This window comes from Microcaecilia unicolor, chromosome 1, assembly GCF_901765095.1.
Source record: "Microcaecilia unicolor chromosome 1, aMicUni1.1, whole genome shotgun sequence".
Classification (NCBI taxonomy): Eukaryota; Metazoa; Chordata; class Amphibia; order Gymnophiona; family Siphonopidae; genus Microcaecilia; species Microcaecilia unicolor.
In genome coordinates, this window is record NC_044031.1 from 285134642 (window position 1) to 285206730 (window position 72089).

At 42.6% G+C, this 72089-nt stretch overlaps 1 long non-coding RNA gene across 1 annotated transcript; it reads right to left on the reverse strand.

Moving 5' to 3' along the window:
• Window positions 1-10210: 10210 nt before the first annotated feature.
• On the reverse strand, window positions 10211-33311 carry LOC115460213. Its single transcript, XR_003940417.1, has 3 exons — window positions 33193-33311; window positions 14066-14068; window positions 10211-10223 (listed from the first exon to the last, which is right to left on the reverse strand). It is a non-coding gene; the product is annotated as an uncharacterized LOC115460213 (long non-coding RNA).
• Between the last annotated feature and the right edge of the window lie 38778 nt (window positions 33312-72089).

Here is a 72089-nt window from a genome sequence, read left to right on the forward strand (position 1 = left end):
TTCTTAGAGTGTGTATAATAATTCAAAGATCCTAACCGACAGACCCCCCCCCCCCCCCCCCCCCACACACACACACACGCACACACAAGTATTTTTGGTGGTTTCATTCTGGCAGTCAGCCATTTGGTTAATATGCTTCCTACGGAGAATGGCAAGACTATCAGAACTGATTCACATGTAAACTTTAGAGGAACCCTCCAGCCATGCTTCATGCTATTATACATCAAGAGAAAAGGATTTTGAAGAGCAATTGTTGAAGTGCCTATACAGTCTCCCAATACTCCACTCAAAAAGATATGATATGTCTTAGATGCTCAGATGTGAGGATTCTTCTGATGAAATATTTTAGTGACTCGTCAGTTTCACATTTCAGTAACTTTACAGGATCAGTGAATTCTAGTGTTAGTTTGGCTCCAGTGAATATTCAGTTTAATAGAACAGAGTCAACTGTTGAGATCGACAATATCTCCCTGGTAAGAGCAGTCATACCTAAAATCAACACTTTGGAGTCATTTTACTAAAGGGCATCAAGCTCTTAATACATGGTAACCCCCTGATTCTATTAAAGTCACCAAAAATTGCATGTGCAAATTTAGGCGCATGCCTGATTTGCATGCGCAATTTAATAGAATAACGAGCCAATTAGTGCCGATAATTGACTTTTTAACAAGCAATTATTGGCTCTAATTAGATTTAATTGGGACTGTACATTGTTTTAGAAATATTTCTTGGAGGGGTCATATCATGGTGGAGAGTGGTCTCGTGTTATCTGGCTAATGCCTTATGATTAGTGCACACTAACCAGATAATGCAGAGTTAATGCAGGACCGCTTAGCATCTTCTACATAGGATGCAGTAAGGTGTTCCTGCATGAATTCTTTGCAGGTACCGCAAGCTAATGGGAACATTAGCACACGACCTGCAATTCACACAACAGAAAAAGGAAAGGTCCTGCATTAACCCATGTTAAGCCCAGCTTGTGGGTTACTTGAGAAAGATTAAGGGGCCCATGTACGAAGCTGCATTAGGTGCAGAATGCACTACACTGTCATGTGGTATCAATATCAGCATCAACGGGGCTCTTGTTAATCACTATATCCCCAAAAAGAGGATCCAATGTGGTTTACAAAATAATAAATGACAAATAACATATAAATCTGTCAAACGAGCTTAAGATTTACCTAAAACATAACATAGTGGAGTAGAGGAGTGGCCTAGTGGTTAGAGCACTGGTCTTGGAATCCAGAGGTGGCCAGTTCAAACCACACTGCTACTCCTTGTGATCTTGGGCAAGTCACTTAACCCTCCATTGCCTCAGGTACAAACTTAGATTGTGAGCCCTCCTGGGACAGAGAAATATCCAGAGCACTTGAATGTAACTCACCTTGAGCTACTACTGAAAAAGGTGTGAGCAAAATGGAATTAAAAAACAAAATCTGTCAAACAAAAATGTATTAAGTTTCATCTCAGCATTAATACTACTAATCCTTTCTATAGCACTACTAAATGTATGTAGTGCTGTACACATTATATGCAGGTACCCTCTCTGTCCCTAGATGGCTCACAATCTAAGTTTTTGTACCTGAGGCAATGGAGGGTTAAGTGACTTGTCTGGGATCACAAGGAACTGCAGGGGGAATCAAACCCAGGTTCCCAGGACCAAAGTACTCCACTAACCATTAGGCCACTCTTCCACCTCTTAAGAGCATGAGGAAGAGAATTTGAAAAGGAAACTGCCAAAAACGAAAACACTGTATTGGCCGTTTTAACAGAACGTATGCCTTTAAAAAACAGAAGGCCGAAGAATGAGTCGACTGCGTAAGCGAGAAGAAAATCCAAACAAGGGAATAGCAATTAAATTTATCAGTAATTTCAAAGTAAATCCATAGAGAATCTGAAACATCAAACACGCTGATTTAAACAGAATCCTTTCATGAATAGGTAGGCAATGTAATTTAGCTCTATATAAGGCAATATGCTTCTAAATTTATTGAGATTGAAAATTAATCTAGCCAAGGTATTCTAAATCACTTGAAGTTTTTTCAGAAGCTCAGCAGATAAGCCCAAATAAAGGACATTACAATAGTCAAGGTGAGGTAATATTAACAGCTGAACCAACAAAGCAAAAGCTCCTTGATCAAAATAAGATCTAACTAACCATAATTGCCTCATTTTAAAGAATGTTTATCTCTACAGTAGATTTGCGGTTCGAAGGAGAAAAATGAGTCCAGAACAACGCCCAATACTCTTGACTTTTCCTTTACTAGCCCTGGACCTCCCCTGCCAACGACCCTCTTGACCCCCCCCTCCCGCCGCCTACCTGCCGTTGTCGTTGCCTACCTTTGCTGGCGGGGGACCCCAGCCCCTGCCAGCTGAGGTCCTCTTTTTCTGACGCAAGGCTTCATTCTGTTTCTGAGTCTTGTAAGCACACGTAATGTTGCCTTGCGCCAGAAGAAGAAGACCTTGGCCCTTCCAGCAAAGGTAGGCGACGGCGACTGCGGGAGGGGGGGTCGAGAGGGTCGGCGGCGGGGGGAGGTCAAAGTTGGTGGTGGTGGTGGCGGCGGTGGCAGTAGCGGGGGGTCAGTGGTACCAGGGGGGGCTAAAATGTGCCCCCTCACCTCGGGCTCTAGACCCCCCTCCCGCTGAAGTCTGGCTAGGCCCCTGTTTTCAACTATGCCACTTAGAATTTAGGTGCACCATGTTTTAGAATACACTTAGCAAGTTGTGTGCATATATTTCAATTAATGCCAATTAGTGTTGATAATTTCTTGTTAACAGCGCTCATTTGCTAGTTAACCAATTATAAAATATGCTTCAATTTCCACACAGAAATTGAGGTGCCATATATAGAATCCCAAGGTAAGCGCTGTTCTATAAAGAGTGCTCCCCCTTTACAGAATAGCACTGAGCGCACATTTTTCCCAGTACCTACTTTTCAGCAAAATTTACTGAATCCTGCCCTAATGGTGCATATTTTATTAGCATAGCTTTCAGAAAGCTTTGATATTATATAGGTACTGTTGGAGGTTCACCTAATTTTTTGTTGTGGAGAGGACGAGAAGCGTTTCCTCCTGCTTCTTTGGGCTTTCAGATCATTTGGAATTGGGACTGGGATCTGGTGCCATGGATCCTTTGTTAAAAATCCTCTAGTTGCCATTTCTCCTAGGGCAGTGTTTCTCAACCACCTCTTGAAAGCACACCTAGCCTGTCAGGTTTTCACAATTACCTCAACGAACATGCATGAGATAGATTTGCATGTACTAGAGACCCACTGTATGCAAATCTATCTCATGTATATTCATTGTAGTAGTCCGCTAGGTGTGCCCAGGGCTGTAGCTATCTATGTGCAGTCAGTGTGGCCACTCAAGGTGCAAGGGAAAAGGGAGGGGAGACCAAATTTGCACTCTGTCTATTGCCTTCTCTTGCTGATGACACAGAAGTGGGCAGGGCAGGAGCATTTGTAACAATCCTGAGTGTGTCTCCAGGGGATAGATGAGAAGCACTGCCATAGACTTTATCCCCTTCCAACCTTATGATTATAGGGTCCAGGGCTGTTTCTGGAACCCTACATTCAGCCACAAGGTGTTGCTGTTGCAGAACCCCTAGGACTCCTTCACTTCATGTGCTATGTATGCCACCTCTGCAGCACCCCTATCCTCAAACAATATAGGAAGTGGAGGGTCAGACCTGGAAATTGAATCCATGTCCTTCACATGACAAAGCACAACAATGTCACTTGCCACTGATCCAACCCCAGCTACTCTCCATTCCATTTATAAATAGGGACTTATTACCATTAAATTTATGATTTGTGGCTGATGTTATCTTTGTAAAGCAGTCTCATTTATTGTCCCTTTCTTTCCAAAGTTTAATTGTTTAGACACCTTTGCATTATTTATTCTACCAATACAAAGGGATCAGTTCAAACTTTTGAATGTCCCCATTGTTTCATGCCACGCTTTCCAATTTATGTTTCCAAAGAACAAGTATAGCTGTAGATGCACTGTCTACTCCTAAGGCTTCTCACAGTCTTATATAATGGGCTTAAGGAGAGATTTCACACTTTAAATAATGTCCTTGTATTCTCCAGAATTAGAAGGTAATTCTATAACTGCCAGTACTACCTTTCACTATGCAAACTCTGCAGGAAATTCATAATTACACAGGTGATTTTGACTTGAAATGCTCCCCAGAAAAAGAAAACTATGCACATGCATTCACACCTGCTATTTGAGGTTCATAATTTTTCTACATTATGCTCATACATTTGAAAAGCCAAAATTATGTGCTTAAGTTTGACCCCTATCTCAGCCCTGCCTTTGGAAATCCCTCCTCAATCCACGGGTAATACAGCCAATACATGCATAGAAATGACATTGAAAATTCCCCTTCTTGATATGAAATCATTAATATCTGAACTCTGAGAAGAAGTAGTCCAGGCAAAGAGGAAGAGTTTGTCAAGGATCAAACATGCATAGGCAATGGCCAAGAAGAAACAAAGCAATGTAACAGGAATTGCACAGAAGCCTATGGCTCTTTGCAAATATCACTCTGCAAATGTACGTATTAAAATTGATCTGCCGTTTAGATGCACAGTTCTTCAGTTTAGCAATTCCCTTCAGTCTCTGAAACAACTCTGTGGCTCAGAGGTTCTAGAGTTGTATGTATTTTTCGTGTGTATATTGTACCTCACCTTGGATAAGGGTGGGTTATAAATATTAAAATCTAAATCTAAAATCTCTTCATGGACTAACAGGTTTGTTGAGCTTACAGTCTTCCAAGGACAAGCATCCACTTCATCAGAAACATCAGTGCATCTAACGAACTCTTGACAGCTCACCCCGGATTCTATAAAGGACGACTAAATATCCACACCCAAATTTGGGCATGATCTAGAGATGCGTGTGCAACCTAATTGACTTGCAAGCCAATTAACATTTAATAATTGGACACTAACAATTATTGACAATAATTGCCACCAATAAAGGGTTGCGTGCAAATCTGACTCTGCACTCTTCTATAAGCACAGGCACCCAATCCCATAGTGTGCACCACAAAAGAGGGCATGACCATGGGAGGGGCATGAGCGAATGAGGGCCATTCTCATAAAATATGGACACAGGATCCAGCACAACTTGTGTGCCAGGATTTACACCAAAGTTGAGTGCAGGAATCCCCGTTAGTCATTATTCTTTAAAGGGTGCTCATCCTGGAGCACTGAGTTTTCTTGGTGCTTATTTTTCAGCACCATTTACTGAATCCAGCCCTTCATGCCTGCAGTGTGTCCATAGCCTTTTGCCTTGTTTTTGCTACAATAAACTAACAGAGCCACCCCCATGAAACTTTTATTAGACTTATTTAGGATTCAAAATAAATCAATAAGCACTGCCCCCTGCACTCCTAGTTAGGGTTGGACACTTGTACATGAAGGAGAACAAATTTAGGGGTCCTTTTACTAAGCTGCGTAAGCGTCTACATGCACCCAACGCGTGCCAAAATGGAGTTACCGTCCCACTACCGCATGGCTTTTGCAGTAATTTCATTTTCGGCATGCATCCGCTACGCACGTCTGAAAAATAATTTTTATTTTCTGGCGCGCATAACGGACATGCAGCAAGTAGCATTTGGTGCACATAGGTCATTGCCACCCGGTTACCGCGTGATTCTTTACCATTAGGTCAATGGCTCTCAGTAAGGTCTCAGACCCAAAATAGACGCACGGAAATTTTCATTTTGCTGCACGTCCATTTTCAGCCAAAAAACTACCCCCCCAAACCACCATCCGCCACCCATACCCGCCCAGAAAATGACCATTCCCACCCAAATCACTCTGTTTCAAAACATTCTAAAATCCCTAATCCTAACCCTCACTTCTATTTTCCAATCAGCACTCTCTTATCCCTCACAACAACCCTACTCTCCAATCCTCTGCCTACCTCCCTCACCTTTTTTCACAATATTTCTTTCACTCATTCTCATTCTTTCCCTTCTCCCCCATCTATCGCCTTCCTAACTTCAAACCTGCACACCCTTCTGTTTGGCTCAGGTTTTCCTCTGAAATGAATAATGGTATATATTAATATGGAAATACAGGAGCAACCAGTATTTTCAAAAATAGGAAGTAAAAGACCTCATAATGACCAAGATCGACAATATTTAGGCTCTCATAGAATGCGCCCACTTTTTAATGTGATTGGTCAACAAGTAATCATTAGTCATGAATAACCTCCTAAAGAAAACTCCAGTTTAGTAGATTCAATAATATACAAAACTTTAATTGTCCCAAATGGGATCTACCAAGCAGGATTTTTCTTTGGGAGGATTTTCATGACCAATGATTACTTATTGACCGATCACATTAAAAAGTGGCCGCATTCTATGAGAGCCTAAATATTGTCGATCTTGGTCATTATGAGGTCTTTTTCTCCCTATTTTTGAAAATCACTGGTTGTTCCTGTATTTCCATTTTAATATATACCATTGTTCATTTCAGATAGCTCTTTTTTTTCACATGGTATTATTGATCCTTGTTTTTTTTGTTGTCAGGTTTCCTCTGCCAATGTTATCTGCTCCCACGCCCAACATGTAAGCTCCCCTAAAGGTGCTGGTTAAGGTATCTATTTTTAGCCCATTCTATACTGATTCCAATCATTTCAATGGTTTTGTGGGAGTGGGGAATGGTTGAATTTTCTGAAATAATGTAAAATAATTCAAAATTAGAGGTATTTGCTAATCTTCTTCCTTGCTGTGAGGAAATATGCTTTGCTTATTGTTTTTTGCATATTTTATGACTGTTTCAATGATATCAGTGTTGTATCAAGATCTGTAAGTTTTAATAAAAAGACCTCTGAAAATTAAATAAAAGAAACGGATGCACAAGTTTTCTTTGAGGGGGCCCTTTTACTAAAGGGTTGCCACGCAGCAACCTGGAACTACTGCCGGCCCAACACGGGTACTGGTGGTAGTTGCACCCCCAGACTGTGCCACTGCTGGTACTAGTGGAAATATTGCAAAATTATTTCTGCGGGGAGTTACCCAGTGGTAATTGGGCAGCCTCGCACGCTGCTTGGTTACCACGGGGTTATCTCAGGAGCTCTTACTGTCACCTCAATGGGTGGCAGTAAGTGCTCCCCTATCCCCCCCCCCCAAAATGGCTGTGCGGCAAGTGTAAACTTACCGCACAGCCATTTCCTTTTTTGGCCTTTTCACCCTTGAGCGGAAAAATGGCCACTGACGCAGGGACCCTTACTCAGCAGCTTAGTAAAAGGACCCCTTAGAGAAAACTAACGCAAGTGGCTGAAAACACACCTACATGTAAGGCATGAGCGCATACACCTGCCCTAGAGCTGATATAAATGCCCAGGCCTAGTTGAAAGCTAGAGTGTGTATAAATTAATTTGCACACACACATGCATTTTGCCTCTGTTCTACCCAGCACCATCCGTGCACACGCCCACCAGCATAGGCGGCGCTATCAAGTCATGGCACCTTTCTGCTAGTTGGAAATCAATGAGGTCATTTACATACATACTTGACCACTTATAAATGTAAATGATTATTAAAATAGCACCATTTACAAGCCTTCTTGACACGTCCCACTACGCGGCTCCTTATAGCATTACCCTCTTACATTTCACATTACTGCTACATTGTTTAAATTGAGAGAGCCTTGGTTGAATCTCATTTAGGTGGGTCTTTTACTAAAGATTAATTACTGTTATTGCCACAAGACCCATTTTACTCCTAGGGGCCCTGCTGCAGATAATATGTGTTAATCTTTCATAAAAGACCCCCTTCGTTAATGAATGGTCTAAATAGCAAACAGGTTGAAATTAAAATCCATTTATTAACTTGTAAATGGCTGTGACTGTGGGAACAAATATTACACATATTGAGCTAGATTCTATAAATCAAACCTAAAAACTCGGTGCTGAAAAAAAAATGCTTAGGCACAGTCTATAAACCGTGCCTAAATGTGGGTGCAGTTTGTAGAATAGGCCCAACACCTGACTATATTTAGTCACGGCCATTTACGCCAATGAAAACCTGGTGTAAATGCCGAAGCCTAAATTATGCACAGAACGGGCATATTCTAGAACAGTGAGCAAAAATTCTAGGAATGCCCATGGCCAAGCCCCCTTTTCAAATCCACATCTTAGAATTTACATGCTTCGATTTATACATTACGCGTGCATGTAAATTCTAATGCCAATTAGTGTCAATAATTGTTTGTTAAGTTCAATTATTGGTGCTGATTGTTTTTTTAAGCTAATTAAGTTGCTTGCACAAATCCAGAATACAACAGGATTTGCACAAGCAACTCCAGACGCACTATATAGAATCCGGCGGACTGGGTCTTTTTACTAAACTGCAATAAAAGGTGACCTTAGCGCACCCTTATGCAGGTTTTTCCTGCGCAGTAAGACCATTTTTACCTCAGCCAGAAAATGGTTGATTTTCCATTTTACAACCACCTCTACGAAAAACCAAAAGTCACGTAAAACAAACAGCAGAGAAGCGAACAAAAGTAACAGCTCTGGGAGTATACGTAAGGAGATCCCACACAGATAATTATCCAGGACAAAAAAAACACCTTTATTTGCACCAGTATGAAAAAGCCGCAATCAATACCGTGGCATCCTACTGTCACTACGATATTGATTGCTGGTTTTTCAAGCTTTGTTATCTTTTGCACCAGTCTGTGAGCTGCGCTTGTCTATATTTACATATGCTATTTGCTCCAGGATTGTATGTTTGTAACTTATAAGACACCTATAAGTGTTTCAACGACCCCTGAGGCAGGCGGGTTTGTCTCGCCGAAACATGGCCCAGTGTCGGGTCCATACTGGTGCAAATAAGTGTTTTTTTCCTGGATAATTATCTGTGTGGGATCTCCTTACATATACTCCCAGAACTGTTACTTTTGTTCGCTTCTCTGCTGTTTTTTGAGTGATTTGCACTAATGTTGCCATTAGTGTGCAGTCATTACCAAAAATTAGCGCATGAGCTCTTACCGCCACCTGTTTTGTAGGCACAAAGGCTCATATGCTAATCCCATCCTAATTAGTTAGTGCACGGTAATGTGGCTGTGCTAACTGATTCACGCTATCATGCCCACTTTCTGCCCCCAGACACAGGGGATGGGCAGGGATGGAGGAAATTCCAGTGGGGATAGGTGGGGACAGATTTGATTCCAGTGTGGACGGGGGGGGGGGGGGGGCAAGTGAAATTTCTGTCCCCATGCAACTTTCTATCCCTCAATAAGCCATTTTAAGCTGTGGTAAGTATACAGTAACTTAGTAAAAGGAAGCCATTGTCTTTTGTGATAGGGAATGAGTAGCCACACTCTGCAGATCACTTTTAGAAATCTGTGACGTTTTAAGGTAACAGCACTGTAGTTCAGTTCACAAGTTCAACCATAAATCTGTGTTTGTCAAAAATATAGCTTGCATACTTACAACCACATATTTTACTGATAAAAATGTCTGGAAGAGTGAGACTTATTTGTCAAAGTGATCTGAATTACATGACTAGTTCAGAACTAGCTGTGACTCATTTTTGTATTTACCACTGATGCATTCAGGAATGGATCCCCCTATTGATCAAGGCAGCTGTCAAAATTTAAGAAAGTTGTATCCTAACAGCCTTCACTATCACCCAGCAGACATCACAGAATGGACACTTAGAAAAGCTCTTCCTTTTCCTTACCTCTAACATTTCCAGTTTTTTCAGATTTTGCCAGATTTAGGGTGCATCCCAAAGGGGCTATTGGAAGCCTCTAGACTTCCTCCCAGATAAACTTAGAATATCACAGAAATCGTTTATCCAACAAAAACCTCATTTCCATCACAGAAAAACAGTTGAAATTTATGGTTTTCAATGTGTTGCACGTTATCCCAGAGGGATCCTAATTTATCAGGCTGCATTTCAGGCCACCTTTGTGTCTGTGAAGCTCAGTCTCTATAAGATGGCTGTCTGTCTTCATCACTGGGAGTCTACTAGCCTCATTATTTGATTGAAATATGAGGTTTAAAATGCAAAAGACTGTGTTTTACCAGTATTTAAATTATTCAAACCCACCATCATAGCCCACTTTCGTTTAAAAACTGTTTTTCTCCTATTCATGCTCATGTTGTTTTTAACCATTTTCCTATAATTGAAGAAACTCCATAATTCTGTTTTTTGTCTGTCTTGAAGAGATTATAAGCTCTACTGAGCAGGGCCTGTCTCGTGTATGTACGCCGTGCTCTACACATTGTCTAGTAGCGCTCTAGAAATGATACACAGTAGTTGTAGTAGCAAGAAATAAGGAGGTGAAGAGGGATGAGGAAGGGAGCAGAGGAAGATAAGATAAACACAAGAAGAGATGGGGAACTGGGAGAGAGGTGACGGAGAACAGAGAAGCGGAGAGAAGTGAAATGTAATAATTTTCAGAGACAAATGGAGAGGAAGGAAGAGATAGAAAAAGAGATTGAACTGAAGGAACGATAAGATGAAAAGGAAACCTAGAAAAAAGATGCATGACAAGATAATATTGAAACAGAGGAGAGAATAAGAACTGTATCTAGCAGGAAAGATATAAATGGAGGGTGCTTCTAACTTTGAGAGTTCAACTCCTAATCTGACCTTTGAATATTTGCTAGAACTGAATGTATAATTTTATACTTTAAATTTCACTACATGCCTAAATTTAAAAGCATAAAAAATGAGTGGAAACAGAGGTGGATATAGCGTGGGGAAAACAGTTGGGAGGTTAGTACTGATTTTCAGCGTAAAGTTCATAAATCTAGGCATATATACCCCCAATATTCAAAGCTACTTAACTGGCCAGACACAGCCAATGACCAGCTAAATAGCATATCGGTGACTAACTGCTAATATTCAGCAGGAGATAACTGGTTATCTCCACTGAATATTGCTGGTTAGCACCGAGCACATAACTGGCTATATCACGCGACTTATCCGGTTAGGCACTAATATTAGACGCCTAATCAGATACGTTTAGCAGTCTAAAAGAAACGCATAAATAGCTGTCCTATCTTTAACAGCTAAAATGTTAATCAGTTAGTGCTCAATATTGGCATAGCCGGTTAACATTGTAGAGGTTAAAAAAAAAACCTGAATATTGTGCCGGTTACTGGAAATGGCCTGGCACTGAATATCCAGATTTAACACCAGCAGTGGACAGCATAAGCGCTGTCCACCACCGGCTAAATATCAGGCCCACAAGCAAAGTTTTTAAACCTTAAATGGAGATGAATTTTCAGCTCAAAAACTATGCTCCTAAATTTGACTGAAAATAGAGCACAGATTTAAGAGCCTAACTTAGGCACCTAAATTTAAGACCTTAGGGGACAATTCTACACAGGGTCGGCATTAGGTGGGTCAACCAGGGCAGCTGCCCTAGGCTCCAGAGCTCCAATGGGCTTCTGTGAGCCGACATGTCTTTCCCCACCTCCCCGGCCCTGTCCCCATCCAGCTCTTCCTCACCTTCCCAGAAACTGTATTTTTCTTCAGAGGGTTGCCAGTGCAGCAGCAATTCAGACATGCTGCCTTTGTCCTCTTTGGTGCTGGGAAGGGAGAGAGAGATATGGAATGGAAGGGCAGAGCAGTTGAGAAGAGAAAGGGGGAGATGATGAACCTAGGGGTGGTGGGGAGGGAGAGCGATATATGGAATGGGAGGGCAGAGCAGTTGGGAAGAGAAAGGGGGAGATGGTGGACCTAGGGATGGTGGGGAGGAGGGAGAGAGGGATATGGAATGGGAGATGAGGACTGTGTCTGAATTTAAGAAAGCGTGGAACAGGCATGTGGGATCTCAAGGAAAGAAGGAGATAATGATTGTTGTGGATGGGCAGACTGAATGGACCATTTGGCTCTTATTTGCCATCATGTTTCTATGTTTCCAGGGCAGTTGGGCAGAGAAAGGGAGAGATGGTGGACCTCAGGGTGGTAAGGAGGTAGGGATAGATGATGGTGGGGAGGGCACTCTGAAAGAAAGGAAAAGAAGTTTGACCTGGGGATGTGAGGGAGGGAAGAGAGAGGGAGAAATGTTGGGTCAGGGTGGAAGGGAGGGAGATATGCTGAACAATGGGATGGAGGGAGAAAGAGATGCTGCATCAGGGGGGAGAGGGAAGGAGAACAGGAAATAGGGAGTAATGTTGGACCATGGGGGTAGGGAGAGAGAGGAGGAGAAATGGACCCATGGGGGGGCAGGAAGGAAGAGAAGTGGGACAGGAAGATGCTAAGGAGTTGAGGTAAAGGAACAGTGAAATATCAGGCAATGAGTCTGGGGTGGGCTACAAGAGTGGAGAGAGGGAGAGGAGATTCTGGAAATGGTGGAATCATGTGGTAATTGGGAGCAGATGGAAGGAGATATGAGGCTGAGAAAGGAGTGGGATTGGAAATGGGAGAGCTAGGGACTGAGAAGAGAGGGAAAATTAATAGGTAGATGAAAATTTAAAAAGGAGAAGGGTGAGAGAGTGAATTTGAGTGGACAGAGGCAGAAAAAAGGGAGGAAATTGCTGAAAGGGAAAAATCAATATGTTAGAGACAGCTGTAGTGAGGGAATGAAATGAGAGAAGAGAGGAGAAAAGAAAAATGGACAGCAGATAATGGAAAGAGAATTAGCAGAAGACACAAGAAAGCAGAAAAAGAAAAAAAGCTGGGTCCAAGATGATGGAAAAACAAAATGCGACATGTACAGAAGAACAAGAAGCCTCCGCACAGGTCAATCAAGGCAAACAAACACAGCGAAGGAGACAAGAAGGATGATGACAAAAAACCTCTAATGGACTCAAAGAGTTCACATCAAAACTTTATTACTAAAAACTGGACTTGGCACGAATCATGTTTCAGCCCCTCAGACCTACCTCAGGAGTCTCTCAGAATTGTGTATCAGCATAGAGTAAAACATATAGTCTTGAACTCGACTTGAATGCAACGTCGCCAAACTCTGACAAGCATCATTAAAAGACATCAAACCCAAATGTCCAGACAACAAAGGTAGAAAAAATGTTTTATTTTGAATTTATTAACTAGAATATGTTAGCTTTAGGATAGGTGCATCACAGATGTTTTTTGTATTGTATTCAGTGGCATAGCCAGATGGCTGATGGGGGGGGGGGGGCAGGGCTTGAGCCCAAAATGGGTGGGCACCACATTTTCACCCACCTGAATACAAAATATAAATACTTGAGCTGGTGGTGTTCTCAAAGCCCCACCAACTAAAGACCTCCTTCTCCAGTCCGGCAGCTAGAAATCTCCAAGCTCTGCAGCTGGTGGCAGTACCCTAAAATTCCCACTGCCACCCCCCACCACCACCACCACACATATTCAGTTTCCATGCATGTGTGAAAGCCAAGCAGGCATGGTGGGCATCAGCAACTCTGAAACACTGCTACTGATATTGGCTGCAGAGCTTGGAGAGTTTTGGTCACTGACCGTGAGGAGGGGAAGGAGGTGGTCATCAGCTGGTAAGGCTTGAGGAACCCCACCAGCCACAGCAAGGGAGATGTTGACTGTGTTCAGTGCATTTCTATTTTTGTTTCTTCTTCTTCTTGGAGTTCTCTGTTCTGTTTTGGAGTTCATATTTCTAATTTGTGATCCCTTGTTCTGTATTTTTTGAAGGTCAATGTTTTGTGTGTGAAAAAGTAATTTAAAGTTGTTTTATGTGTGGTAGTAATGGTGGGTCGAAAAATCAGGGGAGGGGCAGGGAGAAGAGGGGATTGGGGTCCCCTTCTTAATTTCTGCCCTGAGCCCCAGAATGTCTAATACTGGCAAAATGTAGGTGTTGCATTGGGTTGTGCTTAGTACCAAATCTAAAATATCTTCAGGGTGTGACTAAAGCATCATAAAATACTGGTGCAAAGCCACATTAGTATGCCAAAATTGAGGTGCGCCCACTTACAACAGGTTAATGGCTGGCTTAAGTTGACACACATATGTGCATCGTGCAACACAAGGAACTGATGGTATTCTACTACTAATCATGTCTATAACACTACTAGACATATACAGTGCTGTACACATTGTATGCAGGAACTTTGTCTGTCCCTAGAGGGCTCACAATCTAAGGGGTATGTTTACAAAGGCGTGTAAGCATTTTTAACACACCTATAAAGTTAAGGTGCGCTAAACTCTAACGTGCCAATACATTCTTATAGGTGCATTAGCGTCTAACGCACGTGAAAAATGCTAACGCACCTATAGCACGCCTTTGTAAACACAGGTGTGTTTGTACCTGGGGCAATGGATGGTTAGGTGACATGAGCAAGGTCACAGGAAGCTGCAGGATCTCACTCCACTGCACTAACCATTAGGCTACTCATCCACAAGCTAAGTGGAGGAGTAGCCTAGTGGTTAGTGCAGCAGACTTTGATCCTGGGGAACTGGGTTTGATTCCAACTGCAGCTCCTTGTGACTGTGGGTAAGTCACTTAACCCTCCATTGCCCCTGGTACAAAATAAGTACCTGAATATATGTAAACCACTTTGAATGTAGTTGCAAAATACCACAGAAAGGTGGTATATCAAGTCCCATTTCCCTTTACAAAGTGGTGGTAAGCCCAATGCAGGCTTACCACTTGCTAATCTGGAACTATCAACTGGCCCAATGCAGCTGCCAGTGGTAGTTTGGGCTGGAGTGCATGCCGTTTCCAGTGCTCTGGAAAATTTTTTCTGTAGTGCAGTACTAACCTGACAGTAATCAGGCATCGCTGCGAGATGCCTGGTTACCACTGGGTTACCGCGAGAGCCCTTACCACCACCGCATGGCCAAGCAGTAAGGGTTATCTTACCATGTGGCCATTTTTTATAGGCGGGGGGGGGGGGGCATTTTATCCACTGTGGTAAAAAGGACCCTGACGCATGAGAAAACCGGCCCCTGCCACTACCGCAGGGCCTTTTTTCCAGCAGCTTAGTAAAAGGACCCCTAAGAAATGTTGGCACATACATTATAGAAAACGCTTAGCAATCATGCAAACTGACAATTACTGTATCTGTGCCACACATAAGTGCGATTACTCCATAACATGCTAATATTAGGTACCAAGTTATAGAAGGAGGGAGTTAGCGTTTCTTTGAATATTGGGCCCTGAGTTTCACTGTTGTTACTTCTAGTTGTAACAATGATCTATTATTCATGTCATAGTATGTGCTTGAATGGGATTGATTCAAGAAAGGGCACCAAACGTTTGCTGCAAAATAAATTGAACAGTTGGGCACTGAAGCCATAATAATATACTAGCATAAGTTGGTATTTGAATGCCAAACTTTAGGTGTGAGCAATTATGCAATGTCAAAGGTTGGTGTAAATACTCATGTCTAAGTACTGTTAGTTGTACACGTAACTGTGCGTTCTATAAACTTAGCCGCGTAAGTACCTGACATGCCTCCAACCCACCCATACCCCTCCCATGTTAACACCCCTTTGCTGTTACGCGGTATAGAATTTAGGCACTAACCACCAAATTCTGTGACGGTCTCACATATTTGGGCACAGGAATCCGTGCTAAGCACTGTTCTATAACAAGCGTTCAGCCTGCAGTTCCCTTTCTAGAATAGCGCTAAACCCTGACATAAATGGCTGCACCTAGAGCTAGTTGCCATCATGGCTGCTCAGTGTATTCTATATACTGCATGGAAATTTAGGCTTGTTCTATAAAGTACGTCTAAATTAAGGCATACTTTGCAGAATGCACTTAGTTGAATTTCATTTTGGCACCATATTTTTAGGCATGATGTATAGAATCTAGTCCTTAGTGTGGTTTGTTCCCAGCAGTGGCGTAACCAGTATGGGGCCATGGGGGCCAGGGCCCCCGTAGATTTGCCCCTGGACCCCCCTGCCGACGACCCTCTCGACCCTCCCCCCCCCCCCCGCCAACCCGCTGTCGCCAACCCGCCATCGCCTACCTTTGCTGGCAGAGGACCCCAACCCCCGCCAGCCAAGCCAAGGTCCTCTTCTTCCCAATCCCGCGCAAGGCTTCGTTCTAGTCTGACGATCTGCATGTTGTACGTGCAGGATGTCAGACTCACAGAAACAGAACGAGGCTTGGGAAGCAGAGGACCTTGGCTCGGCTGGCGGGGGTTGGGGTCCCCCGCCAGCAAAGGTAGGTGACGGCGGGTTGGCGGTGGGGGGGGTTGAGAGGGTCATTGGCAGGGGGTTTGGCAATGGCAGGGGGTCAAAGTTGGTTGCAGGGGGGGTTCAGCAATGGTGGAGGGGTCGGCAGCGCCGGGGGGTAGGGCTAAAATGTGCCCCCTCACCTCGGGCTCTGGATCCCCCTCCTGCTGAAGTCTGGCTACGTCCCTGTTTCCTAGCACCAAAATTTGAGCACCATAATTTTATAGAATAGCACCTACATGCAGTTACATGTGTGACTACAAATTGGGGCACTTAGTGCCAAATAACTCCACTTAAGGGTCATTATTGACCAACTAACGCACACTTAGGGCCCTGTTTACAAAGGCGCACTCTAACCATGTAGAGGCCCATAATATTTCTATGGGCATCGCGCCTTTGTAAACAGGGCCCTTAAACAGTTACATAAGGGGCTATTCTATAACTTGCATGTGCAATCTCATGTGTTTGCCACAAAAATGTGTGCCCAAGTTTCTAGAATTAGGGGAATATGTGTGTTTGTATGTTTTAAATGATTCATAATTGTTCCATGTTATTTTTATAAATTCTGGCTCCAGATCAGAGTCTGACCATGAACGTGGGTGGGGGATTGCACCCGGTACTTTGAGGGTCCAGTTCTAAAATTTGTTTAAAGTGTCCGGGAAAGTCTCTTCACATCTTTCTCAAAGGCTTCTAAGAGAAATTTCAGAGAAGATTCGTGTCTACAAATAATCTCTGCCAAAAACCATCTTCCTTTCTTCTCTCTCTATAACAAGGAAAACCTCAAGAAGTGCCTGTCTTTTCTTTATATTCCACCTCCCTATCTGTTCATAAAGACATCTAACCCAATTCAGAACTATTTTAGGTGAGTGGCGCTCTGTGAATATTCATTCTAAAGGTTGTCCAAGGAGAGAGAGTGCAGAAAAATCAATCTGTGAGACCCTGAGCAAATCTGAGATCAGTGCACAGCTGAAATCCTTCCCACTTCCTTAAGGCATGGTCTGGCAGAGGTCTCAAAGAGGCAGCAGGGGAGGGGGTGTTCTTGTACCCTGCTAGTTGCCAGCATACTGGAGCCGCATGTGCGCCTTGGTCTTTGCAGTGTTTAACGAATAATGAGTGGGAGATGTACTGGTTGTAGTGCCTGTGTTTGCCAGAACTCCAAAGACGAGGATAGAAAAGGTCTGGCAAACCCCCCTTATGTTCCTTCCTCTGGTCTCAGTGTAATTAAGATGCAAGACATTTTGGATCAGAAAGATCAGTAGTACCAGGGGCTTTGGTTAGCCTTCCCTTTGGGTATTTTATGTTCAGTGATATATCTTTCCATTTTAGAAAGAATTTCTTATAAGAATTTATTTTCCAAGAATAATGTTATTTAGAATTTTATTATTTTTATTTTCGACCAAATGGGAGAACAGTTCTAGACTTTGATATAAGGAATACTTTATACTTCCAAAAAGATACAATTTAATGTATTTCCTGCTAGGAGAAATAAATATTTTCTCTCTCTCTCTCGCTCTCTCTCTCTCTCTCTCTCTCTCTGTCAAGGCCTTACCATGCTCCTCCTACCCAATGCTTCTCCATCAGCACTGGCCCACCATGGGATGGGGTCTCACCTCTCAATCACTGAGCACCACTCTCTTGGGCCTGCAGCAGGAACTCCTATGGGTGCGTCCATGTGATGCCAAGGGTCTGGGTGTATTTTACGGAGGCCCTGACCCCCTTACTGTGCCTATCCAGCTTATTTCCGAAGGAGATCACCGGCCATCTTCCGACACAAATCGGGAGATGGCCGGCGATCTCCTGAACCTGGCCAAATAGGTATAATCGAAAGCAGATTTTGGCCGGCGCCAACTGCTTTCCGTCGCAGAGCCAGCCAAACTTCAAGAGGGCGTTTCAGTAGGATAGTGAAGGTGGGACGGGGACAGGACGGGGGCGTGGTTTGAGATGGCCGGCTTCGCCTGATAGTGGAAAAAAGAAAGCCAGCCCTGATGAGCATTTCGCCGGCTTCACTTGGTCCCTTTTTTTTCAGGACCAAGCTTCAAAAAGGTGCCCCAACTGACCAAATGACCACCAGAGGGAATTGGGGATGACCTCCCCTTACTCCCCCAGTGGTCACCAACCCTCTCCCACCCTAAAAAATATTTTATTTTTAATTTTTATTTTGCCAGCCTCTATGCCAGCTCAAATGTCATACCCAGCTCCCTGACAGCAGTATGCAGGTCCCTGGAGCAGTATTTAGTGGGTGCAGTGCACTTCAGGCAGATGGACCCAGGCCTATTCCCCCCCCCCCCCACCTGTTACACTTGTGGTGGTAAATGTTAAGCCCTCCAAAACCCACTGTACCCACATGTAGGTGCCCCCCTGCACCCATAAGGGCTATGGTAGTGGTGTAGAGTTGTGGGCATTTTTTGTTACATTTGTACACTGCGCTTTCCCACTCTTGGCAGGCTCAATGCGGCTTACATATTGTATACAGGTACTTATTTGTACCTGGGGCAATGGAGGGTTAAGTGACTTGCCCAGAGTCACAAGGAGCTGCCTGTGCCTGAAGTGGGAATTGAACTCAGTTCCTCAGGACCAAAGTCCACCACCTAACCACTAGGCCACAAGGTAAGGGAGGTATGCACCTGGGAGCAATTTTTGAAGTTCACTGCAGTGCCCCCTAGGGTGCCCGGTTGGTGTCCTGGCATGTCAGAAGAACCAGTGCACTACAAGTGCTGGCTCCTCCCACAACCAAATGCCTTGGATTTGGCCAGGTTTGAGATCGCCGGCATTAGTTTCCATTATCGGTGAAAACTGATGCCGGCCATCTCAAACCCGGTGAACTCTGACATTTGGCCGGCCCCAACCGAATTATCGAAACGAAAGATGGCCGGCCATCTTTTTTGCTAATACGGTTCGGGACCGCTGTTTGCGACGCCAGCCAAATAGATGGCCAGCCATCTATTTGGCCGGCGCCGTCCGATTATGCCCCTCCATGCGTCTCATTGCTCCTGAGTTCCAGTCTCGCCTCTTCCTGAGTTCCTGACGTGCTAAGGCATGAGATCCAGTCCCTCTTAGCAGTTGAGACCTGCCTTAGAGATGACCTATCTGCCACAATCAGCCTTTGACTGTGGTCCAAGGGCTCACTACCCCAAATCATTCTCTCTCTCTCTCTCTCTCTCTCTCACTCTCTGCAGAAATATTTTTTCTAATATTTTCAGGGTAATGTCATTACTATGGAATTCATATTTATGGAGGCTCCTTTCTATTCCTTATACACAAGTGAGACAAACAAGATACATGTAAATATATAAATATATATATAAACTCTATCTTGCTAGTTGAATAAATGAGAAACCACAAAAATTTGACAGGAATAAAGGTCCAGCTGCTTCTCAATAAAATAGTCTTAAAGAACTCTAAAAGAAGAAAAACATATTTGCATATGGCCTGGATCAATTATACAGGTAAAAAGGCATTTGATTCATCACCACATGACTGGATCATAAAGTACACTGAAATATTTGGCATTAGTACAGACAACTATGAAGTTATAGTGAAGAACTAGGTGAAGTAAATAGCAGAACAGGAATTTTTCAAGGGACATCCTTATGACCACCGCTGTTCACTATATCAATGATTCCATTAACGAGGATATTAAACAATATGAATCTTGACTATGAAACATTAATGAAAGGCCAAAATAGTTCACATCTATTGTATATGGATGATTTGAAACCGAATAGGAAATGTAAAGCTGAACTTGGATCTTTATGCAAAATGGATAACATTTTCAGCAGAGGTATTTCAATAGAATTTATGCTTGACAAATATGCAATTATTTTGATAAGTCAAGGAAAAATTGAAAAGCCAGAACAAATCGAACTACTGAATTGCTGTATTATTAAAGGGCTGCCACTTGGAAAATGTTGCAAACATGTGGGAATTTTTGAAACATCAGAAATTGTTCATTAACAATTTAAGAACGAGACTAGGGCAGATATATTAGAGAAAGTCGAAAAATCATAAAGACAAAGATAAATGGAGGAAATACAATTAAAGCCATAGATGTACCATCATACTCAGGTACACTGCTGAGATAGTAGGTTAGACACAGTCAGATTTTTATAAGCTCGAATGAAAAACTAGAAAATTGCTGATAACTCATCTCAGTCCAGACAGTGTTGTAGATAGGTATCACCTCTCTTGAAAGGAAGGTGGACAGAGTCTGCTACAGGTGAAACAAACTGTTGAAAAGGAAAAAGAGTGTCTAAGGGATCCTTTTACTAAGCTGCGGTAAAAAGTGGCCTGCGCTAGTTTTGGCGTGTGAAATTGGTGCCCACTGGGACATTTTTTACCGCAGCAGAAAAAAGGCCTTTTTTTTAAAATAGGGCAGTAAATGGACGTGTGCTAATATTAAAATTAGTGTGTGACTATTTAGTGACTGAGCCCTTACCACCACCTATTTAGAAGACGGTAAGGGTTCACGCACTACTCGTGTGGTAATTGAGCAGCGTGCGGCAATGTGGCTGTGCCGCCGATTACCACCGGGAAAGCCCCCGCAGTAGAAAATAGAAAATTATTTTCTATCACGGGAAACTGTACGCACCAACTTCAGAACTACCGCCGGGCACCCACGCTTCCTTGGTTGTAGGGTCAATTTGGTGCACGCTACCCACCCAGTAACCCTACCGTGGCTTAGTAAAAGGGCCCCTAAACATAGGGTTACCATATGGCTCCAGAAAAAAGGAGGACAGACTGAGCCAGTCTGGGTTTTACTTCCATTGTTTTCAATGGAAGCAAAACCTGGACTGGATCAATGTGTCCTCCTTTACTGGAGCCATATGGTAACCCTATCTAAACATGCCTTGCACACCAAAAAAAAATGTAATGATCAAACTATAAAATGAAAAATGATTCAGACAAATGGAAACAATAAGCAGAAGAAGCAAATTAAGGGATTCTTTTACTAGGCTGCGGGCAAAAGGGCCCTGAAGTAGTGGCGGGGGCCATTTATCCCGTGTACCAGGGCCCTTTTTTCTGCAGCCAGTAAAAGCCCCCCCCCCCAAACAAAATGGCCACACAGTGAGATAACTCTTACCGTGTAGCCATGCAGCGGGGAGTCCATACTGCCACCCACTGAGGTGGCCATAAGGGCTTCCACACTAGCCCAGCAGTAACCAGGTAGTGCACGGCGATGCCCGATTACCACTGGGGTATCGCTGCGCCAGCCATTTCTGGAAGTTTTCTTTTTCCCTTGGAAATGGTGTGCACTCAGGGCGTGACTACCATCGATGGCTACGTTGGGCCAGCAGTAGTCCCTGAAGAGCAAGTGGTAAGCCCACGTTGGGCTTACTGCCGCTCTGTATAACGGCCCCTAAGAGCTGGATAGAAAGCTAGAAGAAAAAAGCTCTTACATGGGAACTATCTAAACAGCTTAGATGGAAGTGTATACTAAAAGGAAGCATGGCAATGGCTGCAAAATGGCTAATTAAAAAAGAAACTGAGGCTACGAGTTTTGCAGCACAAGAATGAATCATGCAAACAAATGTTATGAACACTGAACAGATTAGTAAAGATGCTAAATGCTGGCTATATAAAACAAAAAAGATGAAACAGTGGATCATGTAATTAGCAATTGTAGTAAAATTGCTGAAACTAAGTATAGGAACCATCACAATAATGTCTCTTGAAAAGTACACTGGCATTTAAGAAAAAATATGGATTTCAAGCTTGTAAAAATTACCGAGAACACACAATCAATGATAAAGTCCCAGAAAATGAGAACGTGAAGATTTTATGGGACTTCAAAATTCAGGTGGACCATAATTTGGTATATAATACTCTAGGTATAATAATAATAGAAGAAAAGATTGAATGATTCATAGAGGTGTCTGTACCAGGAGATAGCCAAGTGCAACAGAAAGAAGTTGTCAAAGTCACAAAATACAGGAATGTACAAATTGAAACAAAAAAAATGAAAGAAAAAATCAGAAGTAGTACCACTTACAATATGGGCTTTCGGAAGCCATACCAAGTACATTGGGAAAAAAAAACACCTGGAAGTTCTTCAAAATCTAAGGGGTAAAAGCAGCTTTTATTGGAATTGTGTTCATACTTAGGCGCTACCTCTCTACAATTCCTAAGCCAGGGCTGAAAAAAGCAACACAAGCTTAGATAGATAGATAGATAGATAGATAGATAGATAGATAGATAGATAGATAGATAGATAGATAGATAGATAGATAGATAGATCAGTAATTATATCACCCTATGGAAAGAGAAAAATTTCTCACTATAAGTACTCAGTCCCTAGACTATTAAAGAAATATCTGCTGAGAAATAAAGATGAACCAGAAAGACACACAGTACAGCAGCGAGTCACAGCTGAGTTTCACAAGCTACAGAATGGTCAACTTCAGCACTGTCTTTCATCTCCCAAATACATAGATAGATAGATAGATAGATAGATAGATAGATAGATAGATAGATAGATAGATAGATAGATAGATAGATAGATAGATAGATAGATAGATAGATTTTTTTTTGTACAGTAGCATGGCCCACCTCCCAATCTTCTCCACTTCATTCCCCTATACTGTATACATCCAAACCTGTCCCTCCTTTCCTAACTGCTAACTCTTCCCTCTGTTACTCAGGGGCCCTTTTACTAAGCTGCGTAGGTTTGTATGTGTGTCCTACGCGCATCGATTTGGAATTACTGCCCTGCTACCGCGTGGCCTGGGCAGTAATTTCATTTTTTGTGCGCGTCCACTATGCATGCCGAAAAATAATTTTTATTTTCCTACACAAGGCAGAAACTGGGCGGTAATCATCTTTCTATGCACATAGGTGATTACCACATGGTTACCGCGTGAGACCTTACCGCTAAGTCAATGGGTGGCAGTAAGGTCTCAGACCCAAAATGGACGCGCGCCAGTTTTTATTTTGCCATACATCCATTTTCGTCAAAAACTTTTAAATGCCTTTTTTACAGACACGTTGAAAAATGCATCTGTGTGTGCCCAAAAAACACGCCCACAGTAGCGCAGCCCAATTTTCAGCGCACCTCAGTGCCAAGTAGCATTTACTCAGTCCTCTCACAACAGTGGCAGAACTTAGCTTAAAGGGCTATTCAATGTACTGCCCAGCAACTTGAGGCATATTAAATTAGCTTTCATGTATGAACCAGAAGAAGAACGTTCGATTGCATAGAGTTATGTGTTCCAGCCCTTCAGGGCAGTGCTTCTCATCCTTTCCAGGACAGCACATTTAGGGGTGAATTCTGTATAATGTGCTGAAAAAAATCAGATCCGAAAAAAAGTACTATTCTATAACCCATGCTTAAGTTATGCACGGTTTATAGAATAGCGCTTACACTTGGGACTTGTGCCTAACTTTAGGCACGGCCATTTGCATCGACTGAAACGTGGTGCAAATGTATGTGCCTAAATTGGATGCATATCCCCCATATTCTATAACAATGCATGCAAATATTAGGAACACCCCTGTTCCACCAATGACCCTTCCATTTCAATGCCCCTTTCTTTACTCACACATAAAATTTAGGTGCAGATCCCACACCTAAATTTACGCATGTAATTTACAATTAAATCTAATTAGTGTCAATAATTGCTTGTTAAAACGTGAATTATTGGCACTAATTAGCTCGTTATTCAATTAAATCGCACACATAAATTGAGCGTATGGCCAAATCTGCATGCACAATTTTTCAACACTTCTATAGAATTAGGAGATTAGCCTGTTGGGATTTCAGCATTATCCCACTCGATATGTGTGATATAAGGATGCAAATATTTGAAGATCTATTGTATACAAATCTACCTCATACACTTTCATTGTGGCTTCTTAAAAACTTAATAAACTAGGTCTGCCTTCAGGAGAGAGTTCAGGGCAAATTTTCAATCCCAATTTGGGTTACTCTCTTTGTCCCTTCCCCTCGCCTATCTCTAGGCAAGCAACTTCTTGTGTTTCTGCTCCATTCTCTTATTTCACCATTCCCAGACTCCCCATATTTCTTTCTGTTCCCTTCCAGAATAAGGTTGCACTTCCTGAATGGGACAGGAAGAGATTAGGCTGACAGATTGGAGCACAGACAGATATGCCCAGTGTTAGAGACAAATGGAAGATAACTGATCTGTAGTGGATGAAACACAACACCTATGAATTTCTTAGATAGCTGCTAGTCTTTTGCCGGATTTCAACAGCTCTTCTGAAGAATCAGAGGCCAGCTAGAGGAACAAATGCCAAAATAAGCCCTCAACTGAATTCTGCATGCCAGACTATGATGGTTTAGATTTCAATTTGTCTTTCTGTCTCATTTTGCAAGTCTTGGTTTCTCCGTATTTGTCCATGGATCAGTATGAACAATTGCTTTGCTGTGTGTGTGTGTGTGAAATATGCCTACATACACACATTTATGTGTATATACATAGATGAAAATGACATGGTACCTAACTAAACCATATTAAATAGATCCTCTGTATGATGGTCTAAGAGCTTCATGGGAGAAACCTCTGACAAGAGCACTTATCCTGTTACAACTATGTTTGGTAGAACTTCTTACACCAGACTTTCTCTGACACAGTGTTTGCTCCTATGTTCTCGGACATAAATTTCTTCTTATTATAATTTTCTCCGAAATCAGAATCCCCCTCATACAAAATTAATTCTCTCTCTCTCTCTCTCTCTCTCTCTCTCTCCTTCTCTCTCTCCTTTTCCTCTGTCTCTGATTACAAAACTCTCAAAGGTCCTCAACTTTTCTGAGCTTCATCATAACCCCACAGCCCCATCACTCACTTTACCACTCACATGCTCAAACATAGTCATTATAAAATTGATATTCCCTTAGTTCCATAGCAAAGTATTTATTAGAAATGAGATCATTTATTTCAAAATCAATTAAACCCACATGTTGATATTTTCTGTAGGCTGCATCTAACCCGTTAGATTCAACGTTGTTAATAAAATTGTGTCAGAATCATTAGGAGTGTGCGAGCACATATGCCTATCTACAGCTGTATATGTAAAGACAGATGAACTACATGCATATAGCAACAGCAATTTGAGAGACTGAAAAATTCTGAATATTTGAATTTACAAAACACCAACAACAACAAAAAAACAAATCCATGCCAACATGCCTCTAAAAGGGGATCTTTGAAGTTTATTTAAGGATTTTTATAACTGACATATTGAAAGTAGATGTTATCCTGGTGCAACAACACAGGAACCTACTTGTCTTTATCTAATCATTTCTGAAGGCTGACATTGGGTCTCCAGCCCAGCATGGCGTAAAGATCATGGGCCCTCTAGATGTACTGTACTGAGGCCCTGAAACACCTTAGCTATTGTCTCTGCCCCCGCAGTACAAAAAGTGAAATAGAACAAGATACTATGTATTAAATGATGTTCACACCCACAGCTTTAAAATATACCTCCAACCCCTGCCCCCCCCCCCCCACACACACATTCACTTCTTGTATTCCACATGTATTTCCCAATGTACCTTCAAAATGCATTCCTTTATATTCCACAGGTATCTCTCAACACATTTTCAAAAATATATTCAACTAGTGCCAAAATACAATTCCAAGCATCAAAATATTTCCAACACCGCGTTAAAGTGTATCCCTCATCTTTTCATATTATGTCCCTAATTATGTCCCAGATACCCACTTCTACATAGACTCTCAAAAATGTATCCCTTCATGTCCTCAATATACATTACCACTTATCTTCAACCCTAAAAATATACCACTCCCACCAAAGAAAATGTTCCACAATTTACCCCAACATGTCATTTCCACACCGATGTCTCCTCACATTTCAAACTAAGGGCTAGATGCACTAAGCATTATCCCTACTGACAAAGCATGGGTGAAAGAAATTCCCTTTAGTGCAGCTAATACTCAGTCTTCTCATACTGAATACAACCAGATAGCCGCGGACACACCAGGGCAGAGCTTTGACATGCATTTTTATGCAGCTGCACTGTCCCACTCCTTCTCAATCACCTTTAGTGAAAAACTGAAAAATCCACAGTTCCCCTTCCAAATGCATGTAAACTTTGGCTCAATGGTTAAATGATTATTTGTCCTTATGAACTCAGCAAACATCCTGTCTTTATATTAAGACCCCTTAATTTTCTGTCGTCTCTTCCCCCCCCCCCCCCTCCATTCTTACTGGCCCTACCTTGGATTTTAGAAGCAGATCCTGTAGGCTGATGATGGGTTAAGGGAGAGAGCATGTTGGGGATATCCAGGTTCCTCTTCTCCCTTGCATATCCACATAGAATGAAAAAAAAGACGAAAAAAGAGGAAAATCCTTTTCTTGTAGGAAATTATTTCTTGGAAATGTCTTCTGGTATGGTATCAATAAATAGAAGCGGATAAACAAACAAAGAATTAACACAGCAGCAAGATGATGTAGGTAGTGCAGCATGAGATGAATAAAAAGAAGGATCCTAAACCAATAATTCCTTTAATTTTTCTGAAGTCTCACGGCAGAAGCTTTTGCAGCGGTTGGTGCTGTTACGTCTGTCTGTGGCTTATTTATTTATTTTGGGTAGCACGATCACGGTTATGTTCCTATCTGCAACATGATTGTCTTCCTTCCTGAAGAAAAAAAGGGAATCAATATTTGATTAGAGTTCAGATAGATTACAGAGCAAAACACTAATCTACATTTTTTTAAAAAGCATTTTCTCAACAAGCTGCATAGGAGAAGACTATGAAACAGCTCTGACGGGGGGGGGGGGAAGGGGGTCTCTATCAATAATTAAAATAAAGGTTTGCCTGAAGCATCTCCCAAGATTTGCATAGTTACGAGGCGGAAAATCCTGAAACGTTTGAATAGTCTCGTGTTCTGAAACAGAGAAATAAATGTCTCCTCCAACAACCACCCTAACACAAACACTGTAATTACTGTCTATATCTGGACAGTAATCTTTGCCCTCAACACACTATCCCTTTCCATTTCTCTGCATTAAAATATGTACGAGGGTCTTGCAATATTTGTGTATTTTATACAGAAAACAAGGTTGGTAAGAGAGTGTCAAAGAATAAATAGAAGACCGGTGCCATTTTCTGACAATTGTTTGCCTGTTTCACCTGCAGCATGCCAGATTTCATGTCCATTTCCCAATCCTTGGCCGAAAACGTAGCATTCTCTCAATCGTCTATCCCCCACCCCCAAAAGAAATCCACACTCTCTTCACTTCTGTGCCCCCTACTTTCGAACTGGTCCAGCGCTTCCGTTTACAACTTACCACATTTTTGTTTCCTATGTAATGCACGTCGTGTTTGTTCGTTTAAAACTGCACAGAATAATATAGTGCTATATTGATTTGATCGAATCACATGCAAAAGGTGTGTGTGTGTGTGTGTGTTTCGGGGGAAGGGGGCGACGGAGGAAAAAAAATGTATATTTACATACCAATGAATCGTGTCAGTGACTCCCGTATTTCTGCCAAGCACCATTTAACACCTCCAGCTCAGACATGGTTTTAACTTCGGTCTGCTCTTGGAAGATAAGTCCTCGTCTCATTCCTCTGCAGTAGCCATCCAAGAGAGGATTCATTTAAGGTGGCGATATCACGAAGATAACAAACACACATACACACAAATAAAAAGAAATCCGACATCCAATTGGTGATCCACAGCTTGGAAGCAAACAGTGCAGAAAATAAAGGAGACCAAAAAAAAAAAAGCAGGGTACTTACTAACCAGCGTAGAATCCAGGTACCCAGATCAAGGGGAAAGGAAAGAGGGAGGAAGGATTTGAATACTTATCACTATCACGCAAACACACACACACACTCTCTCACACAACACACACACGCACGCTCAGAAAAGGTTTCCAAAAGAAGGGGATTTCGCCTCTGCTCTCGGTAGCTGTCCCTGGTGCTGAAAAGCTCTTAGGTTCCAACGTCATGGAGCCAGAGGCAGCAACTCAGGCACCGAGCTCCTGACACCCCCTAGTGGTCAGATAAGAGGACTGAAACGAGGGGGTAGTATGGCGAACTAGAGAAGGAAGTTTCGCAACTTCGTGAGCCCCGTATAATCCAAGCCCGGGACACGTTAAACATGCAAAAGGACAATCACCAGTAAGAGGACGAAAACAAAGAAGGCATACGTACTTTAGCAGAAGGAAAACTGCTACTGCAATCGCTTAGGTAAACACCCTACGTTCACAAAAATTAAATTTAAGGTTTGTTTGGGGGTGGGGGGTGGCGGGGAGGTTCGCTTTGTTTTTGAGCCCCTTGGGAGCAGGGAACTTGAGATTGAAAGTGAAGTTGAGTCATTCTGGCCCAGAGCCATATGGTAACTGCAATTCAACTATAGGAATTTAGGAAATTTCAGTGACTCATTAAACATCGCCGACATTTCTCGACATCTTTTAAAATATAGATTTTAACTACAATTTTGCTTTTGTGTTACCCGTTTGTGATCCATTGAATATCCCTAGCCTGAAGCATTCCAGCGCCTACTGCAACATATATATACATACTCTGAAAAGGCCTAGAGTGACGTATTAACATTTTCTCGTCTACAATATATTTTATTGTTTCTTTGCCTGTACAGTCCTCCAAGTGTTTATTTCCGGAACTGTAAGCATGACCGATTTATAATCTATCAAATTGGTGTGTCCAACAGCGATTATGCTCTCTCCTATGTCACTCAAATGTAGAACTGTTTCTTGTGTTTAAAACTGAAGTGGATTTATAAACCATGGAATTTAAGTGTTTTCAAGACAAGTCATTTAACTAACTTACATTAACAGCATGTTTAGAGCACAAAGCAACGACCCTAATGGGCCTTGGCTCTCTTGCGTTCTCTCTCAACTTGCAAGTCACTTGTCCCTTTGCTCAAAAAGAGCATTGAAATGCTTAAGCAGTAAGCACAGGTGTTTTCAATAAAATATAAGGATTATTATTAAACAGCATTCTATGTTTTATTAATGTGTTTCTGTGGTTTGGAGGACATTTTAAATAAAGTGAAATATATTTTTAAAAGACAAGAAAGCACCTTTGAATTTAGTCAATAGCTACACACCGATTAGTTTAGGACAGAGGTTTTCAACCCTGTCCTCATGGCACACCCATCCAGTTGGGGGTTTTCAGGATTTCCCCGATTGGCTATGTGTGCCCTGAGGACTGGGTTGGAAACCTCTGGATTAAGGGAAGAAGTTTTGGATATCAACAACACATGTTCTGTATCAAATGACTCTAACCCTACAATGTCAGCTTTTCCCTAGACTAGTAGTTTTCCATCCTGCCCTGAAGCCACATTTATTTATGTATTTAGTTAGTTAGTTAGTTAGTTAGTTAGTTAGTTAGTTATATTTATGTATTTAGTTATTTATATACCACCCTTCCAGGTAGTTACCAAATCAGTCAGGTTTCTAGGACAACCAAAACAAATGTGCTTGAGAAATACTGACATACATTGGGTCTCTTTAGGCATATTCATTATGGATCATCTGAAAGGGAAAGGCGAGTGGGGAGGGGTAGTGTAAGGAGGAGGGCAGCAGGTTGAAAACTAGGAAAGCCAGGTTTCAAATCCTGTGGATGCTCCTTGCAACCTTAGGCAATTATTTACCTATCCACCATGTTTAATCTTGTTAACTATTCTCTCCTCAGGCTATTATCTGGTACTGTCTGTGATCGGTTCAGTTCTTTTTTACATGACCACTCTTTCTCTGTCTTCATAACAGGTACTCCTGCTTCTTCCTCTTCTATCTTTCCTTTACCCTATGGTGTTGCCCAAGGATCTATTCTCTCTCCTCTCGTTCAGTATTTATCTTGCATCCTGTGGTGACTCTGCCTACTTCAATTCATGCTCTTTTGAATCATATAGCCCTACATATACTATATCATGCTTGCATCACTACACGTCTAGAATATTGTAATGTCATCTATGCTGGTCTCCCATTGGCCAGCCTTAAATGGTTACAGTCCTTACGGAACACTGCTGCCCACTTTTGTAAAGCTAAGCATTGGGATTCAGTCATTCCTATCTTCCTATGCCTACATTGACTACCGATTCAATTCCAAATCCAATTTAAGATTTTAGTCCTGACATTTAGATGATGGAACCCCAGACTATTTATCTCGGTTTACCATTCCTTATATTCCAACAAGGTTCGTGTGATCCCTTAATGACCATTGATTGGTACTCCCCTCACATTCTCAGGTGTGGTGGGAGATCACACGAACCTCAGCCCTTTCTTGCACCAATATTTTTGGAATAACTTACCCTTGAGCCTGCCTTTGGAGTCCTCTCTCAAACAGTTCAAAATAAATGTGAAAACTTACCTTTTTACTTTGGCCTTTGATGTAAGTTGTGCTGTCAACTGTGGCTGCAGTAGCAGTCAGGTCCAGGTTCAGTTTTATATTGCTGTATGATTGTTTTTACCTCTTCTATATGACTCTCTCCTGTACTATCCGAATTGGAATTCCTTTCCTATTTGTGTTTTTTATTAACTTTTTAAATCGCTGAGATTGGCTTTTGCCATGATTTGGTGATTAATAAAACAAACAAACAAACATAAAACACCCTCTGTTGCCTCAAGTACTAACTTTGGATGGATTATTAGTAATTTGTTCCCCCTGACAATAATGAGGCCAGCAGTATATTGCACTGATGCACCTTGTTAGTCCATGGAAATACTATAATTGTGCCTGCCCAAGGGCTTGCCTTGTGCAACCAATGAATATGCATGAGCTAATCAAAATAAAATAAAACCATGCTAGTCTGGTTTAACTCCAGCACAGGATTGGGAATGACTGCTTTTCACATCACTCATCTTTGAATGTACAGGGCTTTATGGAAAGAACAGGCACTACATAGAATCTAATAAATACAAGAGAATTACATTAAACAAAATCTTGCCTCTTCATTGTCCTTCCATTTCTTGTAAATGCATACTTTAAAATAGTTTTTGACAATAAAAAGAGAGACCAAAAAAAAAGATCAGTGCATGAAAGGTCCTATTATATAGCTGAATTGATATTATCAATCAAAAACGTATTACTCAATAAATTCAGGGAGCTTAACAGTGTCATGAGCACACTGCGTTTTGTTTTTACTAGAGGGAGCTTTATGCAGGTACGTTATTTACTGTTCTGAGGTAGAGAGCTGGAACTGATGGAGCTGTTTATCCTTGCAGATTGGCTGGATTACAAAAGCCTTTCAGCCATATTATTGTTTTGTTTCACAATGACCTGACCACGACCGTGAGCCTGAACACAATACCATGGATGCATCTCCTGTTAGACACTCACTGATTTCCAGATGTGAGTTTAAAAACACTGAAAAATCTTTACATACTCAGAACTGTGAGAAACATAGATAACGTGGAGGGGCATTTTCAAAATGACGTCTAAGTCAGACTTTGGACAGTTTGTGCTAAACATCCCAGATCCGAATAGAAAACCAGACCATTTTCGAAACCACAAACTGTCTATCTTTTTTTTTTTTAATTACCGTTTGTAACATGTTTTTGTGCATTTATCTTTTCAGGCCATTTTTGAAAAAAAAAAGTACAAGTGAAAAACATAGAAAATCAAGGCATTGGAATGTAGGAGGGGCTAGCATTTTTAGTAGATTGGTACCCCAGACATCCCAGCAGTGATGTTCCTAGGGTGGCTGACACCCGGGGCGGATCGCCGATGCGCCCCCCCCCCCCCCCCGGGTGCAGCGCCCCCACCCCCGGTGAAAGGCCACCCCACTCCAGTATAGCATGACCCCCCCCCACCCCCCGGTGAAAGGCCACCTCCCCGGGTGCATTTTTACCTGCTGGGGGGTGCCGCACGCCTGTCTGCTTCACTCGCTCCATGCTCCCTCTGCCCCGGAACAGGAAGTAGCCTGTTCCGGGGCAGAGAGAGCACGGAACGAGTGGAGCAGACAGGCGCGTGGCACCCCCCCCCCCAGCGGCGTGCACCCGGGGTGGACCACACCCACCGCCCCCCTAGGAATGCCACTGCATCCCAGCAGAGCAATGGAGCACCCTAGGGGGCACTGCTGTGGACTTCATATAAGTGCTCCCAAATACACAACTCACCATTGCTCCCTTTATCTTGTTTTCTGAGCCCTCTAAACCCACCAAAACCTACTACCCCCAATTGTACACCACTACAATAGCCCTTATGGGTGAAGGGGTTACCTATATGTGTGCACAGTGGATTTCTGGTGAGTTTTGAAGAACTCACAGTTTCTACCACAAGTGTAACAGGTAGGGGGAGGTATGGGTCTGGGTCCACCTGTCTACAGTGTACTGCACCTACCTCTAGACCACTCCAGAGACCTGCATGCTGCTCTAATAGACCTGGCTATAACATCTGAGGCTGTCATAGAAGCTGGCAAGCACTATTCTTATTCACATTTTGGGCGGGTGAGAGGGGTCAGTGACCACTGGGGGAGTAAGGAGGGTCATCCCTGATTCTCTCTAGTGGTCATTTTGTGCCTTATTCATTCTAAAAACTGGTTAAAAGAAAACAGAGAGTAGGATTAAATGGTCAGTATTCTCAATGGGGAAGGGTAGAAAGTGGGGTTCCCCAGGGGTCTGTATTGGGACCACTGCTTTTTAACATATTTATAAATGATGGGAGTAACTAGTGAGGTAATTAAACTTGCTGACAACACAAACTTATTCAAAGTTGTTAAATTGCAAGAGGATTGTGAAAAATTACAAGAGGACCTTACGAGACTGGGAGACTGGGAGTCCAAATGGCAGATGACATTTAATGTGAGCAAGTGCAAAGTGATGCATGTGGGAAAGAGGAACCCAAACTATAGTTATGTGATGCAAGGTTCTACACTAGAAGTCACCGACCAGAAAAGGGATCTAGGTGTCATCATTGATGTATCTTTAAACTCTCTGCTCAGTGTGCGGCCGTGGCTAAGAAAGCAAATAGAATGTTAGGTATTATTAAGAAAGGAACAGAAAACAAAAATGAGGATGTTATAGTGTCTTGGTATCTATCGCTCCATGGTGCAACCGCACCTCAAATATTGTGTTCAATTCTGGTCACCACATCTCAAAAAAGATATAATGGAATTAGAAAAGGGGGACAAAAATGATAAAGGGATTGGGACATCTTTCCAATGAGGAAAGGCGAAAGCAGCCAGGGCTCTTCAGCTTGGAGAAAAGACGGCTGAGGGGAGATATGATAGAGGTCTATAAAATAATGAGTGGAGTGGAACAGGTAGATATGAATCACTTGTTTACTCTTTCCAAAAACATTAGGACTAGGGGGCATGCAATGAAAAAGTAGTACATTTAAAATGAATTGGAGAAAATATTTTTTCATTCAGTGTGTAGTTAAACTCTGGAATTCGTTGCCAGAGAATGTAGCAAAAGCAGTTATCTTAGCAGGATTTAAAAAAGGTTTGGATAGCTTCCTAAAAGAAAAGTCCATAAGCCATTATTAAAATGGATATGTTGAAAATCCATTGCTTATTTCTAGGATAAGCACCATAAAGTATATTGTACTTTTTTGGGATCTTGCCAGGTACTTGTAACCTGGATTGGCCACTGTTGGAAACAGCACGCTGGGCTTGATGGACCATTGGTCTGTCCCTGTATGGCAATACTTGTGTACTTACTGTATGTAAAACAGGTATAGACCAAAGCATTTAGAATTTTGCCCTGGACATTTTTGTTTCATTCCGTTACGGCTGTAAAACGTCCAAGTGTTAGGCATGCCCTAAACCCACCCTAATCCCACCATCGAAATGTCCCCAACATGCCCCCTTGTGATTTGCACGCACTGCAGATGAATTGCATAGTCATTTGCAAAACAGGTTTCAAAAATACCAATTTGGACGTTTCGAGAAGAATTTCATCCAAATGCTGCTTTATGACACTTTTAAAACATTTTTTCTCTTTTGAAAATGAGCTCCATAGTGTAACATTGTAGATTATAGCAAAAACTGACCAATTGGTTCATCCAGTGTATAGGATGCTCAGGACATATTTTAGGTGCCAAGAATCATGCTTGACCACTTGGAAGATTTCACTCTGTCTCCAAGACAGTTTTAAATCATCTTCCTCCTGGGTAACTGTACTTTCAATATCCCCTTTTGGAGCTGACCCACAGCATGTCTCCCCTCCCATGTACAATGACAAGGTCTCACAGTAATCCAAACTGTCACCCATTCCAGCAGAGGAGAAAGGGAAAGGAAAATGGTTTGGGATCTGATATACAGGTTTCTGGTTTCAGGTTTATTTCACTTGATGAAGATCCATCAAAGCAGAGTACAGTAAATAATTTGAAACAGGACACATATTGTCTGAAAAGAACTCCAATATCATAACAGAAAAGAAGATTAAGGGGTCCTTTTACTCCGGTGCACTGAAAATTGGCCTGCGGTAGTGTAGACGCGTGTTTTGGGCGCACGCAGAATCATTTTTCAGCGCAACTGCAAAAAATGCCTTTTCAAAATTTTTACCGAAATGGACGTGCGGCAAAATGAAAATTGCTGCGCATCCATATTGGGTCTGAGACCTTACCGCCAGCCATTGACCTAGCGGTAAAATCTCACATGGTAACCGGGTGGTAATGACCTACACACGTCAAATGCCACTTGGCGCATGCTCAATATGCGCGTCTGAAAATAAAAATTATTTTTCGGACGCATGCCAAAAATGAAATTACCACAAGAGCCACATGGTAACTGGGCAGTAACTCCATTTTGGCACACATTGGGTACGTGTAGATACTTACGCGGCTTAGTAAAAGGGCCCTTATAGGTATTGTGGTAGAATCAAGATGGTTTACATATTATATATATACAGGTACTTTGTATCTGGGGTAATGGAGAGTTAAGTGGCTTGCCCAGGGTTACAAGGAGCAGCAGTGGAAATTGAACCCAGTTCCCCTGATTCTCAGGCCACTACACTAACCATTAGGTAGAGGTGTTACCAAAATATCCACCCTTCCAACCCTTTCTCAATAGCACCCTATTACCAGTCTGGCCTATATGAGCTAATTGAATACCTGTGCTTCCACTAAAACTTCTCATTATTACTATACTAGCTGCCTGACAGACCCACTGTCTATGTTCCTGTCTTTTCTCTAGGATTTCTAGTTCAAGTAACTTGCTAGGTAGACCCAGATGCAAAGTAATTCTTCTGCACTCCATACTTCTTCCCTTTTTTGATAGATGGACACCATCTCTGCTCAGCAGCCCTTAGCCCAGGAAGCCAAAATGCTCTTGGCACCATCTGCTCGCCCACATATTCACCTCCAGGATGCGAGCTTCTGTGCCTTGGCCTTTTACCCTCAACAGTGCTAAATATACAGATTAAGTTAAGCACTGGTCCCAGTACTTATCTTAATCTGCTGACCACCTGAAAAGTTGGCCTATTGATTTTACCTATAGTCAGTCTGAGGATGATGTAATGTGCCAGGGTCTGAATCCTTTTTGCCAAACATTGCTTTTACACAGGATATTCCTTGGTGATTTTTCTGAAATGAGCTTCCTATATTTAGCAAGCCTGCACTCAACTATTCACACTTACCTCTTTTTTACAATGAATATTACAGGGTTTTTTTTATATATAGGCACAGAATTTGTAAAGTTCACCATAACTATCTCTGAGGCTCAGAGGAAATTCATGTGAAAATCATCTTTAATTTCTGCACATAATAAGGCCATATGGTCTTTATATCCTGTCATTTTCTAAGTGTATATGTTTCTATTTTCTTCTAAGCACTGAAGAGCACACAAGGACATAGTCTATACATGTTGAGCATGTGGATGGCATGTAAAGAACCATAGCTTTTCAGGAGAAAGGGTTTATGGCAGTTTTACCTGTGCAGAGGGTCTCAGGTAAATTCTCATTCACATTGACCCACCTACTTCCCTATAAAGGGTTTCAGCAAGGGGTTTTGGGCCTTTCCTATTTATGTCCCAGGAGATCCTCTCCTCAGAGAATGTCTGTAGTTCTGTCGCCACTATAGCTGCTACCTACAATGAGGATAATGTTACCTGAGTAGCTGTGGATCCTGATGGATGTTTCAGTGGCCATCACTAATATGGCCTCCTTACAGGGAGTATTGCTAGTCCAAGCCATCTGCATGTCTGGTGAGTCTTTCCAGTTCTTCATTTGCACCATATCTACTACGTTCTAAGCATGTGGGAAACAATACAGGCCAACTATACTGTAGCTGTGCCACATGATGTGATTGCCTGGATCCTTTTAATGCCAATCAAGGATCCGAAAGCTGATGGTTTTCTATAGCTGCTAACTAGAGAATGACACAGGGATGGGGATCCTCAGTAACTGAGGGGATGGGGATGGGGACAGAGCTTGCAGGGGTGGGGATGGGGACAGATCCCATGGGGACGGGGTGGGGATGAGGACAGAGCCCATGGGGATGGGAACAAACTTTGTCCCCGTGCCATTTTCTACTTTGAAGCCTGTTAATGACCTGGGCTGTCAATATGACAATATTTTCAATTTTTTTGGAAAGACAAGCAAAATGCTGGCCACAACTAGCAAACTTTGCATGGGGGATCCTGTACATCCTGCTACCAACACATCTTCTAAGAAGACATCTTCTATTGCAGGAAGGACTGTGGAAGACAGGAGAGCTAGACTGAATCATGAGATTGTTGATGACTTCTTATTCATCCACAGATTAAAACATCATAACAGTGCATCACAGGGCATATTTCTCCCCTTTAAGGCATACAGAACGGGTTGTATTTTGTACCCATGGACATTTTAACAGGGTGGATTAGGATTCCTTGGTGTGGTTCCAATTAGCTATTGTTGGGGTTGGAAGGGTAGAGGGTGGTAATGAGGAAGGTTATTATAGCTGCTCACTGTTATTATTGTTTTGTATTTGTAATTTATACACAACAGTTGCACAGCATATTGTTCCTTTTTATAGTTTAATAAAAAGATTTAAATATGAAATCATAATTGTTTGAGGCTTCTGCAGAGGACAGAGCCCAGGGGGATGGGGAAGGGACAGTGACAGAACCTGCAGGGACAGGACGGGGATGGAGTCAGGGCCTGCAGGGACGGGGTGGGGACAGAGACAGAACCTGCGGAGATAGGGTGGGGATGGAGACAGAATCCACAGGGATGGGGCAGGGACAGGGACAAACTTTGACCCCATGTCATTCTCTACTGCTAATCATGTTGTTCCTTGCAATAGGTAGCCATCATCCATTGGGATGCACACAAATCTCAAGGTGTTTCACACATGCACCTTCCAGTGGCCTGTGCACACCAAATATGTGGCCTATCCCACTGACAGAGAACCAGTGATTGTTGGGAGAGTTGGCCTTTGCTACATCTGCATCTAGGATAGTTGAGTCCATGTCATTTCTCTCTAACTACTATGTGGCACACATGCATCAAATGTAGTTCACACGCACACCTAGAATAATGCTTATGGAATCTTTACATACTGTCTCTCCCTGGAGCAGAGTTCAAGAGCATGGAAGATGTAGTTAAAGGATGGGATAGTATCATGGCATAGCGTATAGGCACAGACTTTGGGGTTTAGCAGAAACAAGGTAGCCTATTCGGCCCTGTAGATAAGAAATTAGGGACCATGCATGTGTTCAGGGCTCCAATGAGATCTCAGAGTGTCAGGCCTAAGCTCTTATGGATGCCATGTGTACCCTTAAGAATCCAGTGATAGAAGTTATTGTAATTGGGATATACCACAAAGGTCTGTAAGGAGCTCCTTTACATGGCATGTTATTGGCCCTGATATCTGTGGCCACTTTTTTATGCTGTCATGCTGGGAAAACAACATCACAGGGCATGTGTGCATTGTGCAAATGTGTCCATCCCCTGGACAATTAGAGAATAGGCATATGAAGCTTGGGTTACTCACAGACAATATGCATCCAGAGTCCCAGATTATTGGCTGTATCATGTGTATGGATGTGGGGGATCATGGTGGACTCTTTCATGTGTTCACTGTAATGCATCCATTCAATGGTTTCACACTGTGCCTATTAATTTTCTCCTTTTGGTAACGGCAATGTGTTCATTCTGCCCATAGGTCTGGGGAGGAGTTCAGTGGTGGCAAGTATAGCATTGCAAGAGCTACAGTGAGTCCTGGGGTGACAGGGTTGCAGTGGTCAGCCCATATATAGCCAATGTGGAGTGGACACACTTTATCGTGACATCTTCTCAAATTGCATTGTATTGTGACATCTTCTCAAATTGAAGCCCCATCCTGTACCCTGTGGAAATCTGGAGTATGCCTGCTGTAGAGTTTTAACAACACATGTGTAATGAGTCTTTGTACCTGGGTGATGGGTATTAGCTGTGCAATGCTATCATCATACAGTTATTCATCCACAGATTAAAACATCATAACAGTGCATCATAGGGCATATTTTTCCCCTCTAAGGCATACAGAATGGGTTGTATTTTGTATTTTAACAGGATTGACGTCCTTGTCACTTTTCCTGTGCACAGCATCATGTGAACCTGGGCAGAGATGAGCTCAGCAAAGGAATAGCATATGAGGTATTAGTAACTACTTTAGAGAGGGCAGGCAAACAGAACATTAGGGTTAGCTCATGTCCCATGGGTCTCTCTACATTATTATAGGTGTAGAATATATGAACTGTGTTCCACTGTCAGTGCCTGTTAGAGGGAGGGGAAATGTCATAGCAATAAGAACACAACTTTCATGATTTGTTTTTCAAACTATTAAAATATTTTTTAATGAGGGTGGGTCAAAGGGGGAGGGAAAAGAGAGGAGAAGGGAGGCCATCCCGGGAAGAGGAGGAGGACAGATATGAGGAGGTGGATAGGCTAAGGGTTTTAAGAAGAGGGCATCTGCATAATTCCAAAATGTTCTAGGGTGACTTGGGCCTCGGTAGCGCTAAGCCTTATTTTAAAATGTGTTAGATGATAGCTAGTATACATACCATAATAGAGACTTTTCCTGCTGAGAGAGAGGAATATATATTCAAAAGCAAAAGATATTTAAAGTGCTATGAGCTGAATAATTAGTTCAGAATTATATTATTCATTTCCACAATAAAGAACATGCTGTCAAATTAAAGTTAATAATTATTGTCCAGAAAAAAATATATTTTCTTTTCAATGATGTTCATGCCCCACTAGAAATAGATTTCGTCAGACAAAGAGCTTTCCCCATACCCCATACCAATAAATTATGACTCTCGGGTACTGGAAGAAACGAAAGGTTTCCCAACAAGAGGACCTTGAAGACTAAACCTCTTTGATAAAAGAATCCCTGGGCCCATACATTGACTGATACAGGACAATAAGGCAATATAGCTAATGTATGTTATAATAAAGACATTGTCTTCTGCGAAATCTGCAGTACATGCAAAGGAATGCTTTTGGAGACGTAGAAGGAATAGGGAAAAGAGGGATGATGTCCTATTCTAGCCCTCACTTCCCCTCTGCTCTATTCTGTGCTCTGATTCTGGGAAACATCATGTCACCAAAGTTGTTGCCCCTGTTACAGTTTCCAGATGGACAATGTGACCCCAGGTAAAGTACTGTATCATCAGCATTACCATCAACAATTATATTTGTTATACCATAAAAGTCAAAAAATATCTAAGCAGTTTACAGAGTCATAAATACAAAAAGAAGACAAGGACATAAACATGAGAGAAAAAAAAGGTAAAAAGTTACAATACATTCTAACACTGCTAAATTAACTCTATCTTACGGGAAAGGGAGGAGACACCAGGAAAGGGGTGAGAATCACAAAGATTCAAATAACTAAGGGAAAGGCAAATAAGGGGAGAAACCACTAGTGGGCAGGTCACAAACATGATCCCAGCTCTGATGAATTACCCTGAAGAAAAGGCTCACGTATAGTGATTTGCTTTCAGTGCTGTTTTAAATTTGCATAAAAAAGTTTCAAAACAAATATATAATGGCCAGCCATTCCACAAAAAAGGAGCAAATGAATCTTCAAGCCAGTCAGAACAACCATCAGGTTTTGTTGGGAAGAGCAATGAGATTGGGAGGGAACATAGGGAATAAAAGTTTAAAAGAAATGGAGGGAAACCAGCATAGAAGGCCCTGTGAGCTGGTCTACAGATTTTTAATAGAATATGGTATTTATTTATTTATTTATTTATTTATTTATTTGTTTGTTTGTTTGTTTGTTTGTTGCATATGTATCCCACATTTTCCCACCTCTTTGAAGGCTCAATGTGGCTTACAATACATCATGAATAGTGGAAATGAGAAGAGAATAGACATTTGGTATTACAGAAGGATTTTGGTTACATGATAATGATAAAGCATAATAGTAAAATAACAAGAAAACATTATAAGATAGTTCTAGATGCATGTGGGGGATTTCACATGTGTTGATCTTTGTGATATGTATTGTTGAAGAGATGGGTCTTCAGTAGTTTGCGGAAGCTGGTTAGTTCATAGATCATTTTTAGGTTACGCGGTAGCGCGTTCCAGAATTGTGTGCTTATATAGGAAAAGGTTGATGCGTGTGTTAGCTTGTATTTTAGACCTTTACAGTTGGGGAAATGAAGATTAAGGAATGTGCGAGATGATTTTTTAGCATTTCTGGGTGGTAGGTCTATCAGGTCTGACATGTAGGCTGGGGCATCGCCATGGATGATTTTAATATGTGAACTAGGGTACAAACCTTGAACGCGATGCGTTCTTTCAGTATGTAACTGGGAGCCAACATTGGATAACAATGTTGAAACCTCATTCTATTTGCTTGCTCCATGGAGCAGTTCGACAGAAGCATTTTGGACTATCTGTACAGTTCTGCGTACGTCTAGTAGCGCTATAGAAATGATAAGTAGTAGTAGTAGTAGTACTATCTAATTCCTATGAAGATGTCCCCTGAGGTAATCCATGTAAAAGTTAATTACAACAGTCTAGGTGTGACAACACCAGTGAATGAAGTAAAAGACAGCCCTTAGGGATTGAAAAGCTATCTTCCCCTTTGCTGCTGGAGTGAGGGGTACTTGCCAATACATTTTTGTTAGGTGCAAGTTAGAGATAAAGTGGACTGCACCCAGTTTTTCAAGAAATTCATTTATCCAAAGCATCAGCTAGGCTTCAAGTTTGGAGACCTCATTAACCTTTCTGAAATCAGTGCAGAAGCAGAGACATCCATCTGGTTTAGAAACACCCATGATGTGATGGAAGATGACCAGTCACTACTGGAATCTTCAGTCACTTTAAGAACCTCTCTCATTTTCAAGGCTACTGCTTCATGACAGGTGTCCAGAATCTGGAATGTTCACTACTGGATAACTACTCCCGTCATTTTCAAAAGCTTTACATGGAACATAAGAATAGCCATACTAGATCAGACCAGTGGTCCATCTAGCCCAGTATCCTGCTTCCAACAGTGGCCAATCCAGGTCATAAGTACCTGGCAGAAACCCAAATAGTAACAACATTCCATGCTACCAATTTCAGGGCAAGTAGAGACTCAACAGCAGACTATGGACCTTTCCTCCAGGAACTTGTCCAAACCTTTTTTAAACCAAGATATGCTAACCACTGTTACTACATCTTCCGGCAAAGAGTTCCAGAGCTTAACTATTCATTGAGTGAAAAAATATTTCTTCCTATTTGTTTTAAATGTACTTCCATGTAACTTCATTGAGTGTCCCCCCTAGTCTTTGTACTTTTTGAAAAAGTAACAAATCGATTCATTTCTACTTGTTCCACACCACTCAGGATTTTTTAGACCTCACTCATATCCCCCCTCAGCCATCTCTTTTCAAAGCTGAAGAGCCCTAACCTCTTCAACCTTTCCTCATATGATAGGAGTCCCATCCCCTTTATCATTTTGGTAGCTCTTTTTTGAACCTTTTCTAATTCCATTATCTCTAAACTGAACAAAATACTCAAGGTGAGGTCACACCATGGAGCGATACAGAGGCATTATAGTATTCTTAGTCTTATTTACCATTCCTTTCTTAATAATTCCTAGCATCCTGTTTGCTTTTTTGGCTACCACCACACACTGGTCAGATTTCAGTATATTATCTATAATGACACCTAGATCTTTTTGTTGGGTGCTGACCCTCAAGGTGGACCCTAGCATCAGGTAACTATGATTCAGATTATTCTTCCCAATGTGCATCATTTTGCATTTGTCTACATTAAATTTCATCTGCCATTTGGATGCCCAGTCTTCCAGTTTCCTAAGGTCGTCCTACAATTTTTCACAGTCCGTATGTGTTTTTAACAGATTTGAATAGTTTTGTGTCATCTGCAAATTTAATCACCTCACTCATTCCAATTTCCAGATCATTTATAAATGTTTTAATAGCACCAGTTCCAGTAAAGATCCCTGCATCACTCCACTATTCACCCTCTTCCATTGAGAGAAATGGCTATTTAACTCTACCCTCTGTAGGGTTAAATAACCAAATCCTAATCCACAACAGAAAATTGCCCCCTATCCCATGACTCTTTAATTGTCTCAGGAGTTCCTCTGAAAGATCTGGGCCTTTTTCCATTTGTCCAGTCGGGCCACTTTGTAATGTACAGGTCCCACCTTCCCTGTGATTTTGTAAGGGCTTTGCTACCTATATAGTAGCTTGCTGTGAGAAGACACTAGCAGTAAGAGAACTTGATCTCCCATTTGGAAGACCTGCAGGACTACCAAGCGATTATATCCCTGTGCTTGTGTAGTTTCTCCATGTATATCCAGCAGATAGCCAAGACCTGTCGCTTCTTCCTCTTCAACATCAGCAAAATTCACCCTTTCCTCTCTGAACACACCACCCGAACTCTCATCCACGCTCTCATTACCTCTCGCCTTGACTACTGCAAACTACTCCTCACCGGCCTCCCACTTAGCCATCTATCCCCCCTTCATTCTGTTCAGAACTCTGCTGCACGTCTTATATTCCGCCAGAACCGATATACTCATATCACCCCTCTCCTCAGGTCACTTCACTGGCTTCCAATCAGATACCGCATTCAGTTCAAGCTTCTCCTTCTTACCTACAAATGCACTCAGTCTGCTGCCCCTCACTACCTCTCTACCCTCATCTCCCCTTACGTTCCCGCCCGAAACCTCCGTTCACAGGACAAATCCCTCCTCTCAGTACCCTACTCCACCACCGCCAACTCCAGGCTCCGCTCATTCTGCCTCGCCTCACCCTTTGCCTGGAACAACCTTCCTGAGCCCTTACGCCAAGCCCCCTCCCTGCCCATCTTCAAGTCTTTGCTTAAAGCCCACCTCTTCAATGCTGCTTTCGGCACCTAACTCTCACCTTTCAGGAAATCCAGACTGCCCCAATTTTACTGCCCCTATCGGACTGACTGTTCACTTGTCCTTTAGATTGTAAGCTCTTTGAGCAGGGACTGTCCTTTATGTTAAATTGTACAGCGCTGCGTAACCCTAGTAGCACTTTAGAAATGTTAAGTAGTAGTAGTAGTAGTAGTTTGAGCTTTTTCCAGACATAGCTGATGGCTTCTCCAGCTTTGCTCAGCTGCATTTCCATTTCAATGACATAGACCACCAGCTTTTATCTCATGATCTATTTCCAAGTCTCCCAGACTAAATCCAGGATTCCCCAAGGTCTCCTCACATAAAGGAATTCAAACAAAGAAAAACCCATTAAGCTCTGGAGAACTTTTCAGATGTCAAGCAGTAGATATGGCAGCAAGGAATGCCAGTTTTTGTCATCTTCTGCAACAGTATTCCTGAACATCTACTTGTGAGTAATAATGAAGCATTCAATAAACTCATCTCTCTGTGGGTGATCCACCGAGGTACAAAGAATCTTCATCTTCAATAACATAAACATTGCATTACCTGAGTCACATGTGGAGTCCATTTAAGACCTCCTTAAGCAAACCAACTGTCAGGGCTGTTACCAATGTTGCATTCTTCATAGTATTCAATGGTACAGTTTCAGTATATTAGGTGGTGAAATCAAGGATACCAAGTTTGTACCTTGGGTTGTCTCAAGCAGTCCACTCCAGAGGTTCTACCAAATCCATGGCAACCCTCTTGAATGGCTTTTAAACAAATAGCAGCATTAGAGGGGGCAAGTCACACCCAAACAGGCTTAGTCTACTGACAGGGCAGGATTGGCAATAAAGCTGAACTTGCTTATATCAACTGGCCAATAGAATTCCACAAATATTCGCTTCCAGTCAGCTTGAAAGAGTTTGAGCTATTCTTCCAAGGATAATTAACTAAAACTGAACCATCCCACTGCTGTGTAAAGCTGGAAGATGCTTGTCGTGAATAATTTATGGCTATTATTACTGAAAATGGGGCTTTCACTAAGCACTGAGACAAGGGATTACTATGACTTTTAGAAACATGACTTTTAGGGCCCTGTTTACTACGATGCGCTAGTGTTTTTAGTGCACAATAAAATTTAGCGCACGCTAATGCTAGAGCCACCCATATTTTCCTATGGGTGTCTCTAGCACTAAAAACGCCAGCATGCCTACAGCGCGGCTTAGTAAACACGGCCCTTGGTTTCTTATTCTTATTTAATTTTTGAATATTTCTGTAATTGCTCTTTCAGTTATTTATTTAAAAAACAACAAGGCAAGCGATCTGCAAGATCCAACGTGGAGATTAAACGAGCAGATCATACATAAAAGAAAGTTGCCCAACACAGGCCTTTTCCAGCTTCAGTGACGGAGTACTGCTTGGTGATTTGAGCACATAATAGGGCTTGCCATCTGTGCTGGTTTTTTCTTCTTTTACTCTTTCTTGTCCTTATATGAGTATTGCAATTGTTCCTTTTGGGAAGATACATTTTAGTTGTTCTTTTCAGGAGGACACATTTTAGCCCCTGACGCAGCCCTCTGTGGGCGAAACACGGCCTGTGTTTGGCAACTTTCTTATATATGATATCTCTAATAAAATCCTTTGGATGTGACTTTGATCTGCTCGTTTAATCTCCAAGTTATTTATTTAAAACATTTTTAGTCCGCCTATTCCTAGGTGGATTACAATAAAACATACATACAAGCGTCAAACATCTGCCAATAGAAACTCAAATGCATACTCACGTACATAGTTCAGCACAATCTCTTTTATGACAAAAATGTTTGAAAAAAAGAAATACGTTTCAACTATTTCTTAAACATAGACAGCTCTGTAATATTCCTCAACCAGCTAGGCAAATGGTTACATAACGTTGGGCCTCTGATGGAAAATGCAGCATTTGTTGTAACTGCATAATGTACCTGTGAGTTGCCAATTTCATGCTGAAACTGTACAACACATTTACACGATCAGTAGAACAAACCTCTGTTTAATGCATTTTGAAGTATATTTTTTAGACAATGTGCGCTTGTGATTCTGACATGGCAAATGCGACAAAGCCCATTCAATTCCCATGGGCTTTGTCACGCAGGGATCACTAGCATGGCTTTGTAAAAGGAGCCCTGAATGTGAGAAAGCACTATTTACCTGATAACTGCTAAGAGGGACACCAATAATGGAATCTTCCAGCAGAGAGGAAGCTCACACTAATCCTGGTTGTACTTCTACATGTGACTGCTGGGGGAGGGTCACAGTTTTGTCCATGGATTTCTAGGGGGTCCTTTCACAAAGATGCAGGAAAAAAATGGCTTTGGTGCATTCTTACACAGGTCTTTCCTGTGCTTTACAACCATTTCTTCCTGCAGCCAGAAAATGGCCAATTTCCAATTTCCAGCATTAATGGCCATGCACTAATATTGCCGTTAGCATGTGGCCATTGAAAAAGATTAGCATGTAAGCGCATAGTGCTACCTGTTTTGTAGGTGATAAGTGCTCACATGTTAATCACACACTAATCAGTTAGCCCATCAGAATTGCAATCAATATGCTAATTGATTTGCATAGAAATGCCCACTCTCCACCCCCCCTAGACTTGCTCCCTCTATATAAAAATAAATCATTTTTTTTACTGCATGGTGTGTAAATGCAAAGTGCAAGATTACTGCAGGGCATCTCAAACTCAAAGTATCCCACGGTAAGTCATTTCAAGCTGCGAAAAGCGCATGCTAGTTGTTTTTTTTTAATTTGCTACCCTAGATTTTTCAAAAGCTTTTCTTTATCTCCCCCCCCCCCAAAAAAAAAAAAAAATCTGATAGAGATAACGGTCAGAACCATAGGTTTCTGCCAATTGCTTGATAGCATTCAAAGTCATCTATTCCAATTTTTTCCAGAGAACAGATAGCTCAGTGAAGAAGTGGCTTAATGGTTAGTTCAGTGAGACTGAACCGGGCTCGGGCAGGGCCGCCACCACCACTGGGACTGGGCTGCTGCTGCCCCTACCCAATTACCACCACTGCCGCTCCCCCCCCCCCCCCTGATTGCTGCCGCTGCCTAAATACCTTGGCTGACGGGGATCCCAAGGCCCCGCCAGCAGAAGATGTCTTCAGTGCTGACTGCCTGCCCCTGCGGCTGCTTTTCCTCTCAGGGCATGCTCAGTTTCAAAACCGAGCATGCAAGCCTGAGAGGAAAAGCAGCCGCTCAACAATTGGGCAGAGGAGCAGCACTGGAGGAAGCGCCGGGTCCTCCCCAGCCTCCAAGGGGGGCCCGGCACCGGAGTTTTCTCTCTCTCCTGCTCCTGTCGGGACATGATCACTTGGGTTCCGTCAGGAGCAGGAGAGGCAGAGAGAGAGAGAGAGCCTGGCGCCAGGACCCCCTTGGAGGCCCAGGCCCAGGGAATTTTGCCCCTCCCTGCCCTCCCTCTCGGAGGCCCTGCTAAGCTTTAGTAAACAACCCCATTAGCCCTTCATTGCCTCAGGCACAATATATAACTTAGATTGTGAGCCTAATAGGGACAGTACCTCTAATAGAAATTGTAAACTGAATAATCACCTCAGGGGTCACTTGTAGTATATCAAGAGCTTTAAAAAAAAAAACATTTTTTTTTTTTTTTTTTGCAAATCATGCACTCCACAGACTATGGCAGTGATTTCCAAACCTGGTCCTGGAGGCACCCCAGCCAGTCAGGTTTTCAGGATATCCACAATGAATATTGATGAGAGAGATGTGCATGCAATGAAGGCAGTGCATGCAAATATCTCTCATGAATATTCATTGTGGATATCCCAAAAATCCTGACTGGCTGGGGTGCCTCCAGGACTAGGTTTGGGAACCACTGGACCTACTGAAAGCACAGACTGATAGAGAACTTGTAATTGCACATCTCCCTCCCATTGTCTTCATGACTATCAAGCCCCGGGATCCAGTAGAGAAATATCATTTGCAATTCATTTGAATGCCACTTTCTGGCACTGCAGGATTACAGCCATTTTATTCAATTTCTTCCAAATGTTTTCAAATCCGTAGAAAGGATGAAAGCAAGTTCTTCTTCGTTATCAAAAACCTCATATGCTCTTGCTTGATCCAGTCGTGCAGTCTGAAGTTTGTCGAATGACAGTTTTACTTTTGCAGGAGACGATTAAGGGCTGTGAATGTACGCTGCTCAGTCTGAAAATGGAAGCACATTATTCTTCAGTGGTTCTCTTAGCATGCTCCTCATCTGACAGCCAGCTTAGAAGAAAGAGCAGACAAGTGACCTCTGAAATCACACCAAGCAAAATACCAATGTGCCACTGCTTATGACCTCTCTCAGAAAACTACATTTCCAACTGAACTTCCTTTTTATGTACTTCCTTCCTATTGAAAAAAGGTTGATGAGGTTACTCTGCTTGCATGTATGTCCCCTTAATAACTTATGGGTTCAGTCTTGTCCATACTAAAGTTTCAAGATGTACCAGGGAAATAGAAAGCATCTCACTGGCATGCATTCATCCCAGAAAACAGGCTCCATTAAGCTAAGCCTCCCCAGCCCAGCTGTGACCTTCCCCGCGGCCCAGCCTGCCTCCCTCTCCAAATGTAGCCCGATACTCCCGACGAAATCTTCTGCTGCCGCCGCTTCTATTGAGCAGCGCAGCGGCAGCCAGGAACGACACCTACGCTGATCCGCTGCCGCCGCTTCCCTCGGAGCCAGCATAACATGAGAAGAAAAAGAAGCGCGGGGCCGCAGCAGCGTTCAGACATGCGCTGTCGGCTCTGCTGATCTCTGCCCCGTGACGTCAATTTCCTGTTCCGAGGGCAGAGGACCGGCAGAGCCAACAGCGCATGTCTGAACGCTGCTGTGGCCCTGCGCTTCTTTTTCTTCTTCTGTCAGCGCTGCTGTAAAGAGGCCCGGGCCGGAGGGAGAGAAGAGAACTTGGCCACTGGCTGGAAACGGTAGGAGGAGAGAGAAGGAGAGCAGGGGAGAGCCAGGGGACATGGACAAGAGCAGTGGAGAGCCAAAGAGCGATAGGGAGAGAAAGAGGGGACATGGAAAAGAGCAGGGGAGAGCCAGAAAGAGATGGGGAGAGAAAGAGGGAACATGGGCAGGAGAGAGAGAGAAGCTACTGGGGAGAAACTGGGGGAGACCCTAGCTGTCAGACTGAGAAATGCTGGCTGGATGAAAGGAGGGAGACAGAGGAAAAATGCTGGAAGGAGGGAAGAAACTGGTAGGGAGGGAAAGAGGAAAGACACTGGAAGGATGGGGTGAGAGAGGACATGCTGAATGGAAAAGGGTCAAGAGAGAGAACTGTCTGGAAGGAAGGGGAGATAGAGGAAGACAATGGACGGAAGGATTGGAAGAGGATAATGGGTGGAAGGATGGAGAGAGAAAGAGGGATGACACTGGATGGAATGGTAGGAGAGAAAGAGGGAAGATGCTGGGCATGGATGGAGGGGAGGGAAGTATATACACATGGATGGAGAGGAGTGAGGAGAAATGCTGGATATGGATGGAGGGCACACTGTTGAATTTAAGAGCTGGATCGGGATACTGAAGGATAGGGACAAGGCTACAGATGGGAGTCAGGACGCATAAGGACACAGGAGGATGGTGGACATGGTGAGAGAAAAAATAAATAGAAAGAAGACTCTGCATAAAACAGAAGACACTGGGACCAAAGTGAATAGAAAAACTAAATGATCAGACAACAAAGGTAGAAAAAAGTATTTTATTCAGAATTTATTAACTGGAATATGTCAGCTTTTGGAAATGTGCATCTGTGATGTTTTGCATGTAAATTTCAATTTTTCTAGTATTGCTGCATGCTGAGTCTGACTTCTTGAGGTAACTTTCCAGTTCAGTATTTGCCTTCATATCTGTTGTGTCATGTGTTTTTCATGTGTGATCAAGGTGCAGTATTCTGCTAGCATGTAGTATTTTCAGCCCTTTTTTTTTTTTCTTTCACTAGGTTGTGCACTGGTGTTTTAGAGCCCAGTGTAATTACAGTGCTGCCTTTCCACGCATAAGGGTTAGCTCGTCCTGTGCTTGTAATTAGTACTGTTATGGTTTGGTAAGGCTATATGAGTGTGTTTTTGCACAAGTTTGTGTATAGTGTTTTGCAGTGGAGAGAGTGTGTATTGGCCTTACTGAGGTGGCACCAAATCATCAGAAAGGGTTTTAGAGCCTAAATCATGACACAATACCTCTTGAAGGATCTACATATAGTCGTTCATAAAAGGAGCTCATTGTGAACACTTTCCACCCTAAAAGGTTGTTTTGTGGCTCTACATGAGAATTGTGATATTATGATCCCTTGTTTCATATTGTTGACGGTCTGCATTTTCCATATGGGTGGTATATTGGTGTATTAGGGTCTGCCTAGTGTTATGGTACAGTAAGGTTCTGAGTGTGTTTTTGCACAAATTTGTGCATAGTGTTTTGCAGTTGAGCGATTGTGGTTAGTATATGCTTTGAGCAACCACTTTATTCTTTGACATATGATACATATCTAATATCTAAATTTAATAAAAGGTATTAATTGTGACTAATTTTTACTTATTTTTTTCTGTGTTGTCAGACAATTATGGATGTAAGCCCCGCCCCTGGCCCCACCCCTAACCCCGCCCCCTTTAGCCTCCCCAAACAGTTGGGCCACGACCGCCTATGCTGCAGGGTAACACAACAGAGGACAATCTTTGAAATATATTGGTAGACCAGTTATATGTTCAGCTTTGAATATTGGTCTGAATAGTATTAAGCAGCTGAGAGAAACCAAGAAGTTTGTAGACTGCAGGTGGGCTTGTAAAAGCATTGGCAGATGCACGTGAATTTGCTGGGAGGTGGAGATACCAGAACACTCTGAATCAGATCCAGTCCATTTTAGGAGAAAGAGGAAGCAGTTTATATGTGATGCAGACGATAAACCTATTCAGAGCACCCAGGAAAATTCAGAGTGAACTTTTATTCTGCAGTCTTTGACACAGTAATATAATCAGGTTTGTTTGTTTTTTTTAAATACATTCAATTAGTTCTTTGGCTTCCTCTATGTGAAGCTTCCCTGCCACCCCGGACCACCATAAAAGCCAAAATAAAGTCTGGGGAAGCCTAGGTGAGTTTTTTTATTTAACCCCTTAGGGTTACATAACCAAAGTTATGCCCATTGGAGATAGTTTTGTAAGTGACTTCTGCAGGTAGAACAACATTTTCCATGCACAAGAAGGACCTTTAAATCATGCCACCACCACATTAAAAAAAAAAAATTGCTACAGAATGTAAATAAGCCAAGAACTCATTCACAAGTCAAAACAACAGTTCTCAAAAATGGCCGCAAAACAGTGATTTTTTTCATAGCTTAGTGCATTTGTCCTAAAGGAAGGGAAAGGAAATATGGAAGGGAGGAAAGGAAAGAAAGATGGTTATGACTAATGTAATAATTACTTTATATCCTTAAGAGATTTGCTTACAATGGAAACAGTCTGTGCAAATCAGTCTCTTGTGTAGTCATTGTGGATATCTCGACTTGAGAAACATTGAGTTAGGCTACCTGCTAGACTTTTGCCAGGTAAATGTACTCTTACATGCATAAGTGCTTGTGTTTTATGTTTGTTTATATATATATTAATTTCTTAATATACCACCTTTCTGAGGAATAATGTTGGGAAGTATTTTTTCACTGAGAAGGTGGTAGATATCTGGAATGCCTTCCCACTGGAGGTGGTAGAAATGAAAACTGTAATGGAATTCAAAAATGCGTGGGACAAACGCAAAAGAATCCTGTTTAGTAGGATCTTATCCAAAGAAGCTTTGGGGAAATTTGATAGGAAAGCTAGTGCTGAGCAAACGTCTATGGTCTGTGCCCTGATGGAGGCTGAATAGACTTGGATGGGCTGGAGTTGAGTTTTTTAGGGGCTATGACAACTTCAGAAATTTTAGAGCAAGTACAGTGCTGGGCAGACTTCTACAGTCTGTGCCCTGGATGGGGCAGAGATAAATCAAGATCGGGTATGCCTGCAATGTATCAATTCATACCATATATAATGAGTTTATCTTGTTGGGCAGACTGGATGGACCATACTGGTCTTTATCTGCCGCCATCTACTGTGTTACTGTGTTAAGGCATGTGTTGATACTGGTCCTTGCATCCTTTGGCTTTCTCTTATTTCCACTATTAGTGAACATTGTAGTACTTATTAGGACTATCTGTTGCTATATGATGCATTTTATCTTTGGACTTTTCCTGAGGTACAGATGGCAATTCATATAAAAAGATGCTGGCCATGCATGCCAACAATGTTAGATATTCCTAGAAAATGCCTTTTATATTTACCTTTGCTTCATCTTTCTCTGTGATCTCTCTGTGCAATATCTTGTCCCATTTTCAAGCAGCAAAATCTCTTAGAATGCACAGACAGTGCATTCTATTCTCTTTTACTGTTTTCGCATGTTAGAGTGACGCTTCAGAAGTTGTGATGCGTTGGAAGCAATCCATTTTCTGTAATTTGGTCTTGATAATCTGGAAAAAAAAACACAGCAATTCCAACTGTGCATGCAGTGAAAATGTATCAACTTGCTACATAGTGTGGTTTGGTTTTTAGAATGATCAGTTCTTGAAATGACTAGATCTACAAATGACCCAGAAAGATGGAATCAGTGAGAAGTGAAGACGGAAGATGCATTTGCTCTCTGTATTTGCTTTTCTACTTGATTTCTATCTTTGAATTTCCACCTACCTTATTTAAAATATGTTTATGATTATTATACCTTGCTGCCTGATGGAGAAATGCAAATGTAGTGTTAAACTAATGAAACATTATTTGAATAAATATGCAGAAATATTATAATCTGTAATCTCATTCTGAAACCCCATTCATTATGCCCTTTGCAGGCCCTGCACTCCAGTCAACAGCTTTTACTGACTATTCCCTCACTTCGGGTAATACAATCTCACACAGTTCAGAAACTAATGTTTTCAAACATTTGGGAATTGACTACCATATGTGGTGCATCTATAGTGTTTGGAGTATCTTGGGATAAAGATCTCAAGGTACCTTTTCCTTCATTAACAGTGATGAGTGTTTAAACTCTATACAGGACTCCTGATGAAGGCTAATGTGATTAAACATGGCCTGTGTCAGGTTTTGCCTGTGAATAAACATTTTGGAACATTTCAACTGCATGTCCTTGAAACTTGCTGTCTTTGAACTTGCGGTGTTAGTGACTTCTATCGTTTTTGGCTTTTGCTTGCTGCTTTTTTGTGGAAATTTTTCTATTCTGTTTTTTTTTGTGTAGTAGGACCTACACTCTAGAATGCCCTGCCTACACTTTTGCGTAAAGAGCCGTCTCTCCCCTCATTCAAAACTCTGTTTTCAACACATTTGTTTCAGTCAGCTTTTAATGTCTGACCCATTTGTTAGCAGGCTGGACTGCTTTAGCCTTAGGCAGGGTTTTCTTCATCTTCCCTATTTATATTGGGGTGGGTTTGTTTCACTTTTTGTACTTTTGTTATATGTAAACCGCTTTGAAAGCACAACCCTAGGCGGTTAGTCAAATAAACACAACCTTGAGCTTTGAACCTAGAAAAAAAATGACCCCCCTGAGAAAATCCCAATAAATATTTTGTTAATGCATACATTATCCAAAAATCTAGATTTTGTTAAAGGGAGAAGTTATCAATGCGGGCTGCTACTGTTGTGTTATTTCAGCACAGAACCTCATTGTATAAAATGTTTTTCTCTTCAAAGATTTTTTTCCAAATGATCATGATCAAGAAAACACCACCCAATTGTTAATAAGGAGGAAAAGAAGAGTTCTAGATTGTAGTCAATAGTTGCAATATATTTTTCATCTTCTCTAATAATGTTATTCAGCCTAGAAATGATCCAGATACTGCAACTTCCTAACCTGAGAACCTAGTCAGTGTCATATATTCACTTGGTACTGAGAAGACAATTTTCAAAGACATTTCCATGCACAAAACAGGTTTTATAAGCAGAGGCTTCAAACTATACCCTCTGTGTCCACAAAGAGGAGTATTGTGGAGTCCAGCAAGAAATCTACATAAGTACATAAGTAATGCCACACTGGGAAAAGACCAAGGGTCCATCGAGCCCAGCATCCTGTCCACGACAGCGGCCAATCCAGGCCAAGGGCACCTGGCAAGCTTCCCAAACGTACAAACATTCTATACATGTTATTCCTGGAATTGTGGATTTTTCCCAAGTCCATTTAGTAGTGGTTTATGGACTTGGCCTTTAGGAAACCGTCTAACCCCTTTTTAAACTCTGCCAAGCTAACCGCCTTCACCACATTCTCCAGCAACGAATTCCAGAGTTTAATTACGCGTTGGGTGAAGAAAGGTTTTCTCCGAATTGTTTTAAATTTACTACACTGTAGTTTCATCGCATGCCCCCTAGTCCTAGTATTTTTGGAAAGCGTGAACAGACGCTTCACATCCACCCGTTCCACTCCACTCCACTCATTATTTTATATACCTCCATCATGTCTCCCCTCAGCCGTCTCTTCTGATGCAAGGGAGACTGGACTTCCTTATCCCTCACAAGACAGAAAAAGATCCCTCACTAAATTAGAGAGAAAATATAAAAAGGCATTGCATGCAAGAGCCCAAGGTCTTCCTTCCATGAGGACTCTGAGGAAACAGGAGAAGCTGTCTGAGCCCTCTGCTTGTGTGAAGCACACAATCCAGCTTATAATCAAAAGAGAAAAATGCCTATATTGCGACCCAAATCGGGAGATGGGCGTCTTTCTCCCGTGGGCACCCAAATCGGTCTAATCGAAAGCCAATTTTGGGCGTTTCCAACTGCAATCCGTCGTGGAAACGGGTAAAGTTGATGGGGGCGTGTTGGAGGCGTGGTGAAGGTGGAACTGGGGCGTGGTTATCGGCTGAGGAGAGATGGGCGTCTTTAGCTGATAATCGAAAAAAAAGGCGTTTTTACCGCGATTTTGGGTCACTTTTTTTGGACCCTTTTTTTTCACGAACAGGTCCCAAAAAAGTGCCCCAACTGACCAGATGACCACTAGAGGGAATTGGGGATGACCTCCCCGGACTCCCCCAGTGGTCACTAACCCCCTCCCACCAAAAAAACCCCACTTTACAAACTTTTTTTCCAGCCTCTATGCCAGCCTCAAATGCCGTACCCACCTCTATGACAGCAGAATGTGTTCTATCCTGTGACAGCCTTTCCATGGTTCTGATGAGGCTCTCGGGTGAGTGTGTCACCTTTTCTGTTATGCGCACTGCAGAGTCACATCAGCAATGCATTGTGGTGGGTGTAGGGTATTGGGCTCCGTCATTCCACTAGCTTGTGGCAAATGCTCACGATGTTGGTAGTTGGTAGGCTCTACTCCCATGGTGCTTTTCCCCCTGCTTACTGGGTCAGAGTGTGCCCTGTTTTGTTTCCGGTAGTCCATGAGGTAGTGGCCATTTTTGTAAGCCAGTTTTAGATCCCTTTCACGTGTTAGCCACGTTACAGAACTTAGTTCTTACCTTGAATGTGGCTGAAAGAGGGCATTGTACACCATTCTGCCAGCTCTGACCTACTGCTAATCTCAGTACCAGCGAGACTCGTTGCCAGTGGGGCACAACCTCTGATCTGCAGTTAACTGTGAGTAAGCGTGCTTATTCCAATAAAGGATGTTTTCGGAGAGATTAGTCTTCAGGTGTCAACTGCTGTGCCAATGTTATATAGCAGCAACAAGTCCTAGAGGCCTGCGTGTATGCAGGTCCCTGGAGCACTTTTAGTGGGTACTGCAGTGCACTTCAGCCAGGCGGACCCAGGCCCATCCCCCCCTACCTGTAACACTTGTGCTGGTAAATGGGAGGCCTGCAAAACCCACTGTACCCACATGTAGGTGCCCCCTTCACCCCTAAGAGCTATGGTAGTGTTGTACATTTGTGGGTAGTGGGTTTTGGGGGAGGGGGGTTGGGAGCTCAGCATCCGTGGTAAGGGAGCTATGCATGTGGGAGCTTTTTCTGAAGTCCACCGCACTGACCTAGAGTGCCCAGTTGGTGTCCTGGCATATCAGGGGGGCGAGTGTACTACGAATCCTGGCCCCTCCCACGACCAAATGGCTCGGATTAGGACGTTTTTGAGCTGGGTGTTTTTAGTTTCCATTATCGCTACAAAAAACAAATGCCCAGCTCAAAAACGTCCATTTTTTCGAAAATACGTTTCGGCCCGCCCCTTCATGGACCTGTTCTCGGAGATAAACGCCCATGGAGATAGGCGTTTGCGTTCGATTATGCCCCTCCACGTCTGCTGCCTTTTAGGTGACCTACTTGGCCACTTGGTAGGAGATAGCCGGATAGGAATAAAACAGCAGTAGGCTGTAACAAGGAAGAAAGGAGAACATAGGCTAAGGAGAGGAGTTGGTCTGTCAAGAGAAAGGGGAAAAAGAGACTAACATTCATGGTTGTAGGAGGGACCAGACACCCAAGTGCCTCTCTGCACTGTAACCTGAGGACTCAGTGATATGATGGAAAGGGCACTAACACCCAGATACATCCCCAACCTCCCAGTCAAGGAGTAACTGTGTATATGTTTACAGCTTTACTTTTATTCTTGCCCTCATGAGGAGGAGAGCAAATGAATCCCCTAAAGCATTTCTCTACCTAGGAAATATACCCCTCACTTTTGAGGGACTGAAGGAGTTGAGGAGTTTGGTGTCCAGAGTAGAGAATGACATGGGGATGGGGACCTGCGGTAACCATGGGGACAGAGGCGGGAACAGGGACAGAGCCCGCAGGGACAGGGCACGTAGGGACCGGGTGGGGATGGGGACAGATCCTGCAAGGATGGTACAGGGATGGGAACAGAGCCTGTGGGGACGGGGGGGGGGCAAACTTTGTACCTGTCTTATTTTCTACTTTGAAGCCTGTTAATTAACTGGACCGTTGTTTATGTTTGAGTGATGCAGATGATGATATTTTGATTTTTTGGAAAAACAAGCAAAAATGCTGGCCACAACTAGCAAAATTTGCATGGGGGATCCTGTGCATTCCTGCTACCACACATCTTCTAAGAAAACATCTTCTATTGCAGGAAGGACTGTGAAAAACAGGAGAGCTAGACTGAATCCTGGGATTGTTGATGACTTATTCATCCACGGGTTAAAAAATCATAACAGTGCTTCATAGGGCATATTTCTCCCCTGCTAGGGCATACAGAGTGGGTTGTATATTGTACCTCTGGACATTTTAACAGGGTGGATTACAATTCCTTGGGGTAGTAGAAGTCAGCTATTGTTGAGGTTGGAAGGGTAGAGGGGGCTGGGGGGGGTTATTATAGCTCGTTGCTATTATTGTTTTCTATTTGTGATTTATAAACAACAGTTGCACAGATCATTGTTCCTTTTTATACTTTAATAAAAAGATTTAAATATAAAATCATAAGTATTCGAGGCTTCTGCAGATGAGGACAGAGCCCACGGGGATGGGGCAGGATGGGGACAGAACCTGTGGGGATAGGATGGAGACGGAGACAGGCCCTGTGGGGATGGGGTGGGGAAGGAGACAGAACCCACTGGGACAGGGTGGGAATAAACTTTGTCTCAACTCATGGGGACAGGACGGGGACAAACTTTGTCCCCGTGTCATTCTCTACTCCAGACCATATTATATAACCAGAGGTGCTTAAGGTTATCTGAAGGGGAAGGAGTCCTCAGCATAAACGGAGAGAGAGAAGAGGAGGGAACCCACCCAGGAACTATCTAGGAAAGGAGAATAAGGACGTTGAACAATCACTTATATTTTGTCTTCTATATTATTTTTCCTGAAGAATGGACTGTAGTTACTGTCTGGTTGTGGTGGTCAGTGTTTTTGACAGCTCTGACCACTATGAGCAGTTCTGGATTCAGTGCCAGCAATTATCTGGCTCCCAGCAATGACGATCTGGCTGTTTGCTGGTGCCCAGAAGTTACGCAGGTACAACTGGAATTCAATACTGTACCCCGATAGCCAACCAGGCATAGTTAGGGCATCTGCAGTGCCCGGATCATTTCTTGGTCTGCCCCAATTCCATCCCTAGAATGCCCTGGTACCTGGCAGAGAGTGCCGCAGTGGGCAGAGCAGATGCTCAGCTGCACTATGTAGCTAAGTATCACTGAATATCCGAAGTTGAAGGGAGGGAGAGGCGAGGATGCTGAGTTGGACTGGAAATTGCACTTAAATACATACTTTTGCATTCCTGAAAGTCTGTGCATTATGTATGCATCTACTTTGCCAGATTCAATTTTCAAAACAAGAAGTTTCCCTTTTGAAAATGTATTTAAAGCATGCGAATGAAAAGTGGCCACAAACCTTGTACTTACGAATGTTTTTTGAAAGTACCCTTCCCCCTCCCACCCTCCCGAGAGGGTAATTTTAGAACAGGTTGCTTAGGTTGGAAGTCCATGTAGGTGCCTCTTTTGCTAATCTATGGGGCTCATTTTCAAAGCACTTAGACTTACAAAGTTTCATAGGTTACTATGGAGCTCATTTTCGAAAGTGAAAAACATTTAAAAAGTGTCATAAAGCAGCATTTGGACAAAAATGTTCTCAAAACATCCAAATTGGTATTTTCAAAGCCTGTTTTGCAAATGTCTATCTATGCAATTCATCTGCAGTGCATCCAAATCACAAGGGGGCATGTTAGGGGCATTTTGAAGGCGGGATTAGAGCGGACTTAGGGCAGGCCTAACACTGACGTTTTACAGCCATAATGGAACAAAATGAAAACATCCAGGGCAAAAATCTAAACGCTTGGGTCTAGTCCTGTTTTTAGAATGTTTAAGGCACAGAAAGGTGCCCTAAGTGATCACTGGAGGAAATCAGAGATGATTCCCAGTGGTCACTGACGTCCTCCCACCCCCCTCAAAAAATGTGAATAAAAATAGTACATACCAGCTTTTATGACAGCCTCAGATGTTATAGCCAGGTCCATTAAAGCAGCATACAGGTCCCTGGAGTAATCTAATGGTGGGTGCAGTACACTATAGACAGTTGGACCCAGGCCCATACCTCCCCCTGTTACACTTGTGGTGGAAACTGAGCCCTCCAAAACTCACCAGAAACCCACTGTACCCACATATAGGTGACCCCTTCACTCATAAGGTCTAATGTAGTAGTGTACAGTTGGGGGTAGTGGGTTTTGGGTGGGTTTTGGAGGGCTCAGCAGACAAGATAAGAGAGCAATGGTGAGATGTGTACCTGGGAGCATTTATATGAAGTCCACAACATTGTCTGCTAAGGAGCCCCATTGCTGTCCTGGGATGTCCGGGGAACCAGTCTACTAAAAATGCTGGTCCCTCTTATTATTTTATTATTTATTTTATTTATTGCATTTGTATCCCACATTTTCCCACCTCTTTGCAGGCTCAATGTGGCTTACAATACATCATGGATAATAGAAATAGGGAGAGAATATACATTTGGTTTACAGAAGGAAATACATGATATTGGTTTAACAGAAGACGTTATAAGACATTTCTGGATATATTTGGGGATTATTACATGTGTTGATCTTTGTGGTAGATCTTGTCAAAGAGATAAGTCTTCAGTAATTTGCGGAAGCTGGTCAGTTCATAGGTCGCTTTCAGATTGCGTGACAACGCGTTCCAGAGTTGCGTGCTCATATAGGAGAAGGTAGATGTGTGCATTAATTTGTATTTTAGACCTTTACAGTTGGGATAATGAAGATTAAGGAATGTGCGAGAAGATTTTTTTGCATTCCTGGATGGTAGGTCTATTAGGTCTGACATGTAGGCTGGGGCATCACCATGGATGATTTTATGAACTAGGGTGCAAACTTTAAACGTGATGCGTTCTTTAAGTGGGAGCCAGTGTAGTTTCTCTCATAGGGGTTTCGCACTTTCATATTTTGGTTTTCCAAATATTAGTCTGGCTGCCATGTTCTGGGCTGTTTGGAGTTTTTTGAGTATTCCAATTCCAATAGCTTGATTTTCTACATTTTTTTCACTTGTGCATTTTTTTGGTTTTTTTTTTTTCGAAAATGGCCTGAAAAGATAAATGCACAGAACACAAAAACGTGTTACCAATGGTATTTTCAAAAAAAAAGATAGACGTTTTGTGATTTTGAAAATTGTCATGTTATCTATCTGAATTTGGGATGTTTAGATCACAACATCCCAAGTCCGACTTGGATGTCCTATCGAAAATGCCCCTCCACGTAACTTTGTAAGCCTAAGTGCTTTGAAAATATGCCTCTTCATGTCTTTAGAAAATAGCCTCACAAAACCTGCAACAATCATGGAGTAGATGTGCCCAAGTACATTTGCATCTCCACCAGAGTTGGTATAAATTTATATAGACGTGAACACTCTCCACACCTACTTTATATTGTATGCACATAACCCAGGTGACAGGGCTGGATTTATGTGCATTGTGGCCCCTAAGTTGAAACATTTAAGAGACCCCCCCCCCCCCCCATCAGTTAAGAATGAAGCAAAGTTTAGGTTTAATAGTTTTCTGTTCTATTGCAATGTGAGGTCCCTTGTAATAAAAGGCTCTAAGCTGTAGCTTGTCTAGTTTATATGTAAATCCAACCCTGCAGGCTGGGGTAATTCTATAAACAGGGTTTAAATGCAGAAAAAAAATGCTTATAAAATTATCCCCTAAATATCTTCTAGCAGACTCAAGCTAGTACTTCAAATCTACATCAATCTGAATGGCTAGATGATTTTATATCCTCCACAGCCCCTGTTTCTAGCTGGTACAACCAAACTGCACAGCCCTACTCTGGCACTCCTGTCTCCTGCTCCTTCCTGGGCCTAGTTTCTGTCCTGCCTACCTGGATTCCTGATTGCTCCTATTCTCTACCCCATGACTTTGATCTTGATTTTGGACCTTAGATTTTTCTTTGTGTGTTAGATTTGATATTTTGTGACTTCAGGTACTATCCTCTGCTTGCTTCCAAACTCTACAGCTATGTTACTCACCTTTACCTCAGTCATGGACTAAGAGACACTTGTCATCCCTCCCTAGCGTCCTCCCTCAGATTCATGCAGTTGGTGATGTACTGCAGGCAGGGGCAGACTGACAGTGATCTGAGCCTCTTGACAATAAGGTTCATGAGCCCCTAACCACTTATCAAGAATGATTAAACTAGATGGAAGCTAGGGGAGATTAGGCCCCCTACTGCCGTGGGCCCTTGGGCACTGCCTTATTATCCCAATAATCCATCCAACTCTGACTACAAGACACTCCTAGGGACTCTGGAAAGCCTAATAATATTGAATTATTCCGAGAAAAGAAAGTATCTTTCTGAGGGAAGTCAAGCAAGTGAAAGCCCCTCGATAAAAAGAAAATTAATGACACACAGTACTTGCAATCCTTCTCTGGCCTATTGCCTTTTATGCTTGCCATCCCTCTATTTCCTTTGAGTCTCATATTATTACCTGTTCTTCTAGAACTTTCTCTCCACTCAAATATGTTAGCTTCTCATATATTATTTGCACCTTTGAGATACTTTTATATTTTTTTAAATGCTGACCACAGTAAGATGAATTAGGCCCTGATATTCAATGCCATCACCTATGCGAGTTCCAGCACTGAATATCCAGCCCAGTTCAGGCTCTGTCCCCATCCAGAATACAGCCAACCAGGTGCAATATTCAGCCCGCTACCCTGTTACCCAACTAGGTAGTAGACTGAACATCAGGTTAGCTCCTTCTGACTGCCTGACCCCTACCCAGAGCATTGCCATCCTCCTGAACCCCCCAACAAGTTCTTACCCTCCCTTCTGACACCCCCCCCCCCTCATGAGTAGTCCCCATCCCAGACTACCTTCACTGCCTGTAGCCCGCCCCCCCCCCCCCGGCTTACCATAGGGTCCCTGGTGGTTTTGTGGGTCAGGCAGGGGTGATCCCCACTCAATCCTGCCCATAATGGCTTCTGCTTCAAAATGGCTGCAACAACCTCTAGAGACAGTCTAGTGGTAAGAGGTAGTGCTGTGATACTGCTGCTAGAGGTTGCAGCAGTCATTTTGAATCTGAAATCAGCATGGGCAGGAACGACTGGGGATCCGTTCTTCTTGAACAACCCATTAGATCATGGTCTTTCCTCCCTCTACTGTAAAGTACATACATTCAGTGATTTATGGGATCATTGTCAAAGCACTTAGACTTATATGTCTAAGTGCTTTGAAAATGAGCCTCATAGGTTCTCGATTGGCTGAAGTACCCATAGATAACACCAGTTTCAAGGGAATCATCCAGCTACTGCCCTCTTTAGACATTTCAAATAGATTTGTTCCTTCCAGCACCACTAGATAGTTATGTCCTGGAAGGAAAAGAGTGATCTTATCCAAAGACAATTATTTAGATAAAGGCAAACAATTTCTTATGTGTAGCATTTGTTTTATTGTTGTCTATGTAAATTTTGGCAAAGATGTTTTCCCCCATGAGACAGATCTGCTGTGGATCAAAATGTAGATGGGTTGGTATTTCATTTGACTTTTTTAGGTTTTCTGAAGGCGATTCACCCAATTTGAAGTCAGAAAAAAGGCTGAAGTGAATAGCTGCTTAGTAAGACCTGGTAACAAAAGTAATCACTATTCAGTGCTAGAGCAGATGATATGTAGGAGGCCAAATAGCAGCAAATTAGACAAAAATGAGCAAGTATATGATGAACTGTTGTGTTCCATGCCTCCTCTATCCTTTCTTGTGAAGAAACATTTCTTAATACTATTCCTTTGAGTCTCATATCATTACCCATTCTTCTAGAATTTTCTCTACACTCAAATATGTTTGCTTCTCATATATTGTTTGTACCTTTGAGATATTTGAATATTTTTTTAAATGCTGACCACGTTGAGCTGGCATCTATGTGGGTACTGGCACTGAATATCGGGGCCCTGTGTGGGCTCTGGTTGCACCCAGAATACAGCCAGCCAGATGCAACATTCAGCCCACTACTCTGTTAGCTAACCAGGTATCAGGTTAGCTTCTTCCAACCCTACACCCGCCCTCACCTAGAACATGGCCCCCCCCTTCTGAATGACCCCCTTCCAACATGATCTTACTCTCACTCCCAAACCCCCTTAATGACCCCCCCCCCCAAGCCTCTCTAGACCCCCCAGGCCAACTGTAGGGTCCTTCAGAGGAGCCAAATTTCCAAAACAATTGGGAGTGCAAAACTCAATTCAAGTGAATGCTCCCTGATCAGAGTAATGGAGTGCACTCCATATTGGAGATGAATCCATAGTAGCATAGTAAATGACAACAGATAAAGACCAGCATGTTCAATCCTGTCCGCCCTACAGACACATTCATTATTAAATCGCTATTAAACCAACAATCCAATAGTATTATTACAACATATTATTCACTAAGTTCTACTTTACGATGTCTTTCCCTCCTCCACTGAGAAATGAAAGACCCACACTCATAGCATACGATATGAATGTGGTATACAAAATATGCATACTTGATCCTGATCCATCTTTGCATTTTCAGGGCTCAGACCATTAAAAGTCTGCACTGCACTGGCCCTACTTCCCAACCACTGGAGTTTCCAGTGAAACCCATTCCAGCTCATCCTGATCTATCTTTGCCATATACGAGACACAGACCATAGAAGTCTATCCGGCATTGTCCTCACATTCCAACTACTGGACTTGCCAGCATTGGCAGGAGCAAGAGGAGACCCCTTCTGCCCAAACTACCCACTAGACTGCCAAGAACCCCCCTCTCTGCCCTCTACACTATAGTAAATACATGCAAGTTCTTAAATCTCATTTCATAGGGCGTATGGTACAAACTGTGTACCATTTTGGTAGCTGTTATGTGGACTGTCTGTACGATGTCTGTATTCTTTTGTAGGTGTGAAATAGGATACAGTATTCCAAATGAGATCTCACCAATTATTCATACACAGGCATTACCACCTTTGTCTATCAATAATGCCTCTATCTGAACACACTCGCATTTCATTATCTCTGTCAAACTGCTTTAATTTAATTTAATAATACAACGTATATCCACAGCTTTCAGACAATATGACTATACAGCCCGAATTACAAACCAATATTTAAAAACATAACAAAATCAAACCTGGAGGAGTAGCCTAGTGGTTAGTGCAGTGGATGTTGATCCTGGGGAACTGAGTTTGATTCCCACTGCAGCTCCTTGGGACACTGGGCAAGTCACTTAACCCTCCATTGCCCCTGGTACAAAATAAGTACTTGAATATATGTAAACCACTTTGAATGTAGTTGCAAAAACCTCAGAAAGGTGGTATATCAAGTCCCATTTCCCTTCCCTTATTTCATCTTCCCTACCCCAACTCCCCAACAACAGATCAACTAAGAGTACCTACCCCCATAAAAGAAAATTATTCATCTCTCCCTGTAATATGTAGTAAAAAGCAACTGTTTTAACAATTTTCTAAAAGACAAATTCTCCTCAACATTTCTTTACTTTCGACTGATAGTGAATTCCATTGAAAATCTATGTAACATCTCTAGCTCTTATGCACAAAGCTATGAGAAGAGAGTGAAAGCGGGATGGCACACTAACATCGGGAAAACGATCCATATTTGCCATAAAGCAAAGGAATGATGTATACCATGAGTCAGGGAAGGTTTACAGACAGGAATAATTACCAGTGTGTATTCTGCATTTAAAGTAGCAGCCCTCATTAGCTTGCACATTTTTATCAACTGGTTAAAATTCCATCAGCAAGTAAATGTGCATAGTCATGCCTACTTTATACGAGAAAAACAAAATCGTGTTAACTCTAGGATATCATATAGCCAAGGAAAAAGAAGTAAACAATGCATGCTCTTATTGTGCCTTTAATTCAAACTGCAGTCCAAAGCAGGAAAAGATTCTCTTTTCAGTACTATTGATAAATTGATCCTTGCATTTGCTCCCCACAAACATGCAGGAAGAATCCATGGCATTCTGAATTTCGACCTAGTGATATTGTAAGAGGGCTTGCCCTTCAAATCTTGACATTCAATGTAGGGCGTGTTGCCAGTGAAGTTCTTGCCCTTAAAAACTCCATCAACACTGACTACTTGCAAGAGAACCGTGGGAGAACTGAGTTAGTCACTATTACATTAAAGAATTTGACTTATTGTCTTTCTCACTGTTCTATACACAAATAAGCAACCTGTCTGGTCCACAACTGAAAATGCAGCCTCTGTGCAGTCTAGTATATTTTGCAACATTATAGCATTCAGGAATTTCCACATAATAAATCTATGGAAGCTTCTAAGTGCCAACTGGGAACAGCAAGCCTTTCAACACCGCCCCACCCAGGCACCTAATTACAACATGTGGCAGGAAAGCATGAGGTCAATCAGCACCATTTTTAAACAAAGGGGCAAGTAAGATGGGAGCACGTTGCACGCCCCCTATTTTCAAATATCATATGCAAATTTGTGCACACATGTAATAGGGTTGGTTTCATGTGTAACTTAGGGTTCCTTTTACTAAAGGGTTGGCACCTGGCAATGGGTTTGCCACGTGCCAAGCCAGAACTACTGCAGGAGTCCAGTGGTAGTTCCTACCCCTAGCATACACCATGGGGTGAAAGAGGTGTGAGCAAAATCTAAATAAATCCCATATCCAGGGCTACAAAAATATTTTCTATTTTTGTATAGCATCGGTGCTTAGCCAGTGGTAATCAGGAAGCAGTTACCACCGAGTTAGCGCAGGAGACCATACCGCCACCTCAATTGTTGGCAGTAAATGCTCCCAACCCCCCCCCCCACCCCCAAAATGGCTATGCAGCAAGTGGTAAACTTACCTTACAGCCATTTCTTTTTGAGAGAAAAGGACAGCCTTTTACCCACTGCGGTAAAAGAAAGCCTCTGTGCGCATCAAAAACATGCACTGATGCTAGCGCAGGCCCCCTTTTACCGCAGCTTGGTAAAAGGACCCCTTAATGAATTAGCTGCTAATTGGTCCTAACAACCAATTATTGGCTATAATTGATGTTGATTGCACTAATTGGCAGTTATATGCATAACAGCCCTCAGTCAATATTCTATAAATTGCATGCTCAAATTCCAGAGCATGCACCTTCAAGGGGGGGGGGGTGGAGCAGGGAGGGGCATGAGTGGGTCTGAGGCAAGTCAGGCAGTTATGTGCAAGGATTATAGCATACTGCATTCTACACACACTACTGCTTGTATAGAATTTATGATTAACGTGCATCATTCTGGCACCTAACTTCAGGTGATCTATAGAAAATGATCCCCTATAGGGGAAGGACATCTATATCCACGTTACAGAAAGATAAACCGATTGAGCAGCTCTCCACTGGAGGGATTAAGGAAAGTCATCCCCTTAATCCCCCCAATGATTGTTATCACCACCCCTCCCTCCGAATAGGAAACTGGCAAGGGACGCCAGCTTCATAAGCTATGGACGTTCACGGTGTTAAAATGCTTTTTTAAAAATTAACTTCTTAATAGACATCAGTTTGGAATGCAGGCGTGGCCTAATGGTTAGAACAGTGGACTGAGAATATAAGAGCTCTGGTTCAAAGTAGCTGGCTGAGGACCTGGGAGCCCTGGTTCAAATCCTACTATAGCTCTTTGTGAATTTTGTGTAATTGTGATCCCTCCAGGACAGAAAAATATCTACTATACCTGAATGTATACCCTTTCAATAAGCTTCAAGCTTGCAGTTTTTATATACCATCTGCAAGCCTAAAGGCTATTGAAGTGGTGTACATTCAGGTACAATAGGTTTTTTTTCTGTCCCTGAAGGGGTCACAATTTTTAAAAGAATCACAAAGAGCTATTGTGGGAATTGAACAAGAGCTCCCTGGCTCTCAGGCAGCTAATCTAGCCATTAGGCTAGTCCTCCACTCCATATGGCTGTCTATATGGCCATTTTATAACATGATAAAACAACCAGCACTCTAGCTTCAAAAATCAGGGGGATATAAATAAACTCACTTCAGAACATCTCCCTCTGAAAGTAGGAAATTTTACAATGTATATTGGACTTCAGAAGCAATAATACTCAGATACCATACAGGCTATTTCTGAGATATCACAATACATAATCGTCATTAGCCCAAAACAGTCATATTTACTTAATTTCAAAAGGTTTTTCAAAATCTGCAAAAATTATACACTCTTTAGTCCCTTAGAGCTGTTTTTTTTTTTTTTCATCTTTATTTATTTATTTATTTATTTATTTATTGTGACAAGGCAGTTGGGGAAAAGTCCTACTACAGGTCCCAGAAGGCATTGAGAGCACCAGCTCAAAACATAGAGTGGTGCTGCCTTAACAAACCCCTCAGAATCTGTAAGGGAAGCCTCAGCATTAAACATGGGGGAGATCCATAAGGAAAGAGTCAGCAAACAAGCTTTTACCTGGAAAGAATGACAAAGAGTGGGAAGCTCTGGAGTTGTGTGTGTCTATTGCCCAGGGCAGTGTGTAAGCTTTGTGTTTCCCACATCGTGAGGGGAGAGAATAGGGTTACCATATTTTGTCCCCCAAAAAGGAGGACACATGCCCCGCCCCACCACACACCCCACCACACCCCTTTCACACCCCGCTCTGCCCCCTTTCACGTCCTCGCTCTGCCCCCTGTCACATTTCCCCTCCCCCCTGTCACACACCCCGTCACCCCCTCCCCTTACCTTTCTACTGCCCTGGTGGTCTAGTGACCTTTTCAGGGCAGGAAAGAGCCCCCTCTTTCCTGCCCGGAGCGTTGCCCTGCATGCATCCTTCCTGTTCCTGATCTCAGCGTTGATTCAAAATGGCCACCGAGAGTTGAAGTCTTGCGAGGTCACTTCAACTCTCGGCGGTCATTTTGAATCGGCGCCAAGATCAGGAACAGGAAGGATGTATGCAGGGCAGTGCTCCGGGCAGGAAAGAGGGGGCTTTTTCCTGCCCCGAAGGTGGAAGAGGTCACTAGACCACCAGGGCAGTAGTAAGTAAGGGGAGGGGAGGCTAGCAATCTGCCCATTTGTCCGGAGTTCTGGACAAACAGGCAGGCTGGTGGGCCCGTCCGGCCCACCCACCAGCCTGCCCGTTTGTCCAGAAATCCGGACAAACTGGCAGATTGGCAAAACCCACCCAGTTGCCCGGACATGTCATCAAAAAGAGGACATGTCCGGGTAAATCCGGACATTTGGTAACCCTAGGAGAGAAGCTAATATCCAGGCCTATCAGGTGAACCTCAGAGAAATGCTTTGTAAAGGATTCCTTCCTGGAAGCAGCAAGGGAGTGCTGTGTAATAGGAGAAAGCTGTATGTCTGTGATCAGTGTGGGAGGTGCAAATAGGCTTCCTGACTCCAGAATAGCTTTGGTGGGTCATCTCCCGCACTGCTGCACATCAGGTCACTAGCACCACCACTGCTGCTTCTTCCAATGAGCAGCAGCGGCAACAAAGCAACAATAAAAGCAAGCGCGGGGCCGCAGCAGCCTTCAAGCATGCGCTGTTGGTTCTGCCGGTCCTCTTCCCCGGAACGGAAAGTTGACATCAGCAGGGGCAGAAGACCGGCAGAACTGACAGCGCATGCCTGAAGGCTGCTACGGCCCCGCGCTTGCTTTTTTTGTTGCTTATTCAGGAGAAGCAGCAGTGGCCAGGAAACAGATACCAAGGGGAATGGGAACTGGGATGCAGGAGATGCTGAACGGAGAGAGCAGAGGGGAGGAAAATGATAGCAGAGTGGAGACACTGGATGGAAAATGGGTACATAGAGAAGGATGAGTGGAAAGATGGGGCTGCTAGAGCAGTAATGCTGACACTGTCCATTCAAAGTGAATGGGCTGTGTCGGCATTACCGCATGGCTTTGTAAAAAGGGGGGGGGTAGCCTTGAACTGTCCTTGCTATTTTCAGATCACAGACCATAAAAGTGTACCCAGCACTGGCTTAATTTTCAACTACAGGAGTTGTTGTCAAAGCCTACTCCAGCCCAACCAGATCTACCTAGCCATAATCATCTCCAATATATGCTGGTCCTGAATTGAAGTTCATCCTTTGTTTGAACATCTGTTATTGTTCATTGCAGCTGAGAAGTGTTCAGTGAATCGTTTATGCCCCTGACATTTTTAGTGGCATATCTGAGAGAGAGGTGATTTAAAAAATGTACTCTTCTTTTATAGGCCACATGTTATAGGTTTTTCATAATAAAATATTTAATTTTATTCATATATTTGAAATTATTTCAATGTTATTTCAATGCACTTGCTACATTAGCTATTTTTCCCATCCATTTTGGAAAAGGTGATCTATTTTTTCTTATTTCATTTACTGATCAACTGTGCACATCCAAAAGGTGTGAATTAGCTCTTGCATTAAATCCTGCCATGGTCCATATTATATTTCTCCTCTGTCTCTGTATATTTATGTTTTAGGCTTTTTAATACTATACATTTTAATTTTAAAGTATAAAGTTTAAAGTTCATTTTATAGTATTTTATTAATGTGGCTAGTAGCCAATGACTAGCAAATATGACAGCTTTATGAAATTTGATTTGGTGTGCCCTGAGGATCAGGCAAGCAACGTGTGTCCCGAAATAGAAAAGGTTGAGAAGCACTGCCCTAGAGGAAAGGAGGCATAGGGGAGATTTGATACAGACATTTTAATACTTGAAAGTTGTTAATACAGAAACAAATCTTTTCTAGAGAAGGGGAAATGGTAAAACCAGAGGATATGAATTAAGGTTGCAGGGTGGTAGACGTAGGAGTAATACCAGGAAATTCTTTTTCACGGAGAGGGTGGTCGATGTCTGCAATGCCCTCCCAAGGGAGGTGGTGAAGACAGAAACAATAACAGAATTCACAAAGACATTGGATGAACACAGAGGATCCCTAATTAGAAAATAAATGGTATAAGAAACAAAACTTAAATGACCATGTTTGTTGATGTATGGACTGGTGCTTAGATGGCAACTCCAGCTGTGAAGAACTAAGGCCAGTGCCGGGCAGGCTTCTACAGTTTGTGTCCCATATATGGCAGACAATTTAGGATGGGCTGGAAAGTGCTTCGATGGCAACTCCAGTAATTGGAATGTGAGGACAATGCCAGACAGACTTCTATGGTCTATGACCCATATCTGACAAGACAGAATGACAAAGGCTGGAGTGGTCTTTGACACAACTCCAGTATTTGGAATGTAAGGAGAGTACTAGGCAATCTTCTACGGCCTATGTCCCAGAAATAGCAAAGAAAGACCTGGATCAAGTACTTTATACCACATTCATTGTTGGTTTAATCGTGAACTGATAATGAGTGACTGTTGGGCAGACTGGATGGACCGTTCAAGTCTTTATCTGCTGTCATCTACTATGTTATTATGGAGCCCATTTTCAAAGCACATGGACATCTCAAAATGACAAAAAATAGAAAAGGTCCAGCTGCTAAAAACAACCAAATTGCAATTCTGGAAAAGCAGAATTTGGACATCCTACACTGCAGTTCACCCAAATAGCAAGAGGGCATATTGTGGACATGTTTTTGGCAGGACTGGGGAGGGCCCAAAATTATGATATCCAACAGTAATAATCGAATTGAAGAAAAGTCCAAGTCTAAAAAGCAGGATGTTTTTAATTAGGTCTGTTTCAGTCATGTCTAGGGTGCAAATAGGTGCTCTGATTGAGCAGCTGACTACTGGAGGGATTAAGCATGACCCTTCATGATTCCCCCGTGATTGGGCTTCATTAATGTAATGTGGATTGTTGAGTGGGAGAAGTTCCATAGGGTGGGATCCTACCAGAAAACAGATTTAAAGAGTGTGATGTTATTGACGTTTATGCATAATTACTGAAGGAGACTCCAAAGTTGTATGGCGTCTTAGTTGAGGTAGGTGGGTTAAGTCTTGTTTGTGTATAAGTTTGTATATTTGGAGGGGTTTAACATTTATATTGTATATTTTATTTGTATTTTAGAACCTAGCCCTGATGCAGCATGGCAAAACATGGCCCATGTTTGCGTGGGTCTGATATATGTTGAAAATTAATGAAGATTATATGAGTGAAGATGTTTTAAGATTTTCAAATGAGTTGAAGATGTTTCAATACTCACCTATTAAAGAGTTTTTTTTTTTATAAACAAATACAGTGCAAGGGTGATTTATACATGTTGGATATACCTCCACTGTTGTAGAAGTGTTCATCGGACTATTTTACGTTTGATTTATCCACTCATGTAATGACATCCAGTGAGGATTTCAAAAATATAGTTGGATTCATAGTGCTCTCTCCCTGATTATGATGTTCCAGGTTACTTGACCCCTCCCCCCGCCCAAAATATATTGGGCTCTAGTAATAGGGGGCAATGAGTCCACAGGCATTTTTACAACTTCATCCAAATAATTATTAAACATATCTATAGGCGAAACAAGAGGAGACTTAGGAAAGTTCAGCAGTCTCAGATTATTTCTTCTAAGTTGAATCTCAAGGTACTCCAACCTTCGATGAGTAAAAGTTTTACCCTTAACAGAGACTGTCTCCAAACTTTCCAATGTCTGGACCTTAGTCTTTAAGGGGCCCTTTTACTAAACCGTGTAAGCATCTACGCGCGCCCAACGTGCGCCAAAATGGAGTTACCTCCTGACTACCGCGTGGCTCTTGCAGTAATTTCATTTTTGGCACATGTAGGTCATTACCACCCAGTTACCGCATGAGTCTTTACCGCTAGATCAATGGCTGGTGGTAAGGTCTCAGACCCAAAATGGACACGTGGCAATTTTCATTTTGTCGCATGTCCATTTTCGCCAAAAATATTTAAAAGGCCTTTTTTACAGGCGCACTAAAAAATAGATCTGTGCACATGCAAAACCCGTGCCTACACTATCGCAAGCCATTTTTTAGCACGCCTTTGTAAAAGGACCCCTCAGGTATCTAATTCAGAACTCTGCTGACCAGTGACCTGAGCCTGAAGTAAGGCCTCCTCAGAAAGCAATTTAATGTCTCTGAAATTCTTATTAGTAAAGTCAAGCAAAGAAGAATGCATACCATGTATGGTGTCCCATGACTCCATTCAGGGCCGATCTTAGGCAGAGGCGACCAAGGCGGCCGCATAGGGCCCCACGCTTAGGGGGGCCCCGCGCGGCGCACCTCAACTTTGCCTCACTCCGACCGACCCCCGCTCGGATGACCGCATCATGATCCTGCTCAGCTGCCACTGCTCCTGCCATGTTGCGGCACGGTGCCCCCCCCCCCCCCCCCCCGCTGAGCCAGCCATCAGCAGCCTCCCGCCTCCCCGGACCCCGACAGTTGCACCGACGACCCCGACAGACAGTTGCAGTGCCAGCGCGATGGCCCCGGCTCCCGACAGAGTTGCAGCGACGGCTCACCCCAGCATTTCACTTCCCGCTCAATGTCCCGCCTTCTGATGAGGAATTTCCTGTTTGGCGGGCGGGAGTCACTGAGCGGAAAAGCTGCCTGGAGCCTGGTCGGAGGTGAGCCGGTGTGCGAGTGAGTGCGACTTAAAAATAAAGACAGTCAAGTGGAGCTCGAGCTGGAGCAAGTTTGTGCCATTGCCATTCAAAAGCAAGCCAGGTATGACGATAGCTTTTCTTATAAGGAAGAAGGAAGTTTCAAACCCCTTTTGTGCCATTTTAAAGGTAAATACTATTGCAGTAGTCTATTATTCTCCCATCAGTGATTAAGTCAAAATTCAGTGTTTTATGAAGGGCAGTGACAGGAAAAGATCAAGAGGTTAGCTAAAGTGGTGCGTGTATGTGAGGGGTGGGGACAGGGGCAAGTGGAAAGGGCTTGTAGTGTCAGACTTTACTGTTAA